We start from the raw sequence: 72,089 nt of genomic DNA, 5'->3' as shown, positions 1-72,089 counted from the left end.
CTATTTGAACTAATTCAGATAATAGTGAGTTTCAAGCATTCTTTATCACTACCACCACCATTTCCCCTTCCACTATGAAAAATTCTTCTCTACATATGTTTTTATGTGAGAAAATATTCTCCAATCTACCTCTCAATGAAACTCTCTTTCTCCCTTCTCCATTTTTTAAGTTTATCCTAACATAATTGAGTCATACTCAGGCCTTCTGTTTTATGCATATTTATCCTAACTGCCCTAATAATGATAAAGTTCTTATGAATTACACACAATATCTTCCCACATATGAATATAAACAGATAAACTTTGTTAGGTCCCCAAATTTACTTTTTGATGTTTCCTTTTTCTCTTTTTTTAAATGACTCAATTATTCTTGAGTTATGTCTCCTTGATCTGTTTTCCAGGTCAGTTGTTTTTCCAATAAGATAGTTTACATGTTCTCATATTTTTTTTCTTTTTGCCTTTAAAAATTGTTTCTTGAAGTATCATGGAGAAATTAGTTTCCACTTGATCAGTTTTAATTTTTAAGGCCTTGTTTTCTTCAGTGATTTTTACCTCTTCTTCAATTTGGCCTATTCTGCTTTTTAAGGAGTTTTTTACTGCAGTGATTTTTGGATCTCTTTTATCCTTAGATCAATTGTAGTGTTTTTAAAGGGTTTATTTTCCTCACTATTTGTGTCTCTTTAATAAAGCTGTTTAATTATCTTTTCATAATTTTTTTCATCACTTTCCTTTCTTTTCCTAAAATTTCCTTAACTTTTCTCAAAATTAACTTTTCCAGGATTTAATTTTTCTTTTAATAATATTTTATTTTTCCAATTACATATAAAATAATTTTCATCATGCATTTTTATAAGATTTTGAGTTTCATATTTTGTTCTCTTCCTTCTTTTCCTTTTCCCTCTCCAAGACATCAAGCAATCTTATATAGGTTATATTTGTAGAAACATTTTAAACATATGTCCATGTTAGTCATGTTTTGATAGAAAAATCACAATAAAAGAAAAAAACATGTAAAACAAAAAGCAAAGAACAAACAATGATGCTTATACTTTGATCTGCATTCAGTCTTCATGGTTTTCTCTGTGATGCAGATGTCATTTCACATCCCAAGTCTATTGAAATTGTCTTGGATCACTGCATTGCTGAGAAGAGCCAAGTCTGTTATAGTTGATCATCACATAATTTTGCTGTTATTGTGTATATTCTCTTCATTCTGCTCACTTCACTCAGCATCAGTTCATGGTAGTCATTCTATACTTTTCTGAAATCAGTCTGCTCATCATTTCTTATAGAACAATAATATTCCTTTATATTCATATACATAACTTCTTCAGTCATGCCTCAATTAATGGGCATCCACTCAGTTTTCAAATTCTTGCCACCACAAAAAGAGCAACTAAAAACATTTTCTCATGTGGGTTTTTTCCCCCTCTTTTATGATATCATTGGGATAAAGACCCAGTAGTGAGACTGCTGGATCAAAGGGTATGCACAGTTTTATAGCCTTAGTTCCAGTTGCTCTCTAGAATAGTTGGACCAGTTCACAGCTTCATCAAGTAATGCTTTAGTGTCACAGTTTCCCCATGTCCTTTTCAACATCTTTTCCTACCATCATAGCCAATCTGAGCGATGTGAGGTGGCAACTCAGAATTGTTTTAATTTGCATTTCTCCAATCAATAGTGATTTGGCATATTTCTTAATATTTAAGAATTTCGTTATCTGAAAACTGTCTATTCACATGCTTTGATCATTTATCAATTGGAGAATAATTTGTATTCTTATAAAATTGTCTAAGTTCTCTATACATATTAGAAATGAGGCCTTTTTCCAAAATATATAGAGAACTGACTCTAATTTATAAGAAACCAAGCCATTCCCCAATTGACAAATGGTCAAAGGATATGAACAGAAAATTTTTAGATGATGAAATTGAAATTATTACCTCTCATATGAAAGAGTGTTCCAAATCATTATTAATCAGAGAAATGCAAATTAAGACAACTCTGAGATACCACTACACACCTGTCAGATTGGCTAAGATGACAGGAAAAAATAATGATGATTATTGGAGGGGATGTGGGAAAACTGGGACACTGATACATTGTTGGAGGAGTTGTGAATGAATCCAACCATTCTGGAGAGCAGTTTGGAACTCTGCTCAAAAAGTTATCAAACTGTGCATACCCTTTGATCCAGCAGTGTTATTACTGGGCTTATATCCCAAAGAGATCATAAAGAAGGGAAAGGGACCTGTATGTGCATGAATGTTTGTGGCAGCCTTCTTTGTAGTGGCTAGAAACTGGAAAATGAGTGGATGGCCATCAGTTGGAGAATGGCTGAATAAATTGTGGTATATGAATATTATGGAATATTATTGTTCTGTAAGAAATGACCAACAGGAAGATTTCAGAAAGGCCTGGAGAGACTTACATGAACTCATGCTGAGTGAAACAAGCAGGGCCAAGAGATCATTATATACTTCAACAACAATATATATGATGACCAATTCTGATGGACTTGGCCATCCTCAGCAATGTGATCAACCAAATTGTTTCCAATGGAGCAGTAATGAACTGAACCAGCTACACCCAGTGAAAGAACTCTGGGAGATAACTAAGAACCATTACATTGAATTCCCAATCCCCATATTTTTGCCCACCTGCAATTTTGATTTCCTTCACAGACTAATTGTACAATATTTCAGAGTCTGATTCTTTTTGTACAGCAAAATAATGGTTTGATCATGTATACTTATTGTGTATCTAATTTATATTTTAATATATTTAACATCTACTGGTCATCTTGCCATCTGGGGAGGGGGTGGGGGAAAGAGGGGAAAAATTGGAACAAGAGGTTTGGCAATTGTCAATGCTGTAAAGTTACCCATACATATAACCTGTAAATAAAAGGCTATTAAATAAAAAAAAATTAAGCGTTAGTCCTGGAAAGATTTACATGAACTGATGCTGAGTGAAACAAAAAGAACAGCAAAAATGTGCAATGATCAATTATGAAAGACTTGATTCTTCTCAGTGGTTCAGTGATCCAAAGTAATTTCAAAAGACTGGACAGAAAATGCTTTCTGCATCTAGAAAAAGAAATAAGGAGCCTAAATATATATCAACACATACTATGTTCACTTATTTTTTTCTGTTTTTTTTATCTCTCCCATGTATTTTTTCTTTTTGCTCTGATTTTTCTCTTCCAACATGATTCAAAAAGTAATGTGTATTAAAAATAAATAAATTTTCTAGAAATTAAAAGAATAGAAATGAGGCCTTTATTAGAAATACTCGCTGTAAAAATTGTTGCCTCAGCTTTCTGTTTTTTTTCTAATCTTGGTTGCATTGCTTTTGTTTAGGCAAAAACCCTTTTAACTTATATAATCAAAATTATTCATTTTGCATTTCATAATGTTGTCTCTTTCTGTTTTGGTCATAAATTCCTCCGTTCTTTAAAGATCTGACAGGTAAACTATCTCTTGCTCTCCTAATTTGCTTATTGTAGCAACCTTTATTTATAAATCATGAGCCCAATTAAACCTAATCTTAGGATATGGGGTGAGATGTTGTTCTCTGCCTAGTTTCTGCTATACTATTTTCTGGTTTTACAGCAATTTTGTCAAATAATGGGTTCTTATCCCAAAATTTTGATTGGTATGCACTGAATAAGTAGATTAATTTATATAGAATTGTCATTTTTAATTATATTAGCTTGGCCTATCCATGAATAGTAGTTATTTTTCTAATTGTATAAATATGACTTTATTTGTATGAAAAGTATATCTTTATATAGTTCCTGGGTTTGTCTTGGCAGGTGGATCTTCTATGAATTCTTGTTAGGCTCATATGAAATTAATATTTTTTGTTAAGGGTTTGCTTTTAGCTTTTGTCATATTATTGTCTTCTAAATCGAAATCTTGATTTTCTCTATCATCATGGTAGTTTTTATGGTAAAGTTATTACTTTTTTGTTTTGATTATTTGTTCATTGTTTCAGTCTATTTCTTGACTTTGAACTTTATGGTAAAGTTTGACACTACTCATCTGAGGGTAGGAAGGCACTGATCCAAGCATTTGGCTTTACCACACTGCTGTTTTTAGAGATAGTTGTAGGAGAGTGCAAGTTTTTCGTGCTTTGAAGATGGTGTGATCTGGGTAAAAAATATGGTCACTGCTGTCCTGGTGTATGCTCTGTTCTCCTACTCTCTAGCAGCAATAAGAGATAGTGTTCCTTGTGACTCTGAAATTGTGACCAAATGACTTCCTATACTACAATCAGAATGTTAGCGCTTTGTTCTTCCCTGCTTTGGAACTGCAATCATTCTCCTTTGACCAATTACAAGTATTCCTCTTATCTCTGCTACTGTGACCCAGAACCACAAGAGCAACAGAATTTCTAGCTAGCACCGGCTGAATCTAATGCCAGTTAACGCATCCCCTATAACCTCTTTCTGGCCCCTCTTATTTACCAATTTTGGGCTGAGAGGTACTGAAATTAATGCTGCTACAGCTGCCTGCTGGTGTTGCTATCGCCATTAGATTCAGGATATCTTGATTTATGATAAATATAAACTCAATAAACTTTCTAATTATGTCAAGGTCCCTTCCCCAAAATCCAGCAATAGTCTCTTCTTTTGAGATGTATTCCCCCTTCATCTTATTCTCTTATAAAGCCCAGTTTCTTTCTTTCTTTTGGTGCAATTTTATTATTCAGTAGTCTAAGACTTGAGGGTCAATGTGGTATAGTAGATACAAAGCAGGCCTTGACATTAAGAAGACCTGGGTTCCATATGTATAAAAATATTTAAAGTAGCACTTTTTACAGTGGGAAAGAATTGGAAATTGAGGGGATGCCCATCAACTGGGCAATAACTGAATGAGTTGTTTTATATGAATAAAATGGAATGCTATTGTGCTGTAAAATGATAAGCAGGTAGATTTCAGAAAAACCTGGAAAGCCTTACATGAATTGATGCTGAGTGAAGTGAGCAAAACCAGGAGAACATTGTACTAGAACAAAAACATTTTATAATAATAAAAAATATAGACTTGGCTCTTCTCAGGATTACAATAATACAAAATAATTCCAAGACTTGTGATGGAAAATACCATCTACATCCAGAGAAAGAACTATGAAGTCTGAATGCAGATTGAAAATGCTATTTTACCTTTTATAACATTTGGTTTTTTCTGTCTTGTGTTTTTTCCTTTTTGTTCTGATTCTTCTTTCACAATATGACTAATATGTAAATATATTATATTGGAATGCTTGCTGTCTTGGGGAGGGAAGAGAAAAAGGAGGGATAAAGAAAAATTTAAAACTCAAAAATCTTACAAAAATGAATGTTGAAAATTATTTTTACATATAGTAAGAAAAAATAAAGTACTATTAAGTGAAAAAAAAAGAAGAAAATCTGGATTCTTCTCTTTCCTTTGGCAGATATCGTCTACATGACCTGGGTAAGTATTTAACAGCAACAATAACAACAGAAATGGCAGTTTGTATTTATACAGCATCTACTATATGCCAGACCTTATGGTAAGTGCTTTATAAATAATATTCCATTTGATCCCAAGCTTAGGACAAATTTTTCTCTTGTTATCCCTATTTTACAGGCAGGGAAACTGTGGCAAAAATAGGTAAACTCAATTGCCCATCTTCATACTAGTCAATGTATGTGACAATAGCTAGCAAGTGCCTGAGGCTGTCTTTAAATACAGATCTCCCAGACTCTAGGTCCAGTGATCTATTCTCTGTACCTAAGCATCTAGAGGCAACTGGGAAGAACATTGGATTTAGGGCGGGGGGCAACTTGAATGAAGAAGACTTAATTTAAAAAAGGGTTAGATATTTCCTAGCTATATGACTCCTTTTAACACTGTGTTCTTATATGTAAAATAGGGAAAATAATAGCACTTATCTCCTATGGTTATTATTAAGGATTAAGTAGGATGGATGATATTCATAAAATACTTTTCAAACCTTTAAGTGCTATATATGTTGTTGTAGTGAACTGTTGTTATTATTGCACTTAGCAGCCCTGCAGGGTTATTAGATGAAGAGGTGTGGCTGATGCATTCATAGAGAGAGTCTCTTTCCTGGGAGTTCTTTATACTCATGAAATAACAGTTATAGTTCCAATTCTTATTGAGTTGCTATGCTGTTGGTTAAGGTTTAACTTAGCTTACATATTTCCTCACGCTGCACAAAGTGATCAAATGCTCTCCCTCTCTCTCTCCCTCTCTCTCTCTCCATAGTTTTTTTTTTGTGTGTGTGTGCTTGTGTGTGTGTGTGTGTGTGTATATATTTACCACACATATGTATATGTGTATAGTATATATGTGCTGCATGTATGCCATCCATGGCTTCAACAATATCTCTATTATTTCTTACAATAAAGGCAAGCACAGAAATCTGCTAAAATTACATCATGTTAACTCTGCTCAGAATATTTCCTCATGTGAACTATGTTGTTTCTACCCTCAGTTTTTCATCACTGTTTCACAATAGAAAGCCTTTGATGGCAAGATTTTTTCTCTGTCTTCCTCCTTCCCACTTTTCTCCTAGAGTATTTAACATTATTTGTAAATATTCCCCCCCCAAAAGTCAGAAAGATATCTGGTGATATTTATAATACTGAAGGCATCTTTTATTGGGAAGAGGACATTTTGTGTACTTAGCAGAAATTTATTATCTGTCTCTTACTTCCTTTCCCCACAATTAAACTATTAAGAAAAAATAATACCCTCATAAAAATATCCATAGCATAATGAAACAAATTTCCACCTTAGCTGTGTCCAAAAATATTTTTTTGATTCTATATTTTAACTCCATTACATCTCTGGTAGGATGTGGGTAGAATGCTTGGTCTTTAGTCCTTGAGATTAATGGCTTATCATTGCATTGATGAAAGTTTTAGTCTTTTAAAGTTTTTCACTTTATAATAGTATTGACATAGAAATTGTTCTCCAAATCCTGGTCATTTCACTGATCCTTTTCTAACTAATTCATAGATATTTTCTCAATTTCCTCCAAAATTCTTCATATTTGAACAAAGATATTTTTTTCTGTGAGGCCATTGGGGTTGTGATTTGCCCAGAGTCACACAGCTAGGAACTGTTAAGTGTCTGGAAATCCAGATTTGAACTCAGGTCCTCCTGACTTCAGGATTGATTCTCTATCCACTGTGCTACCTAGCTGTCCTCAAAGATTTTTAAAAATATATTTAGCCCATGATTTCTTTAACCATTGCTATTGAGCAACAGCTGAGCACTTGTTTAATTTCCAATTCCTTGTCATTACAAAAAGAGTTTCTATAAATATTTTTGTACATCTCATCTCTGATCTCTGTGGGATAATGATGGCATATTTATACATATAAAATATGACCAATAATAAATAAAGAAAACAAAACATCTCTCCTGGAATTGAGTGTTTTTTTCACTAGAGGGGTATCACATTGAAGCACAAGAATTCTATAATTTTGAGTATTTGGAATTAAGGATCCTGGTGATTTTTTATTTTATTCAGAAAATTGTTTTAAAATGTTTCCTCTGACTCTATAAAACAGCTAACAATAATCTTTGAATAATTCTTTTTTTTTTGAAAGTTAAGGAGCAATGGTGGGAATAGGAGTGTGTCTTACAGGAAGAGAAAAGAGAGGGAAAAAGTTGGATTTACTTAGTTTTGTTTGGTTTTAATAACATTAGAATAGTTCAAGTGTTAGAGATGATGCAGGAGCTGAGTAGATTCACCCTTTGAGATTGAAAAGCAGTTCTAATATTGGGATCTGAATCATAATGTTGATATGGAGATTCTCAACCTCTCAGTATTTCCAGAAGATAAGTTGTTTTTCTCCCTCTGATGGACAGAAACAGATGCGTGGAGCACATGATACCTATGATCATAGTCTGTGGATGAGATTCTAATCATAGTGTGAAAGGTATTGATTTATAAGTAAATACCTGGAAAATTCTGAGGGGTTCATTCCTCATTTTAGTGGGGAATAATGAATAAGAAATACACATAATAAAAATAACCAACTGAGGGAGAAAAGTCATAAATCGCATTAAACAAATATTTTATCCCATTATCTAATTTTAACACCAAAGCTTCAATATTACCGATTATAACTCCTAAGAACACCATCTTCATGTTTTGCTCAACTACCTGTGTTTTTCAATTCAATTCCACCAATACTATTAAACACCTACCACAATCAGGGTATACTCTGAGGGAGCTTCAATATAAAAATAAAAAAGCCACTTAGTATCTGACCTCAAAATAGGTTTAACATGAAAAGAAAGAGACATGTAAGCAAATAAATGGGATACAAGGTATAATTTGACAGAGGAAAGAAGTTCCAAAGAAAATTTCCTAGGAATCTTATAGGATGTACATATAAAATATAGTTAAGAAAGTCACAGATAGCCTTTTGGAAGTGGTAACAATTGAATTGGATTTTAAGTTAGAAAAGGATCTGAAAAAAAGGCAGAGATGAAGCAGTATATTCCAGGCATAAAGAATAGCCTATGACAATATCCTCAGAGGGAGGAGTGGGATATTTTGGTTGGAATACAGATTGTATAGAGTAGTATGTAATAAGTTAAATTATATTGGGGTCAATTTGTGAAGGATCTCAAATTCCTGACTGAGAAACATGTATTTAATTTTCTAGGTAAGAAGGAAAAATATGAGGTTTTTTGAGTAGGAAATAATATAAGCATACCTGAGTGTTAGAAATTTTCTGTTGGGAGGATATACTAGAAAGGAAGAAATTCTAGAGTCAGCCTCTCCTGTTCTCTGATAAAACTATAATACAGGTTCTCATCACCTGAAGCCTATGCCATTTTGATACCCTGCTGGTTGGTCAGCCTGCCTTAGATCTTTACAATCAATCCTCCATTCAATTATCAGTGATTTTCTTAAATTTTGGTCTGATCATCATTCACTTACTCAATAAACTGCAGTGCTTCCCTGTCAACTCTAGGTTCAAATATTGTTTGTTTGTTTGTTTATTTTTAATATTTATTTTTTATTTTTTTATTTAATAGCCTTTTTTTACAGGTTATATGTATGGGTAACTTTACAGCATTAACAATTGCCAAACCTCTTGTTCCAATTTTTCACCTCTTACCACCCACCCCCTCCCCCAGATGGCAGGATGACCGGTAGATGTTAAATATATTAAAATATAAATTAGATACACAATAAGTATACATGACCAAACCATTATTTTCTTATACAAAAATCAGACTCCCAAATATTGTACAATTACTTGGAAGGAAATAAAAAATGCAGGTGGGTAAATATAGGGTTGAATTCAATTAATGGTTTTAGTCATCTCCCGGTTCTTTCTCGGGCAGCTTTCAGTTCTTACTGCTCCATTGGAAATTATTTGGTTGATCTACTGAAGATGGGGTATAGAAGGTATCATATAATATTTTGTTGAAGTATATTGATCTCCTGGTCCTGCTCATTTCACTCAGCATCAGTCGGTAAGTTCTCAGGCCTTTCTGAAATCATCCTGTTGGTCATTTCTTCTGAACAATAAAATATTTTCCCAATTTAATTTAATTATTATTTTCCTTTTCTGCCAGTTTGCCTGGTCCCCCTTTTTTCTCGGGATTCCCAGGTCTTCAAAGGGTTGGTTTGCTTTTTGACTAGTTAAACCTCCAAAGGTTGTTGTTCCCTCCACCAACAATACATCAATATCAGTTTTCCCCATTCCCTCCAACAATCATCATTATTTTTCCTGTCTTAGCCAATCTGACGGTGTGGTATATCTTAAGAGTTGTCTTAATTTGCATTTCTCTGATTAATAATTTCTTGGACATCTTTTCATATGACTAAAATAGTTTCAATTTCTTCTGAAATTGTCTTTTATCCGACCATTTCAATTGGACAATGGCATTTTTTAAAATTAAATTGATTCTCTATATATTTTGGAAATAGGGCCTTTATCAGAACCTTTGACTGTAAAATATTTTCCCATTTATTTTCCCTTCGAATCTTGTCCATTGTTTTGTTTTATAAAAACTTTTCATTTGTATATCAAAATTTTGTGATCATTGATCTCTAGTTATTCGGTCTAAATTTTCCACTTCCACAGGTCTGAGGGTAAAGTATGTTGCTCCTCTAATTTATTAATAATTTCATTCTTTATCCTGGTCGAACCCATTTTAATGATCTTGGTTATGGTGTTAAGTTTGGATCAATGCCTAGTTTCCCATTTGTTTTAATTTTCCCAGCAATTTTTTGTCAAACATGGTTCTTATCCCAAAAGCGGGGGTCTTTGGGTTTTCAAAGACTAGGTTGCTATAGTTGTTGACTTTTTCCTGACCTAACCTATTCCACTGATCAACTATATTCCTTAAATACCAAATGGTTTTGGGGCCCTTTAATTTTTTTTTCATTGAATTTGTTTTTTTTTTGAAATTCTTGACCGCTATGTATTTTGTTTTATTTTCGGTCTTAAAAATGTTTTTTGGTGTCTGGATTGGTTACATAAATAAAGATTAGTTTTTAATATTGTAATCTTTATTATTTTCTCACCCTATCCAGGGCATTTAATATTTTTCCAATTGGTTGATCAGACTTAATTTTGGAAAAGTGGTCTATAATTTTGCTCTAAAGTTTGTTTTCCCGGCAGATGATTCCCTAAATATTTTTATTGTCGATTACTTTAAATGGAATTTCTCTTTTTCATGTTGGTTTTTGTGATATATAAGAATGCTGAGTTATGGGGTTTTTTTATAACCACAACTTTGCTAAGTTGGGTTATTTCTAATAACTTTTTATTAGAATCTCTGGGGGTTCTCTTAGAACCATCATATGGTGGCAAAGAGTGATAATTTGGTTTCCTCATTGCCTATTCCCTTTAATTCTTTCCGGCTCTTATTGCCAAACTAGCATTTCTAATACAATCTAAATATAACCTTGTTTCCTCCAGATCTTATTGGAATGGTTGCGGTTTTCCTTACATATAATCTTGATGGTTTAAATAGATGCTCGTTATTTAAGGAAAAGTCCATTTATTCCCTATACTCTGGTGTTTTTTAATAGAATGGATGTTGGATTTTGTCAAATGCTTTTCTGCATCTATTGAGATGATCATTTGGTTTTTTTTTTTATTATTAAATCCAATATGATAGTTTTCTAATACTGAACCCTGCATTCCTGGTATAAAAACTTGATCATAATGTTTATCCTGGGGATGATTTTTGATCTTTTAATATCTTTTTAAGATTTTAATCTTTCATTGGGAGATTGGTCTATAATTTTCATTCTCTGTTTTCAACCTACGTGGTTTATGTATCATACCATGTCTCTGTCATAGGAATTTGGTGGACTCCTTATTTCCTATTTTATCAAATAATTTATATAGCATTGGGGCCAATTGTTCTTTAAATTTGGTAGAATTCAATGTAAATCCATCTGGTCCGGGTTTTTTTTAGGGAGTTGTTTAATTGCCTGTTCTTTTTTTTTTCTGAAATGGGTATTCAACAATTTACTTCCTCCTCTTTATCTGGGAAGTCTATATTTTTAGGTAGTCATCCATTTTCCTTAGGTTATCAAATTTTGGCATAAAGTTGAAAAATAACCATTATTTCTCTAATTTCTTTCATTGGTGGAAAGTTCTCCCTTTTCATTTTAAGACTACTAATTTCATTTTTCCTCCCTCCTTTTTTAATGATTTAAAAACATCTATTTTTATTGGCTTTTTCAAGCCAACTCTTGTTTTATTAATTAGTTCAATAGTTTTTTACTTTCAATATTTTTAATTTCTCCTTTTAATTTTAGAATTTCAAATTTAATATTTGATTGGAAGTTTTTAATTTGGTCTTTTTTTAGTTTTTTTAGTTGCAAGCCCAATTCATTAATCTTTTCTTTTTTTTTCATGTTTAGAATGCATTTATTGAACTCTAATGGATTTACAGTCAGATGAGACTTTGGAGGTCTCCTAGGCCAACCTCATTTCATGGGTGAGAAAAAGTAAAGTGGGTAACAAAATTTGTTAAAATCACAAAGTATGTAAGTAAGATTTATCCCAGGTCTTCCTATTTTTTTTTTTTTTTTTTAATTAATAGCCTTTTATTTGGATATATACATGGGTAACACAGCATTAACAATTGAAACCTCTTGTTCCAATTTTTCCCTCTTAACCCCCCCCTCCCTAAATGGCAGGATGACCAGTGATGTTAAATATATTAAAATATAACAGATACACAATAAGTATACAGCCAAAACGTTATTTTTGCTGTACAAAAAGAATCAGACTCTGAAATATTTAAATTTATTTGAAGGGAAATCAAAATGCGGGTGTGCATAAATATAGGGATTGGGAATTCAATGTAATGGTTTTAGTCATCTCCCAGATTCTTTTCTGGGCAAGCTAGTTCAGTTCATTCTGCTCCATTAGAAATATTTGGTTGATCTCGTTGCTGGGATGGCCTGGTCCATCAGAACTGGTCATCATATGTTTGTTGGAAGTATATAATGATCTCCTGGTCTGCTCATTTTCTAGCATCAGTTGTGTAAGTCTCTCGGACTTTCTGAAATCATTCTGTTGGTCATTTCTTACAGAACAGTAATATTATAATAAACAATACCCAATTTATTCAGCCATTCTCCCAACGTGGACATCATTCAGTTTCAGTTTTGCCACTAAAAAGGGCTACAAACATTCGTGCACTAAGGTCCCTTTCCTTCTTTATACTTTGGAATATAATCAGTAGTAACACTGCTGGATCAAAGGGTATGCACAGTTTGATAACTTTTTGAACATAATTCAAACTTCTCTCCAAAATGGTTGGATTCTTAAACTCCACCAACAATGCATCAATGTCCCATTTTCCCTCCCCTCCAACAATCATTTTTTTTTCCTGTCATTTGCCAATCTGACAGGGTGTGTGGTATCTTGAGTTGTCTTAATTTATTTCTCTGATTAGTAATGACTTGGGCATCTTTTCATATGACTAGAAATAGTTTCAATTTCTTCATCTGAAATTGTCTTTCAATCCTTTGACCATTTTCAATTGGAGAATGGCGATTTTTTATAAATTAAGTTAATTCTCTTATTTTGAAATAAGGCCTTTATAGAACCTTTGACTGTAAAATATTTTCCCAATTTATTGCTTCCCCCTAATTTGTCCATTAGTTTTGTTTTGTACAAAACTTTTCAGTTTTGGTATAATCAAATTTTGTATTTTGTGATCAGTAATGATTCTAGTTTCTTTGGTTAAATTCGTTTCCTTCCACAGGTCTGAGGGTAAACTATCCTGTGTTTCTAATTTTAATAATTTCTTTTTTCTGGTCATGAACCCATTTTGACCTCATCTTGCTGTATGGCGTTAGATGGATCAATCCTGTTTCCCATATTAGTTTCCAATTTTCCCAGCTTTTATCAAACAATGTTCTTATCCCGCTGGGGTCTTTGGGTTTCAAAGACTGGTTGCTATTTTATTATGTTTTATCCTTGAACCTAATCTATTCCACTGATCAACTAATCTTTCCCAAATTCCAAATAGTTTGGTACCTGCTCTCTATAAATAATTTTAGATCTGGTACAGCTAACCACCATCATTTGTTTTTCATTAATTCCCTTGAAATTCTTGACCTTTGTTTTCCATATGAACTTTTTTTTTTTTCTAGGTCAGTAAAATGTTTTTTGGGGTCTGATTGGTATAGCTAAATAAATAAATTAGTTTGGTTTGTCATCTTTATTATACCCCCTTCCAAGAGCATTTAATATTTTTCTAATTGGTTGGATCAGACTTAATTTGTGTGAAAAGTGTTCTGTAATTTTGCTCATAAAGTTTTTGATTTTTCCTTGGCAGATAGTTCCTAAATTTTTTTATATTTTACTTTAAATGGAATTTCTCTTTGTAACTCTGACTGCTGGATTTTTTGTGATATATAAAATGTGATGACTTATGTGGGTTTATTTTTAAAACTTTGCTAAAGTTTGGATTATTTCTAATCTTTTTGAGAATCTCTGGGGATCTCTAAGTATACCATCATGTCCCGGAAAAGGTGATAATTTGGGCCATTCCTATTCTTATTCCTTTTCTCTTTCTCGCTCTTATTTATAGCTAGCGTTTTTTTTATTTTATTTCTTTTACAGGATATATCATGGGTAACTTTACAGCATTAACAATTGCCAAACCTTGTTCCAATTTTCCCTCTGACCCCCCCCCCCTCCCTAGATGGCGGAGACCAATAGATGTTAAATATTTAAAATTAAAATTAGATACACAATAAGTATACCACCAAAATTTATTTTGCTGTAGAAAAAGAATCAGACTCTGAAATATTGTACAATTAACTTTGAAGGAAATCAAAATCAGTGTTTGTAAATATGGGTTGGGAATTCAATGTAATGGTTTAGTCATCTCCCAGGTTCTTTTTCTGGGCAAGCTAGTTCAGTTCATTACAGCTCATTAAAAATGATTTGGTTGATTCGTTGCTGAGGATGGCCTGATCCATCAGAATGGTCTATATAGTATATAATGATCTCCTGGTCCCTCATTTCCTCCATGTTCATTAAGTCTCCAGGTTTCTGAAATTATCCTGTTGGTCATTTCTTACAGAACAGTAATATTCCATAAATACATATACCACAATTTTTCCCATTCTCCAACTGGTGGACTCCATTCAGTTTCAGTTTTTTAAACTACAAAAAGGGCTGCCACAAACATTCGTGCACATGGTCCCTTTCCTTCTTTATAATCTCTTTGGGATATAATCAGTAGTAAACTGGATCAAAGGGTATTCCGTTTGATAACTTTTGAGCATAATTCAAATCTCTCCAAAATGGTTGGATTCGTTCACAACTCCAAACAATCAATGTCCCACCCATCCCTCAACAATCATCATTATTTTTTCCTTATTTAGCCAATCTGACGGGGTTAGTATCTTAGAGTTGTCTTAATTTGCATTTCTCTCATTAAAAGCGGGCATCTTTTCATATGACAGAAATAGTTTAATTTCTTCATCTGAAATTGTCTTTCAACCTTTGAACATTTTTCAATTAGAATGCGATTTTTTATAAATTGGAATTCTCTATATATTTTAAAATGGGCCTTTATAGAACTGACTGTAAAAATATTTTCCCCAGTTTGTTCTTCCCTTCTAATCTTGTCTGCATTAGTTTTGTTTGTACAAAACTTTTCAGTTTATAATCAATTTTTATTTTGTGATCAGTAATGATCTCTGTTCTGCTGGTCTAAAGACCTTCCCCTTCCCAGGTCTGAGGGAAACTTTCCTGTGTTCCTCTTTTTAATTTTCATTCTTTATCCAGGTCTGAACCCATTTTGACCTTATCTTGGTGTCGTTAAGTAGGATCAATGCCTAGTTTCTGCCATATTAGTTTCCAATTTTCCCACAATTTTTTCAAACAGTAAGTTCTTATCCCAAAAGCTGGGGTCTTTGGGTTTTGTCAAAGACTAGGTTGCTATTTGTTGTGTTTTATCCTTGAACCTAATTTTCCATGTTAACTAATCTGTTCCTGAGCCAATACCAAATGGTTTTGGTAAGTGCTGCTCTATAATAAATTTTAGATCTGGGGTAAGCCACCATCATTTGATTTTTTTTTCATTAATTCCCGAAATTCTTGACCTTTGTTTTCCATATGAACTTTGTTGTTATTTTTTCTAAGTCATTAAAATAGTTTTTCAGGTCTGATTGGTATAGTTAAATAAATAATTTTTGGTAATATTGTCATCTTTATTATTTGCTCGCCCTATCCAAAGAGCATTTATTTTCAATTGGGTTTTTTTTAAAGGATGGATGTTGGATTTTATCAAATGTTTTTCTGCATCTTTGAGATGATACGGTTTTTTTTTGGTTATTAACATGGCCAATTTATTGATAGTTTTCTAATTTAACCACCCTGCATTCCTGGTATAAATCACTTCATCGTTTATTATCTTGGAGATGATTTTCTGTAGTCTTTTTGCTAATATCTTATTTGATTTTTGCATCAATTAATGGAGATTGGTCTTAATTTTCTTTCTCTGTTTGCAGCCTCCGGTTTGGTATCATAATGTCTGTGTCATGAAGGAATTTGGTGGACTCCTTCATTTCCCTATTTTATAAATAATTTATATAGCATTGGGGTCAATTGTTCTTTAAATGTTATAGAATTCACATGTAAATCCATCTGGTCTGGGGTTTTTCTTAGGGAGTTTTTGTCCTCTTCTTTTCTTTTAAATGGGACTATTCAACAATTTATTCCTCCTCTGTTAGTCTGGGGAATCTAATTTTTTGGGGTAATCCATTTCATGGATCAAATTTTGGCAAAAGTTGACAACTCTCCTTATTATTTCTCTAATTTCTCTTCATTTGGAAATTCTCCTTTTCAAATTTGTAAGACTACTTTTCATTTTCCTCCCTCCTTTTTAATCAGATTTCAAAACATCATTTTATTGGCTTTCTGAACCAACTCTTAGTTTTATTAATTGTTCAATAGTTTTTTACTTTCAATATTTTTAATTTCTCCTTTTTAATTTTAAATTTCAAATTTAATATTTATTAATTTTTTTGTCTTTTTTAGTTTTTTTAGTTTGCAAAGATTCTTTCTTTTTCCTCTGTTTTGTTCAAGTAAGCCTCTAAGGATATAAAAATTCCCTCTTATTACCCTTTGGCTGCATCCACAAATTTTTAATTTCATCATTGTTTTCTTGGTGTTTTAATTTATCTATAATTTTCTCCTCAATCATTCTTTAAGATGAGATTGTTTAGTTTCCAATTCTTTTTGGTTTTTCCCCTTTATGTTGAATGTAGTTTTTTATCATGATCTGGAAAGCATTTACTATTTCTCTTTCTTGCATTTAATTTAGGTCTTTATGTCCTAATATTGGTCAATTGTTGAATAGGTTCCATGAACCTTAAAAACTTATTCCTTTCTATCTTTAATTTTCAAAGATCAATATATAATTTTTCAAAATTTATTTACTTCTTTAATTTCTTTCTTATTTGTTTTGTGGTTTGATTTGTCTAATTCTGGGGGTCAAGGTTGAGTTCTCCTACTATTTACAGTTTTGTTGTCTATTTCTTCTTCCCTCTCTTAACTTCTCCTTTAGGAAGTTGGATGCCATACCGGTATATTTTAATATTGATATTCTTCGTTGTTTATGCTCCCCTTTAGCAGGATGTAGTTTCCTTCCTTTCTTTTTAATTAATCAATTTTTACTTTTGCGTTCTGGTAAGGATGCTACCCTCGCTACCTGAAGCATAATAGATTTTCCTCCAGCCTTTTTTTCTCTTATGTTCTCCTGCTTTAAATGTGTTTCTTGTAAAAACAACATATTGTAGGTTTCGACTTTTTTGATCCATCTTACTCCTCCTCTTTTAGGTTCATCCCTTATATTTACGGTTAAATTACTAAATCTGTATTTCCTGCCATCCTAATACCCCCCAGATTATGCTTTACTTATTCTTGCCTCCCCCAAACCTCTTTCCCCCCTTTTAACTTATGCCCCTCTTGTATCACAATGTTCCTCTTTATAATCCCTCCCTCCCCCCGGTCTCCCCCCTTCCTTCCCTTATTACTCTTTTCTTTTCCCCTTTCCCCCCGTTTTTTTGGGGAGGAAATTTTCTCTAAAAACAAATGTCAATTATTTTCTTTGGCCAACTCTGATGAGGGTAAGATTCACCAATGTTTCCCCCCTCTAATTCCCTCAGAATGATAAGTTTCCTTTTCCTCTTTGTGGGATGTGGTTTCCCTCTTTTTATCCCTCCTTCCCACCTTTTCTACCATCATCCCTTTTCCTATCTACTTCCCCAATGTTATTGTACAATCAAATTATACATGTTTCTTTTTGTTTCCCAAACAAATACAATTCTCAAGAGTTATTTTTTAACTTTTTCATCTCTTAGTTTTGGTTGGAGATCAAATCTTTTGTTTTAGTTCTGGTTTTCGTCAAAACAAATGGAATTCATTTTGTTTCATTAAATTCCATCTCCTTCCCCTGGAAGAAAATGCTCAAACAGCTGGGTAGTTTATTCCTTTGTCCCAAGTTCTTTGCCTTTGAATATCTTTCAGTTCCTTCTTTCCTTTAATATAGAGGACCAGATCTTGGGTGATCCCTTAATCTTGGATTTAAATGTTTTTTTGGCGCTTGTAAAATTTTTTCCTTTAATCTGATAGTTCTGAAATTTGGCCCTATTCCGGGGTTTTATTTTGGGTTTCTTTCGAAGGTGGTGTGAATTCTTTCAATCCTATTTTACCTTCTGATTCTATTTGGGAGTTCTCTTTGATGATTTCAAAAGTTATCTTGGCTCTTTTTCTTGTTTTCGAAAGTCAAAATCCTCAGATTATTCTCGATCATTTTTTCAATTGTCGTTTTGCAAGTAGATAATTTGGTTTTTTCCATTTTGTCATTTTTTGTTTTGTATGATTCTTGCTGTCTCAATGAATCTTGGTTTCTATTTGTTCAGTTCTAATTTTAAAAATTTTTTCTTCATTGCTTTTCCTTCTTTCTGTATTGTCAATTGGTTTTTTAAATGTACTGTTTTGGTCTTGGAATTTTTTTTCCATTTCACTAATTTTTTTTTTTTTTTTAGGTTATTTTCCCAATTCCACATCCTCTTTCTTGCAGGTTCTTTGTCTTTTTCAATTAAAATCCTACTTTCTAGTGAATTCTTTATTTTTCAATTCAAAATTCTTACTTTTGAGATTTTTTATTTTTTCCAATTCCTTTACTTCCGAATTTTTAACTTTTCAATTTTTTCAGGAAGGTTGCTCTCTTTAGGCTTCTCTTTCCTTTCCCCATCTTCTAACTCTCTTTTGAGACTTTTAATGGTCTCTTCTTGACTCTGTAATGGGAATCGTCATATTTGCTGTTTGGGTCTCTTCGGTTTGCTGGTGCTCTTTTTTCTGCATGAAGCTGTCAATCGTTCTTTTCATCTTTTATTAATGTTTTAAAAAGCCTTTGGGGTAGGTCTCCTAGGCAAGGGGTTCCAGCTTCCTCTGTAGAGCAGGAGAGATGAAACCGTTTCTGGCTCCGGGTATGGGTGAGCTTTGGTGAGGGTTTTCCCTTCCCCCCAACGGGAAGTGGATTCACCACTGGCTGAGCTAAGAAAGTGCCAGTTGGGCTGTTGGGGTTAACAATTGCCCGGCTGGGACTAAGGGGTGAAAGTGTCACTGCCCCAGGCCGGAGCCTCTTGTGGGACTGTGAGTATTAGCAGCTGACATCAGACCTCTGACCACCCCGAACTCTGCCTGATGCAAATCAGCCCTGGAAAAGCTCTATGGCCCCAAGCCGAGCCCCGCACTGCACAGATTGGAGGCTAACCTGGGCTGTGTCCTCCTGCAGTGCAGGATCACAGCTGCCCAAAGGAAAAGCCCCGTACTGCTGGTTGGGGCTGCGCGCTTATGCTGAGATCTGTGCTTTCACTTTCCGTTTGAGACTCTCCTCGGAACCTAATTTCTCTCCCTGTCTGCCCTGATCTCCCCCCTGGCCCTGGAACCAACCTTTTTTGGCCAGACTGCAGATTTTCTTTGGCCGGTGAGTTATTCTACTTCTTATTTTTACGAATTGTAGCAGTCAAGACTATTTTTGAGGCTCGATATAATATTGATAAAGAGGGTAAGAGAAGAGCTTAGAAAGTCGCGTGTGTCTTCTCCGCCATCTTGGCTCCACCCCCCCATTAATCTTTTCTTTCTTTGTTTTATTCAAGTAAGCCTCTAAGGATATAAAATTCCTTCTTATTACCGCTTTGGCTGCATCCCACAAATTTTGGTATGACGTCTCATCATTGTCATTATCTTGAGTGAAATTATTAATTGTATGTATAATTTGCTGCTTCACCCAATCATTCTTTAAGCCGAGATTGTTCAGTTTCCAATTACTTTTTGGTTTATTTACCCCTAACTTTTTATTTAATGTAGTTTTTAATTGCATCATGATCGGAAAAGAAAGCATTTACTATTTCTGCTCTCTTGCATTTAATTTTGAGTTCTTTATGTCCTCATTTATGCTCAGTTTTTGAATAGGTTCCATGAACTGCTGAGAAGAAAGTATATTCCTTTCTGTCTCCATTCAATTTTCTCCAAAGATCTAGCATACCTAATTTTTCTAATATTCTATTTACTTCTTTAATTTCTTTCTTATTTGTTTTGTGGTTTGATTTGTCTAATTCTGAGAGTGCAAAGTTGAGATCTCCCACTATTACAGTTTTTTTTTTTGTCTATTTCTTCTTGCAACTCTCTTAACTTCTCCTTTAGGAAGTTGGATGCATACCACTTGGTACATATATGTTTAATATTGATATTGCTTCGTTGTTTATACTACCCTTTAGCAAGATGTAGTTTCCTTCCTTATCTCTTTTAATTAGAGCAATTTTTGCTTTTGCTTGATCTGAGATAAGGATGGTTACCCCTGCTTTTTTGACTTCACCTGAAGCATAATAGATTTTGCTCCAGCCTTTTACCTTTACTCTATATGTATCTCCCTGCTTTAAATGTGTTTCTTGTAAACAACATATTGTAGGGTTCTGACTTTTGATCCAGTCTGCTATCTGCCTCCTCTTTATGGGGGAGTTCATCCCATTCACATTTACGGTTAGAATTACTAAATCTGTATTTCCTGCCATCCTAATAACCCCAGATTATGCTTTACTTTTTCTTGCCTCCCCCAACCCTCTTTCCCCTTTTTGAACTTATATACCCCACTTGTATCACGATGCTTACCCTCTTCAGAATCCCTCCCTCCCCCCCTTTGAATCTTTTCCCCTTCCTTCCCTTATTACTCTTTTTCTTTTCCCTTTTCCTCTCCCCCTTTTTTAATGAGGCAAGAGAATTTTCTCTAAACCATATGTCAATTTTTTTCTCTTTGAGCCAACTCTGATGAGAGTAAGATTTACACAATGTTCCTCCCCCTCTCTAAACTCCGTCAGATATGTTAAGTTTTCTTTGCCTCTTTGTGGGATGTGGTTTCCCTCTTTTTATCCCTCCTTCCCACCTTATGCTGCCATCATCCCTTTTCCATATCTACTTCCCTTTTTTATGTTATATCAGTACAGTCAAATTATACATGTATTCTTTTTGTATATCCACAACAGAAATACAATTCTCAAGAGTTCTTTTTACCTTTTCTGCATCTCTTGAGTCCTATGGTTGGAGATCAAATTTTTTGTTTAGTTCTGGTTTTTTCTTCTGAAACAAATGGAATTCATTTTTTCTCATTAAATGTCCATCTTCTTCTCTGGAAGAAAATGCTCAGCTTAGCTGGGTAGTTTATTCTTGGCTGCATCCCCAAGTTCTTTTGCCTTTTGGAATATCAGATTCCAGGCCATTCTTTCCTTTAATGTGGAAGCAGCCAGATCTTGGGTGATCGTTATTGTGGGGCACCTCGGTATATAAATTGTTTTTTTTTTTTTTTTTTTTTTTGGCTACTTGTAAAATTTTTTCCTGAAATTTGGCCACAATATTCTTTGGGGTTTTTATTTTAGGGTCTCTTTCAGAAGGTTTTCAATGAATTTTTTCAATGCCTATTTTACCTTCTGATTCTATTACATCTGGGCAGTTCTCTTTGATGATTTCTTGTAAAATAGTGCTCTTTTTTTCATCATAATTTTAGGAAAGTCCAATAATCCTCAGATTATCTCTCCTAGATTTATTTTTCAAGTCTGTCGTTTTTGCAAGTAGATAATTCATGGTTTTTTCCAGTTTGTCATTTTTTTTGGTTTTGCTTGACTGATTCTTGCTGTCTCAATGAATCATTAGTTTCTATTTGTTCAGTTCTAATTTTTAAAGAATTATTTTCTTCATTAGCTTTTTTTACTTCTTTCTGTATATGTCCAATTGAGTTTTTAAATGTATTGTTTTGCTCTGTGGAATTTTTTTCCTTTTCACTATTTTTTTTTTAGTGAATTATTTTCTTTTTCCAATTCACAGATCCTACTTTCTTGCGAGTTCTTTGTCTTTTCCAATTCACAAATCCTACTTTCTAGTGAATTCTTTATTTTTTCCAATTCACAATTCTTACTTTCCTGAGAGTTTTTTACTTTTTCCAGTTCACAAATTTTGTTTCCCTGCACTTCCTGGGAATTTTTTATCTTTTCCAATGCGTATTTCAGGAAGCTGTTGCTCTCTTGTAAGGCTTCTCTTTCCTTTCCCCATCTATCTTCTAACTCTCTTTTGAGACTTTTAATGGTCTCTTCTATGAGAGCATCATGTAAAAGAGCACAGGTGACATTCCCCCTTGGGGTATGTCTGGTGCATGTTTGCTATTAGTCTCTTCAGGTTTGCTGACCTGCTCTTTTTCTGCATAGAAGCTGTCGATTGTTCTTTTCATCTTTTTATTCATGTTTTAAAGCCTTTAGGGTATGCCTCCTAGGCAAGGGGGTTACCAGCTTCCTCTGCAGAACAGGATAGATGTAAACCGGTTTCCAGCTCTGAAGTATCGGAGTGCTCTGTGTGAGAGTTTTCCCTTCCCCCGACAGGAGGTGGATTCAGCACTGGCCGAGCTATCGAAGTGCCCAGTTGGGCTTTGTGGGTTAGCGATTGCCCAAGGCTAGAGACTAAGGGGTGAAAGTGTCACTCCCCAGGCCAGAGCCTCTTGTGGGGCTATGGGTATCAGCAGCTGATCGCAGACCACTCGATTCTATTGGAAGTCTGCCCGGAACTCTGCCCCAACATCTCTGCCCAATGCAAATCGGCCCTGCAAAATCTCTATGGCGTCAAGCTGATCCCCCCACTGTGCAGATTAGAGGCTAACCTGGGCTGTGCCCTCCTGCCGTGCAGGTTCGCAACTGCCCCAAGGAAAAGCCCTGTACTTCGGGTTGGGGCTGGGAGCTTGTACTGCGATCTGTGCTCTCACTTTCTGTTTGAGGCTCTTCTTGGAAACTAATTTCTCTCCCAGTCTATGCTGATCTCCCCCCCCACCCCCAGAACAAACCTTTTTTGGCGAGACTGCAGATTTTCTTAGGCTGGTGAGTTGTTATACTTTTTATCTTTATGAATTGTAGCAGTCAAGACTATTTTTGAGGCTCAATATAATATTGATAAAGAGGGTAAGAGAAGAGCTTAGAAAGTCGTGTGTGCCTTCTCCGCCATTTTGGCTCCACCCCCCTCAAATATTGTTTGACTTTAAAAACTCTTCAAAACCCTCTCCCTATCCCACATCTGCCCCTGCAAAATTTTCAGCCTTAAACCTTTTGTTACTCCTTTCTACCATTTCTTGGTCCTAGTGATGTTGACCTCCTTGCTGTTTTTGCAACAAGACACAAGCCTCTCTTCAAAATGGACATTTTTATTATCTTCCCTCATCATTAGAAAGCTCTCCTTTCTCATTTCTATCTTCTGACTTCCTAGGTTTTCTTCAAAACCCAGCTAAAATTTCTTCTTCTTCTATAGGAAGACTTTACTGATATCAGCATTAATTCTAATGTCTTTCCTGTATTTCATTATTTCCCATTTACCTTGTGAATAGCTTGCTTGAAAATATTTATTTGCATTTTGTCACCTCCAAAGAAGGTGCAGGGATGTCCTTTAAAATACTTTCTATTCAGTATGGTATAATAGGCACTTGATAAATGGTTGTCCACTGATCGCTTCTTTATAGGAGGCACATGATAGTGCAGGCAAAAAGTAAGGTTTCAGCTTGAAACAAGGTAGGGACAGCATAAGTAGGGATGAATAGGAGGTTATTTTAGGGGTGAAAGAACTTGCCTGATTTTTGTATGTAACTGAGGTGAGGGAGAAGAAAAATTTCAGGATAATACTGATATTTAAATTTTGGGTCACTAGAAGTAGAAAGGTCATCCAGTGACAGATACGAAGAAATTGGGAGGAAAAGTACATTTAGAGGAAGAGAATGAGTTCAGTTTTTGAAATCCAGAGGTTTAAGTACTATTATATATCCCAAGAAATAGACCAGACAGGCAATTGGAAATTCAAGAGTAGAATTTAAGGGAGAGTTCAAGGCTTGATATACAAATTTGGAAGTTAACTTCATAGAGTTGATCACTAAAACTATTCTTTAAATAAACAGAATCACAGAATGTTAGAATCTAAAATATAGAGGTCATCTAGTCCAATTTCCTTCCCAATATAGTCATCTCTTCTACAAACCTCCTGACAGATGGTAATTCAGTCTCTTTTGGAACACTTACAGTTTCAGGGAACTCATTACGATGTTAAGCAGCCCAGTCCATTGTTAGGCAGTTATCACTGATAGAGCATTATTCTTTATGTTGACAGAAAATCTCCTTATAAATTTTATCCATTGGTTTTCAGACTACTTTTTCTTGCAATGGTCTTCCAAAGTGAGATTTCTCCACACCTATCAGTCACTGGAATGATAACAAGATGTTCTGAATCAATCCACTGAGGCAAGAAAAAATAGATTCATACAGTGGTTTCTGGTAAAAAGTTAATTATTGGCTTTATAAAACAACTCCCCCTGTCCTTATCCAAAAAAGGCACACACTCACACAATTTTAACATTGACATTTTCTCTATTAGTTTCTTAAATCTAGATGATCAACAAAACAACAAATCAAGGCTTGATTCATTGTGTTTGCTAATATGGTATAAATGCTTATATTAAAAATTAAACAATCAGCTCTCACAAGCTTGGACAGTTGAACTTTAGTATATTCCTGGTACATCCCTATCTCATGTTAACAATTCCTGAGGTTTATCTTCAACACATTCATACTACTTGCTTTACCCCTTAATGGCTCCAACTCTTTCACTTTGACCAGTGTTCTCACTATGCAAGCTTCCAAATCTCTACCCTTTCATTTCTGGGGTCAGACCTTAAGGACAGTTCTAAATAAAGTAGCCCCAGGCACCCATTTCAGCAGCTGCACAAACAAAATCCTCCCCTCCAGGCATCCTCATGCTCTCACCAGCAGATCTTATTAAAACTGAGTTAATAGCCCTTCTTTCTGTAGACTCTGTGCTCTAAGGCAATCAGTGATCACTAAGAGGTTCCTTTTCCTCCTCTTTTTGATTTTAGTGAGACTGTGATATTCACATGCTGAGCAAGCATTTGGAGGTTGTAATCTGGACTGAATATCTCATTACTTTAGTCTTCCTTTCAAACTCATCATTCTTAAAATTTCTCCTTTAAAAAATACTTCATTCACAACTTGGTACCCCTCTTCTCTTTCTTTTATGTTCCATATCCAATCAGTTACTAAATCTTGTAACTTTAATGTGCCCAGTATCTTGCATACCTATGCTCTTCTTCTGCTTATATAAATACCACCCTGGTTCAGACAATCATCACTTCTCACCTGTTCAGCAAAAGAGCCTCCTTATGAGTCTTTGCCAGGCTCTTCCCTCTCTTATATATTCTCCACATAACAGTGAACGTAATTTTCTTAAAGTTTGGGTTCTATCAGCTCACTTTCCTATTCTATGAATTCTAGAGACTACTTTTAGATGTCATTAAACTATCAAATATGAGTTCATCTTTATGTCATCATATTTTCATTTCTATTTTGCATACATTTAAAATTGTGCATCCTTTTTAGTTCAATGATGCAACATATTACTTATGAGTATACATCTATTGGGTGTTATGATCAAAAAAATTACTACTACAGATCAAAAAACTTATGGAAGTTGAGTGAAAAACCTAATCAAGAAACTTAGCAAACCATAGTTCCAGAAAAATTCAAAATAAATCTATTCTATTTTCTACATGACAGTTTTCCAAATATTTGAAACAGCCTTCCTGTGCATGCCTTCTACAACTGGGCTTCAATTTGCCTTTCCACTATCATTCATATCCCATCTCTTGGGGTACTTTTTATTCCAGCCAAATTCAACTACTCTTTCCTATCTTATCTTGAAATTTCCCCCCTCTCTCATGTATTCTTGCAGGCTTTTTCTATTGCTGGGAAATATTCATGAAGGCCTGTTGAAATCCTTCTCTTCCCTCAAGGGAAAATTACTACTTAGCTTCCTAGAAAGTGATAGAGAAAAAAAAAAGAGATCAAAACAAGAAATAGGCAGAATCAAGAGAATGTTGTATACAGTGACAGCAAAATGTTTTAAGAACATCTTTGAGTGAATAAGCCATTTTGACTATTATAAATACCCAAATTAACTATAAAGGACATAAAAGAAGACACTTTCTGCAGGCAAAGAAAGAACTGATAAACAGAAATATAGAATTTATATATAATATATAAACAGTTATATGCATGTGTAAGTGTGAATGTATGTGCATGTGTGTATGCACATGTTGTTTGCCTCTTTTCTCTTGAACAGATAACTTGCTCCTGGAAGTCAGGTATTTATGACATTTTACATCTTTGTATCCTTAGTGCCCAGATCATTGCGTTGAATAGATATACCCCTTTTATTGGACGTCTTCCCCATCTTTCTTTATTTTCATGTTTTACCTTTGTTATTTTTCTGTTTATTCTATACTTAGCTTGTTTATGCATAATTGTTCATATATAATTTCTCCCTTTGAGTTTCTGAATGGCAGAAAGAATCTTTTGTCTTTCTCATCCTAGGCCTTTAGCACAATCCTGGCACATGATAGTATTTGTTGATTGTCTGACAGCCTTCTTAACCTCTTCTTTATCTTTAGTTCATTATGTGATATAATTTCTGGATCCTTCACCATTCTAGTTACCTTTTTTTAGCCATATTTATTCCATTTAGTTAATGTCCTTTGGAAACTGTTGCCCCGTGAACTTGACCTAACAATGTTGGTAGCTTCTTATCAGAACAGAACATAATGAATCTTTTTGAAGATTTCTTTAGTAGGTTTTGTTTTGTTTTTTTTCCCTGACCAGATTTTTTGTTCAAAAGGAACTACACTACCTTTGGTGGGGGTTTACAAAGTTGTGATTTATATGATGGTATACTTAGAGAACCCCAGAGATTCTACTAAAAAGTTATTAGAAATAATCCACAACTTTAGCAAAGTTGCTGGTTATAAAGGAAACCCACATAAGTCATCAACATTCTTATATATCACTAACAAAATCCAACAGTCAGAGTTACAAAGAGAAATTCCATTTAAAGTAACTACTGATAATATAAAATATTTAGGAATCTATCTGCCAAGGGAAAATCAGAAACTTTATGAGCAAAATTATAGACCACTTTTCACACAAATTAAGTCTGATCTAACCAATTGAAAAAATATTAAATGCTCTTGGATAGGGCGAGCAAATATAATAAAAATGACAATATCACCTAAACTAATCTATTTATTTAATGCTATACCAATCAGACTCCCAAAAAACTATTTTAATGACCGAGAAAAAATAACAACAAAATTCATATGGAAAAAAAAAGGTCAAGAATTTCAAGGGAATTAATGAGAAAAAAAAATCAAATGAAGGTGGCTTAGTACCAGTTCTAAAATTATATTATAGAGGAGCACTTACCAAAACCATTTGGTATTGGCTAAGGAATAGATTAGTTGATCAGTGGAATAGGTTAGGTTCAAGGGACAAAACAGTCAACAACTATAGCAACCTAGTCTTTGACAAACCCAAAGACCCCAGCTTTTGGGATAAGAACTTACTGTTTGACAAAAATTGCTGGGAAAATTGGAAACTAATATGGCAGAAACTAGGCATTGATCCACACTTAACACCGTACACCAAGATAAGGTCAAAATGGGTTCATGACCTAGGCATAAAGAATGAAATTATTAATAAATTAGAGGAACACAGGATAGTTTACCTCTCAGACCTGTGGAAGGGGAAGGAATTTATGACCAAAGAAGAACTAGAGATCATTACTGATCACAAAATAGAAAATTTCGACTATATCAAACTGAAAAGTTTTTGTACAAACAAAACTAATGCAGACAAGATTAGAAGGGAAGCAATAAACTGGGAAAATATTTTTACAGTTAAAGGTTCTGATAAAGGCCTCATTTCCAAAATATATAGAGAATTAACTCTAATTTATAAAAAATCAAGCCATTCTCCAATTGAAAAATGGTCAAAGGATATGAACAGACAATTCTCAGATTAAGAAATTGAAACTATTTCTAGTCATATGAAAAGATGCTCCAAGTCATTATTAATCAGAGTAATGCAAATTAAGACAACTCTAGGATACCACTACACACCTGTCAGATTGGCTAAGATGACAGGAAAAAATAATGATGATTGTTGGAGGGGATGCAGGAAAACTGGGACATTGGTGTATTGTTGGTGGAGTTGTGAATGAATCCAACCATTCTGGAAAGCGGTTTGGAACTATGTTCAAAAAGTTATCAAACTCTGCATACCCTTTGATCCAGCAGTGTTTCTACTGGGCTTATATCCCAAAGAGATGATAAAGAAGGGAAAGGGACCTGTATGTGCACGAATGTTTGTGGCAGCCCTCTTTGTAGTGGCTAGAAACTGGAAAATGAGTGGATGGCCATCAGTTGGAGAATGGCTGAATAAATTGTGTTATATGAATATTATGGAATATTATTGTTCTGTAAGAAATGACCAACAGGATGATTTCAGAAAGGCCTGGAGAGACTTACATGAACTGATGCTGAATGAAATGAGCAGGACCAGGAGATCATTATATACTTCAACAACAATACTATATGATGACCAGTTCTGATGGACCTGGCCATCCTCAGCAATGAGATCAACCAAATCATTTCCAATGGAGCAGTAATGAACTGAACCAGCTATGCCCAGAGAAAGAACTCTGGGAGATGACTAAAAACCATTACATTGAATTCCCAATCCCTATATTTTTGCCCACCTGCATTTTTGATTTCCTTCACAAGCTAATTGTACAATATTTCAGAGTCTGATTCTTTTTGTACAGCAAAATAACAGTTTGGTCATGTATACTTATTGTTTATCTAATTTATATTTTAATATATTTAACATCTATTGGTCATCCTGCCATCTGGGGGAGTGAGTGGGGGGTAAGAAATGAAAAATGGGAACAAGAGGTTTGGCAATTGTTAATGCTGCAAAGTTACCCATACATATAACTTGTAAATAAAAGGCTATTAAAAAAAACAAACAAACAAAGTTGTGATTTTAGCTCATGTTTTTATGGTACATAGCTATGAAAAATAAGTTTGTCAAAGTATTTGGCCAAAAATTTATGTCATGGTTGAATAGTTTGAGGTCTTATTTATGTGACAAAAATTTTACCAGAAAAAAATTTACCAGGTATTTAATGCTATCTCTAATAATGCTATCATCACACTTGGGAAAACTTCGCTTTTATAAGCTATATCAATTAGAAATGTCATGAAAGAGGGTATCTGTTTCCTATTTTTTTCCTTTTCATATAGTTGTTCTATTTGATTTTGCCTATTTATATCTATTAATATTAAAACAAAATAATTGTGGGTTGATAAGTTATTAAAATATTCAACTGATGGCGCTTCTTTGAAAACAGTATCCATTTAGTCTAACTAAAATCATTTTTTAGCAACTTATGTTCATTAGAGGTGTCTCCTAAAATCTTGGCAGTCAAAAAGTTGCTTTTTAAAAAGTGTGTTGCTTCATATAATGAATAGGATGGGAAGATTTCATGTAAAGTTCTCACAAAAAAGAAAATATTAATAATTTAATAATTGCTTTTTGTAACCTAGTTATTACATTCTGAATAGAATTTAACTTAGTCTTATTACTGGGTAAAAAATATTGGTGATTTTTGAGGGGTATGATTTTAAATTATTTTTTCAAATGATTGGACTACTTGGGGTATGATATTCTGGAAAGAAGGGTGACCTTGGACTTAAGAGAATTAAGTGTGAATAAAGTCTCCTCCACCTCCTACCTGTGTAATCTGGACAAGTCACCCAACTTTTCTCAACTTTATGCCTCATTGATCACCTTACTCAGTTTCCACATCTGTAAAATTAAGACATAGGGCAAATGATCCCCAAGTTCCTTCCAAGTCTTGAGATATAATTTTAATATGTGAACTAATATAATTTCCTTCTTTTATTGTCTTTATCATTTTCTTAGGTAAAAAAATGAAATTTCAGAGTTTGGTTAAATTTCCATTTCTCTTAGTATGTGATTTATAATAATGTTTTAAATAATAGTTGATAATCTTTTTTTATACTTTTTGATACTGGGTCATAAATTTTGCAAAAATATTTTAATGTCCAGGAAAAAAAAACAAATATTGTGATCAAGGCAATGTGCAATAATATATGTAATAAGAGTTTCTGTAGAACCAAACATAGATGGTATAGCTACTATATAAAGATAAGAAGTCATCTGACCACTGGATAGTTCACTTGTATTAAGTGTTTTAGATGAGATTCGGAATGTGAAGGGCCAATTAAACCCAGGCAATGGACATTTAATTGCCTTCATGTTAGCAATCAAAGTCTTCTCCACAAGCAACAGAAATTTTTCTGAGTCAGGCTTAACTCCAGTATAAGATTTGTTTTATTGAATTTATTTTTCAGGCAAGAAACTTTTTCATCCAGTGGCAAGGTATGCTTTTGGGTTTTTTTCTTTTCAGTGCAAAAAGTAATAGCAATTTAAATTTTGAATTCAAAGAGATGAACTTAGGAAACAATTGGTTTTAGAGGTCTCTAACAGTAGTATGTTTCAGGAGGACCAAATTTCATCCAATTTGTAGCTTGATTTCATCCAGCAAGACATACTTAAGCATAAAGACCTAAAAGTGGTAGGTGTTGTATTGAAATAGCATCACACTTAGGGTGCAGTGAGGCATAAAGTGAAGCTGAATGCATTCCCGTCACTAACATGACATTATTCCAGCATGACACACAACTCAAAGCCTTAGCAATTACAGCTGTGACCCCAAATTAGATTTTTTAAGCATGTATATATGTATATGCATTTTTAATTTTTTCCATCATTTTGTCTTCTAATATTTTACAAATGCTTGTTGTTTCTTAAAATAACTCAGTTCAAATAGAAAAAAAAATATTTCCCTTCTCTTCCCTCCTACTTTTTTTGTTCTTTTTTTGGGGGGGAAGAAATAAAGGAGGTTGATGAAATAAGATCCTTCTTTTCCCGGGTTAAGGGAACTGCATCTTGAGGGCCAGGGAAGGGATAGGGGGAAATCCTATATCTTCTGGAAGTTGAGCGTTCACTCCTTACCTTGAAATAATTAAATTGCTTCATAGCTGAGACTTTTTTCCATATAAATTAAAAGCTTAGCACACTGCTCAAATGTGGTTTAAAGCTGCAACGCCCTTGCCAGCTAAGCGTGTACAAAGTCCCTCTTCCTTTCTTGTGTCAGGATTCAATCACAAGGGCTCCTTGCTGCCTCAGGGCTGTAATTCAGAGTGTCATGAGCACACATTGGCATGTTAACATTCGCTGGAGGCTTTGGGAAACATTTTTTTTTTACCCTTAGAAGGAGCTTTGGAGTATTCCAAGCCTCAGATGGTGGGGAAGGTGGGGGTGGGGGGTGGGGAGAGAGATTGTGAGACTCCTCATAACCTCCATTTTCTATATTCCCAGTGTGGCTTAAAAGGAATGGACTCAAATGCACATTGTCTCCATGTGCCCAATATCCACACACTTTATTTGCACCCTAACTCCTATTGCTTTTTGCTCTCCCTAGAAATTTATATAATCACTTATCTTCTCTGTTTCTTAAAGGCAGATCAATTGAATTTAATAGAACAAGGGAGATGAGGAAGGGTATGAGGATGGGGCAGAGCAGCATTATTTCTTTCATAACAATTTGCTTTCAAATCATTTCAGGAAGACTAGAAAGTTAGAATTAGAAAAACAAAATCAATTGTGTTTTATTTTAGTTTGGAAAGGCACAAAAATCCACCCTAGCAAGGACTTTCCATAATCATGATGATATTGTTAGAACTGGTTCTTGAAGAAAGGTAGGGGACTGAGCTTTTCCATAAGTCTATTAGCATTATTAATTTTCTGAGTAGTAACAATTATCTTAGGTGTTCAAATTGCCACAATTATTATCCATATGCAGATAAGAAGAAGCAGGGAAGCTGTAGGTGCCAGCAGCTGGAGGAAAAGAATGTGGATCCTCCTACCCAGAATACTTTGCAGACTTTGCACATTCCCATCACTAGGCTTACTATGACCCTAGAGATAGCTTCTTATTCTGTTCTATAGCACCAATTCTCTTCTTGCTTTAAGTATTGTTTCCAAATACCAAAAATACATCATGAACCTCTTCTAATAATTTTTTACTTTCCCCAATGCTTCCAAAATAACCTGAAAATGCAGAATTTCCAAAAGTCCTTTAAAAAGGGATTTTTTTGGTTGAAAGTTAAGTTATTTGTCTCGTCCTCCCCCCTTTATTATTTTGCAAGTCCTATGATAGAGGGGAATAAAAATGACTGAGAAAGGAGTCTTTTTTTTTTAATCATAGACCCCCTTTGGCAGTCAAGTAAAACCTATGGATCATTTCTCAGAATTATATTTTTAAACATTAAAAGAAATTATTAAATTTCAATTAGTGATTAGGGAAAATAAAGATGCCTTTTTTCCTCATAAAAGTTTCTGAGAATTTAAAATCTATCCAAAATTCACTGTGGGAAGGAATGACAGTGGGACATTGATTCCAGGTTAAGAAAGATTGATTGAAGGACTCAGATAAGTCTAACTTAAATAGTGAGAAAGAGAGAATGAAAGAAACCTGAGAAGAAACAGGTGATGCAAGAACTTGATATGAATGTGAGGCTGAGAAGCTTGTGTTTTATGAAAAAGTTGGCATAAACTTGATGAGGAAACTAAGGAAGGAGTGACAAGATCACAGGACTCAAAGATGCATTTGGTTGTAGCATATTGAGCAGATAGAAGGAAAGGAGGTGAGAAAGGGACATGCCAAAAAGGAAGGAAGACAGAGTTACTGAAGTAACTTGATTTAGTTGTGGAGATAAAGAGAAAAGAACAGATTTTTTGAGATGCTGTGAGGAACAGATTGGTGGGAATAATTGGTACCTGAAGAAGAAGACGACTTGGAAAAGTGTCAGGGTTTGGGAGGACAGTATTTGAAGGAGGTTGGGAGAGAAGAAACAAAGAAAGAAGGTTAACTGAGGGCTTTCGAGATTTGGAAATAGTTATCTGGGCAATGGCTAGAGATAAAGGAGAAGTTTAAAGAGTCATTCAGGTGATTTTCCATCTTCATTAGCAGAATAAGTTTACATAATAAAAAAATCAAAATCAGGACCTAAATGAATAGTCAGAATCCTGCAGTTTTGAGACTGATATCTCTCTTTTTGAACCACCTTAGATTAGATCAGCATTGGTCTGGCTTCTTAGTCCACTTGATTATATTATCAAAAGGAGCTAAGGATACTTCACCTCACAAATCTGTGAATGGCTGGAGTTGTGTCATTCGTGTCTTTTGTGGGTCCATCCTACTCTGCTTCTCCATATACATTTTGTATGTTATTATGAATTCAAGTAGACAAGCATTTATTAAGTACTTACTATTAAGCACCGGGAATACAAATACAAGCAGAAAGGCAGAAAGTCACTTACCTTAAAAAGCTCTCATTCTCGTGAGAGAAGACAACATAAATAAATAAAAAGACACAACTGAATGAGGGCGGGGTGTGGAAGGTTAAGACATCCAGCCTTGGAAAATAATAGAAAATTCTGTGGAGTTATGTCAGCAATAGAGGTTGAAGGAGAATGAAGAAGACTTGGTTGGCCTGGGCCCCTCCCTTCAATGGAAGTTCTGGGAGAACCCAGTCAATCAGAAGGCAAGATGTCAGGATGGAAATACTTCCAATGGGAGAAGTAGTCAAGGGAAAAGATCTTCAAAAGTGAAGAGGTTTGTATAGGTTAATAGTCAATGTTCCTTAGAGATAAATCAGTAATCCAAAAAGGGGCTATGGAAGAACAATAAGAGCAGTATAGTAATATTCTTTTTAGTTGGTTGCCTTGCTTCCATGTATTGTCCAAAGGAGCAAAAACTACTCAGAAATGTAACCCCAAATGAACCACGAATAAAATTATCTGTATTGTAGATGAAATCAGAAGGCAAAACAGTCCACATTAGCCTCTGAATTCTACATTTTTGTTTCTTCCTCAAGGAGGATAGAAGTAACTGTGGGAAGATAAGAGGGAGTAGAATCATAACAATGGACAATCCCTGCCATAATGCTTGGGAATATTCTGTCAGGTCAAATAAATGATCCCAGTTCTATTGAAATAATTTCCTAAGTGGTCTCCCTTCCTCACCTCACCCCCCAATTCCATTCTATTCTGCACCCAGTTACCAAAGTGACTTTGTGAGGTGATAAGGCACAGTACAGTTCTGATACCTCCAATCCTGTTAATTCCTATAGCTTCCTATTATCTGCAGAATTCAATATGCAATATTCAATACTTATCTTTCCAGATTTGTTAAATAAAACTCCCTTTTAAAAAAAAACCCACAAACTAATCTTCTTACTCTTATTCAACACTTGATATTCCAACTTTATTTTCGTACAGTCTAGTACTCAAGCCTAGAATATACTGTTTTTCACCTTCACTTATTTGCTACCTCACTATCATATGTCAATCAGTTGCCAAGAACCCTAAATCTCATAACTAATATTACAAATTCTTCCTTACAACAAGATTGGGAGATAATCAGGATAAATTTTATCTTTCCCATTTCACAGATGATTAATTGCAGTCATAAGGACTTTATATGATCCTTAGTATCAGAATTAGAACAGGAGTCATAAGTGGAATTTGAAACCAGGACTCCTGATTTCATCTCTATCTCGCTTTCCCAAATATTGTACTTCCAATATAAAAAGAAATCATAGTTTACACCCCTCACCAAGTATTCACATAGAAATATGAAGAAATGGCCATTCAAATTGAAAGAAAGGAAAAGGACAAATAATGTAAAATGGCAAGAATATTAACATATTATAGGCAATGTCTTTTTTATATTTTATCCTGTCAACATGTATAACAAATCTTCTGCTCTGTATTATGATGTATCCTATATTTGACTGAAGTTTTTCCAGTGGAGTAACCAGAACATAGTATGACTGATCCAGATGTAGCTTTCACTTTCCCCCACCTCAGTATTCTTAGACTTAGACTTACATTAAAATGTCTGTTGAGATTTGAAATTGCAAATAGCTGGAAAATGATCCTTGCTCCCAATAGAGCACAAGGATTTAAAATCTCTCCATTCTTTTGGTCCTCAATTATCCTTTTTATCTGATCAAGAAATATACCAAACTAGATGGCCCCAGCACATGAAAAAATGCTTTTATTTCCCTAGACAGACCTGTTTAAATATTTTAATGAGGTAAAGCAGGAATGTTTGAGTAGGGCAAGGTAAGGAAGGGAGCTTTTTTAACTGAAATCTATGAACCTCTGAAGATCTGTGTGCCAACTTCACATTCAGCCCACTGTTGGCTAACAAATATTGGAGCTAACACTGCCAAATCATTAATTGTAAAATATTGGACAAGGCTTCAACTGTAAAAGGGGCTTTAAAGAACATCTTTGGGAAAAAATGGAGTTGAGAGATTGTGCATTGCTGAGGCCAGAATACTCCACTCTTGCATTTCCCTCACATCAAAAGCCAAACCAATGAATTGTTCTGATGTACCCCACATTTTATATTGTATGAAAAGATACTTATGTGATGAAAATTACAATTTCAAAGCTCCAAGTAACATTACTTAGGCTTTATAAATCCACAAGCCTGATTCTCTGATGAAAAGGTGTGTGTGTGTGTGTGTGTGTGTGTATCTGCCTCTCAGAAAAACAGGGACAGGGAGATACAGAGAAGCTGGAGTCAGAGATAGAGGCAGAGATGTAAAATAGAGAAGGCAAAGATATTTTCCCTACACACACACACACACACACACACACACACACACACACACACACACCTTAGTATTTAATTGAAAATTTTGAAATTCAGTGCCACGAAGCTATATTATGGGATGATTAAAGGTCAGATAGATTATGTATCTATATCTATAAGCTCTTTTTGGCTTGTAATCACAGATTCCACTATATATTCTAACATCTAGTTCAAAATGTAAAGTCTATTTGGGATGAAGTCTGGACAAAGGAGAGAGTGTAAGAAGACAGAAGATGATCTTCTCTAGAATGAAAAATGTTCCTTTTCTACCATATGATTGAAGGATGTGAGGGAGCTGATTGATTTATAAGTGAATTTTAAAGTCAGAGATAATGAAATCTGTTTGACCTCTTCTTCCCTGTTTACTACCCAGTCCTCTAAATGTGTATAACTTATGAAGATGTTACTGCCTTTAAATCAGGATATAATAGATATCTATCTATCTATCTATATCTACCTATCTATGTCTTTTACTTTTGAAATAAGTGATGCTTCTAGCTTTTGTCTCTGGTTATCTTTGTAGAATGGTATTATTACATTGATATAGAAAGAAGACAGTATGGTATCAGTAAAGAATGTTGGATTTAAAATGTAGAGGACTTGTGTTTAAATCACTCTTCTGATACCAACTATCAACGTATCATTAGAGACATCTCCATTTCTGCATCTCAATCCCCTTGCCTAAAATAAAAGACAGGGTTGGATGAAAAGTCCCTTAAGTATGTTTCCAGCTCTAGAATCTGAGTTTTATCTTATATGTGAATGGTTGAAATGTGATGTTCTTTTTCGTGGATTTGTTCCCATACCACTCCTCTCACTTCTTCCACTGAATGAACATCTTGTTACCTGGGCCATATTTACATTGTCCTTATAATCCAAAATCAGAGCATTAGAGCTAATTCACTCATCTATGATGTGATTCATTTCTCTTTTTGTTACTAAGATAGAGAGTGATTTGTTGTAGCAATTCCTATTTAGTAAAATGAAATTTTAAAAAATTCAAATTAGTAGGAATTGTAAGAATCTTTTCCTCACTGACTTAATTGAGTAATGGGAAAATATGGGCCAAAATTAAATCTAACAATGCACACAATATTAACCCCATAATTCTTCTGTAAAATAAAGAAAATTTTCTATCTTGTTCAAAATTAGAAATTGTATATGTCTATTTGTGTTCTTAACTTATTTGTAATAAAAGCTAATTATTATCTCATACTAAAGGTTGAGTAGCCTCCTGCTGGTTTATACTGTGAGTCATAAGAGCTTCATTTGGTTCTTCCTGAAGAAGCATTAGCTAAAACTTTGTAAAGCTAGCAAATGTATATAAAATTCATTATGTGAGGTGGGAAAAGTATAGTAAGCATGCCAATAGCAAATTTCTAAAAGTAAAAGGAGAATTGTTTTGACAAAACTGTTGTTTTGACCAAATTTATTAAAAAACAAAGCAATATACTAAGCCCTAAAATAGAAAATATTGGTGATGAGATCGTATTTATTATGTTTATTGTCTTTCAACACTTTCACTTGTGTAGGATGCTCAACCAAGAATAATTTCAGTTTAAAAGAGGTCGTGATATGTTGATGACGCAAATAGGATGCTTTAGATTATTGTAAACCAGATCACTGCTACTTTTCTAGTGAGTAGATATGGAATGTGAGATTTGCTGGCATGGGTATTCCTTACATTTCCATTTTCCTTGCAAACAGTAGCAAAAAACTCATTTTTGGGAACATTCCCCTTCCTGTCATATGAATAATTCTGAGAAGATAAGAACTAGAACTAAGAACAAGTCTGTTAACAGAAGAAAGAGCAGCAATTTCCATTTAGCTTTGGTATCTGACTCCTTTATTTTGGTGGTCCTGTGATGGACCACTTGTACTACCTTCTCTTAGGTCATTGCTTTAAGAAAGAGCTTCAATCAGCAACATTTAAGAAAGGTCAATTTGGAGGTCCCCTCATTTATTCAGAATTTTTTGATGGTTTCTTGATAAACATGTGAAACCAATGTAAATATGTTTTGCACTGGGTCTATGTGACAGACAAGATGCTATCGGAAGTAGAAGCAATACATTGTAGCAGAAAGTCATAGTAACAACCTCTCCAGGTTTAAGATTTTTCATCCGCAAAATGAAGGGTAGTAGATAGAGCATTGAGCTTGGAATCAGGACGATTTAGCTTTGTGAGTTCAAATCTGGCCTCAGTCACTTGCTACCTGTGTAACTCAGGTCATCACTTAATCCTGTTTGCCTCACTTTCCTCATCTGTAAAATGAGCTGAAAAGGGAAATGGAAAACAATTCCAGTATCTTTGCCAAAGAACAAAACAAAAAAACAAAAACCATGGTCATGAAGAGTTTGATATGAGGGACTTGGACTAGAGAGTGTCTGGGGTCTTTTTCAGTTCTAGGTGACACAGCAGAGAGTGCTCACCTGGAGTCAAGAAAACCTGAGATCCAATCCAGTCTCAGACATTTGCTCTCTGTATGACCCTGGGGAAATCATTTAATCTCCATCACCATCAGTTTCCTCTTATAAATTGGGAATAATAATAATAGTATCTACCTCCAGGATTACTCCCATTATCTCATGAGATAATATACGTAAAGCACTCCACAGACCTCAAACCCTGTATGTGTGTTAGCCAGGCATTAAGTCAATGATTGTAAGAAAAGTCACCAGGAAGGAAACCTAAGTCCAACTTCTTGAGCTGACATTTTCTAGCTGTTTGCCCTTTAGGAAGGAAACTAACCTCTCTAAATTACAGTTTTCCTTACTAATAAAATGGCAATGTTAACAATTATTGCACTTCCTACTTTATACAGTAATTATGAGTAAGGTGGTCAATTTTCATATCAATATGAATTGTCATTAATAATAAAAATAATCATCACTGAAGAAATGCTGAGTTGAGGATGATAGAGTCTTACATTTTGACCTGAAAGGAATCTCAGACCTCATCTAAGCCAAGATGATTTAGTAAAGTTAAGATACCTAACAAAAATCATTCAAATAGTAAGCCTTTATGGCAGATTTGAACCCAGGTTCTCTGATTTCAGAATCAATACTTTCTCTTTCCACTGCACTACTGTAATTCTCACTTATCCAAATCATTCCTTGAGATAGCAAAAATAAACTAAGAAGAAGGGCAATAATTTAGACATAGACTATATCAACTGGGAAACAAACCAACTGGATGTTTAACATTTGTCTTCTCTGACAGCATAAAGAAACTTTATTAATAAAAATTTTAAAATTTAAAAAAAATTAAATTTTTTTAAAAAAATTCATACTTTGTGGCATAAAATGCCACAAAAATGCCTTTGCAATGTCATATATATTATATATGTATATATATGTGTGTATATACAAATATATTTATATATACATACATATAGGTATGTGTGTGCCTCTCTCTGTGTTTATACATACACACACAATTTCATTTGATTCTCAGGACCTCTGTGAGAGATATACTCTTGTGATCCCCATTTTAATATGGGAGAAACTAAGACTGACAAAAGTTACATAAGGTCCCTAGATTCACAGTTAGTAAGCTAAGATTCAGATTCTCAGTTTCTTTATCTACTTTTCATCTAAAATTATTACCATTCTTAAGTTATTGACAAGAAAGCTTGTTTCTCTACAACCTCAGTTATTCCTTAAAATATAAAATTAAATATGACTGGGATTTCAACTATCAAATGACTTTTAAAAACTTCCTAAATTTCAAACAGATAGAACAAAGACAAAAAAGGAAATTGATTTCAAATCTAGCTTGTGCTATGTTTATACTAGTGAGGCTTACTCTTTTTCAAACAGATTTGGTTTCTGTAGCCTTCATCCCAAATATTAATTAAAGTGAATTTGCTTCTGAGATATTTGTGTGTCTGAATATTTCTTGAGGTACTTAGAAATACTCTAGGGTGTCACCAAAATTGAAAGACAATTTCTATTTTGTACAAGTGAATGATACTTCATTGTTATAATCTGAATATGATTGTCCTCTTCTTTCTTTTGCCAAAGGGGAAAAAATGAATGGAAGAAGTGCCGTTAGAGGACCAATCCATCTGGAAAATTCCAAAGCCAATATTAAGCCATATAATTTATGAGATTGTAAGAGAAGAGACAAGTAGCAGTCTTTAGGGGAATGTATAATATATTCACCCTAATACAATGCTGTTAATCTTCAACATTTGCCAAAGCCTTCTCAAACTTTTTCAACTTTCACCCATTATTGAAACACATTTAAGTCAGGAATAAAACCTGGCATCTGTTTAATAGCACACAGCGATGTAGCAGGCCTTTTTCAGCCAGGAAGTGAAAGTGATATAAATACCAAAATATCCTATATACAATATGAAATTACATCTAGTCAAAACAGCAGTTTCCAGCTGAGATTCAAATAATATCCAATTCAGATTACATCCCAATGAAACAGAAGCCAAATTGTAGATTGGGAGAAGGTAATTACTCAAATTATGGTTTAGGCAATTTCAAGAAGTATTAGCCTTAGTCATTTGGAAAGACTTACCATCTCTTTGCTTTCCAGAATGTGTTACAGATTTGGTATTGAATATCTTCTCCAAAAGTCACATCTCTAAGGGTGATGATACTCTGTGCTCCTATTTCAAGGTAAACTCTTTGAGGTCAGGGCTTTCCCCTCCCCCCACTTTGTATTCTCAGAACCTAGCACATACTGATCACTCAGTAAAACTTTAATGGTTGGTTTCTAAAATTCATAGTCCTTCACCTCCTTTCCTGTATAGACATGTGTCTATCTAACTAAATATGTGCTCAGAATGCCTTCAATTAGTTATGACATAAAAAAATATCATAAATGGTGCCATGGCTACATGGCACTCACCCAAATCAATGTGCTCGAGACTTCATTATAAGTACATATCATTTTACTCTTCTTTGTCCTATGCCTTGCAATCAAATTGAATTTCCTGATGCTTAGAACTATTTTATAAACACTTTTAGGAAATTAGGAAATGAGGGATTATTCTTTAAGGACCTAACCTAGAGATCAGGTTTTCATGGATAATTTTTAAAGTAATCGGAAAATTGTCTGGTTCATTCATACTTCCATATTTCTTTTGTTTTTTCCTTTGTTTAGAGGAAGAAAAAATCAGATAACAAATGATTCTATGGTAATGTAAATGAAGCACACAAAATACCATGATGTCAGGAAGCTTTCTGATGGCCTGAGGAGGAGCCTGTGATTCTATATCTGACACATAAGTTTAATACATAAAGCCTAGCTGATGAAATTCTGAAATTGCCTCATTGAAGTGATGAAGTAAAAGATATCATTCTCATCTAAGGCCATGAAATAGTGAATATACTTGTCAAAGTAAGAGTTGTATTGAACAGAGCTAATCCTGGGAATTTATAACTCAATATAATAACTTATATGTTAAGTACTATATTCATATATTGTAATGTCTAGACTAGCTCTCTGGAGGATCTCTAGACAAGCTTTGGTCTTGGAGGAATGATGAAGGCAGGAGAGCCACCAAGAGGATCTCTGTTTCTGTCTCCATCTTCTCTGTCTCCTCTGTGTCTGAGTCCTTGTCTGTGTCTCCTCTGAGTCTTAGTTTGAGTCTGAGATCGAGCTCAAGTTCTCTTCTCCAGTCCTCTCAGACCTTAAATACCTCAGAATGATTACATCATTATATCACACTAAGTATATGCCAACTAGAGTGATTACATCATTATATCACACTAAGTGTATGTGAACTAGAGAACCATTATCTCATCAATCACACTGAGTAAACATACTGCTATAAGTATCCTTGCTTGAAGTAGAATGCAGGTGATCACTCCCTTCATGAATTCTCAGGGAGGGAGATGAGAAATTTCACAGGGATAATGGAGAGCCAAACCAGATATTTTTAGCAGGTTTCCTCTGGGCTGAAGGGTCTTATAACTTACTCAGAGTTCCCCCACTATCTGCAGTCCTCTACAATATATACACATAACAAGTGATTTTTCTGGTATTCTTGATCCTGATTATATTACTCTAGTGTAATATTTTGAACTGTTGAACAACTATTTTTCCCTAAAAATAAAACCAGGAAAAACTCATTCCTATGATCTCAAATATATGTCAATGGAAGAAAAGGGGTGATCAAGTGAATTCTTGGTCAGAATTGAGCTGCAGCAATAGTGTCAGGAAAGGGAAGCAGAGTAACCAGAGACTGAATGTGACTGAGATGTCAAGAACAGTTAACTGTTCAGTGCATTTGGTTGAAGTTTATATATCACTGAACATTAAGAATCCAAATCACATATTGAAAAAAAATAGGTATGTGTGTATACCATATATGCATATATGCGTTTTATATATATATATATATATATATATATGTGTGTGTGTGTGTGTGTGTGTGTGTGTGTATCATATGGATTTGCATATGTATATGATGTATATGTGTATGTGTTTGTGTGTATTTGTATTCCCTTTGAGCTTAGGAGACCATAGGTTACATTGCTTCTAAGTCGTGAAGGAAGAAAATTCTATCTCTTTCCTAGATATAACTATTTCCAGTTAGCATAGTACAACTATAGATTAGCCTTTTATATACATTTAAGTTCATAATGGAACCAGAAGAGGTAGGTATAGAAATGCCCTATGGATTTTCGTCCTAGATGATTATCTGAATGGAGACAGATTACTTGGTGCTCACATAGTTTTTCCAGCAAAAGATCAAAATTCACATTGGACAGAAAAATTGTTAAAAAAAAATTCAATCAATCAAATGATATAAAAAGCAAGTTTCATAAGAAGAAATTAAAGCTATCATAGTTTTGCAAGATGGTATAAATCACTATTGAATAGAAAAATGCAAAATTATACAACTCTAGAATACCCTTTTACCTATTGGGTTGATTAACATGAAAGGAAAAAAAAATAGCAAATTATGGAGACACTAATGCATTCCTGATGAGGTTAAGAATTAGTCCAACTATTGTGGAGAACAATTTAAAACTATTCCTAAAGGGCTATAAAAATGAATACCCTTTGATGCAGCAATACCACTACTAGATCTGTGCCTCAAAGAGATCAAAGAAAAAAGGAAAAGAACTTATATGTACAAAAATATTTGTAACAGTTCTTTTAGTCATCGCAAATAATTTAAAACTGAGGGATGCCCATCAATCGAGGCAACTAAACAAGTTGTGGTATATGATTGTGATGGAATACTATTGATTCTGTAGGAAATGATGATCATAGAAAATGATGATCAGGACTTTAAGAAATGACAAGTAAGCTGATTTCAGAAAAAGCTGGGGAGATTTACTTGAATTGATGAAAAGTAAAGTGCAAAGAATCAGGAGAAGATATTATATCATAATAATAATATTGTAATAATTATCACAGTTACTCTGTTTAAGACAATGATCTAAAATATGCTGAAAGACTTATGATAAAGAAGTCTATCTACCTCCAGGAGAGAATTGATGAATTCTGAATTCAAATTGATGTGTATATAGAACTTTATTTTTTGCTTTTGTTTTTATAACATGGCTAATATGACAATATGTTTTACAAAATTTCACATATGTAATTGATATCATGTTACTTACCTTCCTTCTCAGTAAGTGGTAGAAGGGCCAAAGAAGGAAGGAAATTTGGAACTCAATTTTTTAAGTGTTAAAAATTAATAAATATAATTTAAAAGTAAAAAAAAATCCAAGAAGAAACTAAAGGGACTTCTTAGACACCAGAATATCATAGAAAAGTGGTGTGACTACAAGACCAATGTTAGTATAAGCAAACAAACTAATAGCTTCACAGCACAAGCAAAGATGGTGACAGACAAATATAGTTTACAGAACTCAGTGAGTCTTGCCGGAGTGAGACCTGATGCCTCCTCTATTAAAAAAACCCAAGCTTCAGATTGGAAACCTTGGAAACACCAAAATAGCTTACAGTGTTGACATAATATACAGTCAATGTAACAAGACTCTTCAGAGAACTAGGGGAGCTAGAGAAAAATCAAAGGTCTGATCATCACATCCCAAAGAGCAACGGAGGGTGGATCTTGGTCCTAGTGTAAAGGTATAATTCGGGTACTAAACCTGGAAAGATGAGTATCAAAGAAGATACAGACCAGGAAAATACTCAGAAGGAGGAAAAAAAATCATTGAAGAATTGATGCAAAAGATAAAAAAAAAAGTATTACATAAAAAGCTTTATAAGAAAGAATTGAAAGGAGCATAAGTAAGAGAAAATAAAAAGCAATAAAAACTACTCAAATAATAGATTCCTAAAACAAGAGGAATCAATGAGTCCATGAGAAAACAAAAAAAAAAATCTTAGAACAAAATGTAATTTAGAAAAATGGATGAGGGACAGCTAGGTTGCTCAGTGGATAGAATACCAGCTCTGAAGTCAGAAGGACCTGAGTTCAAATCTGGCTTCAAACATATAGCACTTCCTAATTGTGTGTTCCTGGGCAAGTCACTTAACCCCAATTGCCTCAGGAAAAAAAAAGATGAAAATATAAGAAATCTGAAATCCAAACAACACCCATATCATTTAGAAAATGGATCAAGGAGAGATTATTGAAGAATCATTGAATTCCTGAAAAAGCAAAATTAAAAGAAAAAAACTTGATATCATATCATAAATGAAAACTATTCAAAGGTATTAGAAATAAAGGACAAAGTAAAAGTAAAAAGAATATATTCATTATTTCTTGAAAGAAACTCCAAGTGGAAAAATCCTAGAAATGATGTAGAAAAAATTCTTGACTCTCAAGTCAAAAAAAAAATAATGTAAGCACATTATATAATAAAAATGAACAATTTTAAATATTTTATAAACTAATGAAGAATGAAATAAACAGAGCCAGAACAATTATACAATATCAACAACACTTTTATAAAGATGAACAATTTTGAAAGTTACAAAAACTATGATCAATATAATCATTGAATTTGTTTTTCTTAACTATGTATATTTGTTACATGGGAATTTGCTTTGCTTTTTTCTCTTTCTCTTTTTTTTTTTCCAATGGCATGGGAGGTCAAATAGAAAGAAAATAAATTCCTTTTGATTAAAAAAAATAAATGGAGATAGGGGTGTGGGAGAAGTGGAACATTGCATAAATCATAGGAGGTCATAGTACCATGAGTTTTGCTTGATTGTTTCATTTTATTACAAGAATTGTCTCATGATGTGTAAATAATATATAAATGTTTGCAATAAAAAAAACTAAACAAGCAATGAAACTTAGAAAATAATGCAAGCATTCAGAAATAAGCAATTTATATATACAGGAATTTTACTCAAAATTACAAAGCCTACCTGGCAATGTCTGATGAAAATGAGAGGAAATATTGGAATATCTCAAAAGCAAAAGATCTAGGCTTATACCCAAGAATAACTTGCCTTGAAAATCTGAATATAATTCTTCCAGGAGAAAAGTAAATCATTAGTGGAACAGAGGACTTTCAAACATTTCTGATGAGATCAAAACAGTAGAAACCTTGAAATGCAAACATAAAAGTCTAAAGAATCTTAGTAAGGCAATTTTATTTGAGTATTTGAAAAGTATCGTAGTATACTGTAATGCTAACATTCAAACAGAGGATAAAAATAAATTTCTCTTTAGAAACTTAATGTCTTTAAAGAATTTTGAGAGAATTAAATAAGAAAAAAAAAAAAAACTGAGGTCCTTAGCATGTCTTTCTTCTGAAGGTCTAAAGAGGAAAAAGAGATGGATGGTAAAAGACATCCACTGGTGTAGAAAGAAGTGAAGAAGGACTTGGAATTTGTTACTTTTTATATTTGAGAGCTAAAAATAGAAGAGTATAAGAAAGTGGAAGAAATAATGGGAGAGAGCATCTATGATGTCTGAAATGGAGAATGGAAGATTGAACAGAGAATTTGGAATAAAAACACATCAAACTTATAAGGGAAATGAAGAGGAATAGAGAGGAGGTTTAAGAGGGAGAATAATATTGGGGAGGGAACAGCAACAGCCCAATCAAACTTCCTGATCCCAAAGTAGATATTAAAGAGGGGGAAAAAAAGGAGTAAAACCTAAGCAGTCACCTTAGGTAATTTGAAAATGGCTAAATCATTTGTGGTCTGTGAATGTAATGACATAATTGCATTGTAAAAGCAGATGATTACATAAGGATGTTGGTTGATACAAACTGATGCAGAATGAATTGAGAATAATTTAGAAAAGCATAACATTTTGAAGTAAAACAACATTGCAGTGCAATGATTAGGCACATCTTCCAAGAATATAAGAGGAAACATTTTACCAATCTTCTAACAGAGACTTGATATATTTGGTGTAAGATATGTATTTCTTTCTGTACTTTTTTTATACATGAACAATGTGAAGATTTTAATTGTTTGGTTGTTTATTGGTGTGTACACACACACACACACACACACACATATACATACATACCCACATAGATATGTATGTATGTATATCTCCTCAGAGTAGTCACTGAAACATTCAAAATGCAAATAAGAAAGAATAAAAGGAAATTCAGAGGAAGCAAAGACAAAGAGTATTTCTTGGAACATATATTTTACATAATTTAAAACAATCTAATGGTAGAAATTAAATTTGTAGTTTTAAATAAAATCCTTTTTGTTTTTTGTAGTTATTCTCTGTCTCCCTTTTCCTTTCCCTTTTTCTCTTCTTCCTTCTTTCCCTCCCTCCCACTCTTCTTCCTCTTTTCTTCTCTCATTTTCATATCTCTGAATTCATAATTTCAGGATTAAATAATAATGTTTCCTATACTATTCAATTCCTAGATTCTATATTCTTTTGTTATGGGATTCATCTCAAGTTCAAAATTTCTCCTCTTCTCCTCTAAATTGTCTCCTTTTCCAAACTTCATAATTTTAAAGATATAACTCTTCTTTCTACCATGTAGACAGGCAATTTGGAAATGTTTTTCGATTCTTTTATTTCCTTTACTCCTCCCCTGCAAAGTGGAATCAGTTGTCAAGTCATCAATAATATGTCCTCAACATCTCTTACATCTGCTCCTTTCTTTCTATTTATATGGTCACTACTGTATTTCTGGCTTTCATCATCTCATTTCTTGGTCTACTGCAACAGACTCATGACTCCAGTCTTTTTTCACTATGTTCTATTCTTTACACAGCTGCTAAAAATAATCTTCCTAATGCACATGTTCAGACAATTTAGTAGTTCCTTATTGCTTCTAGGATAAAATACAAACTATTTTTTAATCCTCAGAGCATAGATTACACATAGTATGCATTCAATGAATGTTTGTTGAAATGAATTGATTCAGAGCAGAGTACCAAAGGATATGACTGGGCAATCCAGATATTGTAAAGGGAATCCAAAGTGAGTCATAGAACAATTAGACTGACTAGGAAATAGATTGAAGAATTACGTTTCCCTGTAGTGAGTTGATTTCTTTTTAAAACAATTATTAAAAACAATGTGAATATTGATCATAATATTGAAGTCAGTAAAATATTCAACTATTGCAATACTAGGCCACTCTTTGTGACACAAAGTGTTGGCAAATATTTTTACCTAATATTTATTTAAGGGATATTTCATAGTAATTGAATATCACTCTGCCTGTGTTTATACAAGCAAAATAAAGTGAAAACCTGAGTAATTATCTGGTGAATTGGATCAATGTAGATAATGAATCTTGATAAATCACAACAAAATATAATGCTTTTGTTTTCATTAACAGGGTTCCCTCCTCTCTGGATGTTGTAGATAATTACAACAGTCCTTTATTTCTTTTAGCCTGTGTAGACAGCTTTAAAAAAAATCAATACAACATATTGCTTTTTGTATAGAAAAAACCTCAAACTACATAGTACCTTATAAATGAATGTTTCTAGTACTTATCTATGTTCCAGTTTTGATTATCTCTTGACAGAGATGCAAAAGAACTTCTAAACTAAAACACAAGGAAACTCCAAAGAACAACCATGCTTTTAATTTGAATACTATGTAGACTAAATTTATCCCGTAAACTACCTTCATACAACTAATGAATAGTCCCTAAGCTGATCCATCATAAGTATTTTGTGGCTGGTTTGTTTGTTACCCTAGAGTGGAGCTGAAGGTACTTCTTTCTTTACAAACTAGGCATTAATTAAGGTAAGCAGGGGACTAGAGTGGCTAATTGATATTACCAAGTGCAGAAAAATGTAACACACAGCAGTGAAACTATTCTTAAAGAACTATAGCACCATTTTCTTCAAAGCAAAATCAAAGAACAATAATTTTTTGAAAAAAATACTTTGATATTTTGTAAAATTATAAGTACTTGAATATAAAATTGATTTTGTGCATAAAAGACATTAAAACTCTTTTTTTTTTTACCCTTATGGTTATCTTGAGTGCACAGTAGAAAATCATCACAGTTTTGTCTTTCTCCCATCTTTTCCTACATAGATAGGAAATTCCAGTTAATATTCATGCAATATTTAACATGAAACTTTAACCTTGTAATAGCCAAACTAAGGTGAAAAAATAGCTCCCTGAGCCCTGAAGATCAGGAAATCAGCAAGTCTGCTCTTGAAAAATGTTACAAAAATGTATTGCTTAAAATATTTCATATTTTTACCTACAATGCTTTGAGAGAAACTTGTTTTAAGAAGTATGTGATTTCTGAGCAGAGCTACAACTAAGTATGTTTGTATCCAGTGCTAAAGTGGCTGTGTTCAGGTTTAGAGAGGGTTTTTTTTTAATCATAATCTGTAACCTAATACCTGACACATAATAAGTGTTTAATGAATTTTTCTTGGTTTATTGTAAGGAAAAGAATAGGCCCTACTATGATGTCCCACCCTCTCCTGAAAGCTTCATAATTTATGTGAAGGATATAGAAGCCTTGGATGGAAGATGGACAAATCATGGGAGTTGAGAAAAGGAGAGAAATCACTATAAAAAAGATCACATATATATTATTGTGCATAAATGAGAAGAAATTGGACCAATAAAATCTTCTTCTGAATGTATTAAAAAATATGCACTTGAACTTGGAACATATGTTTAACAGATTGCTATAATCAAAGACTTGAAGACTAACACTACCACAAATGGACAGGTACAACTTGCCATAGACCAAAGAAAAAAACATGTCTCTTAAGTCAATAAATCAATTTAGTACATTAAACAGCTCCACATGGCCAATCAAAATGTACTTTAGACTTGAATCTTAGAATGTTTTTCCCTAATGTTATTTACTTAGTATTCTTACATAAGCTATATTGCCACATTGAGTGCCCCTCACTCTCCTTTTTCATTCTGTACTATAATGATTTCATGGATGAGTTAGGGAAGATCATCAAACCAACAAAATGAATGATATTTATTTCAGAACAGATCATGATTCAGTATAGAACATCTTATTGAATGTAAAATGTAAAGAAAGCACTTTATTTTGCCAATATTTTTCACCTCTATGTATGAATCCAGAGTCTTTATATTGTCAAACTATCCCTTCTCCACTGACCTTAGTTAATTATCTTTTTCAAAATTGCACATGAATTTTAACAGAATATAGTAATGGAAATATTGAAAGCAATACATGTATTACAGTTATTATTACATAATATTACATTTACCTATATTTTATATTCCTTCATTCAATGTATTTATATTTAATAATTTGTGGAACATGTGATTATTTGCAAAGAAAGGGAATGCTAAACATAAGATTTTTCAAAGGATAATGTCTGATATTATAATTGGCATATGCTAAATAGTATCATTTTACAAATTGGTAAATTACTATTCTGATGCTTCATGCTGGTGTGGAGGTGACCCTGGGCTCTTGAAGATGATAGTAGTCAGGACCTATCAAGATGAAATGGCTTCTATTATAGGTTTGGCAACCCAATTAAGCTTGGAGAAGCTTGTCATGAGAAGCTTAGTTATAATAACCTACAAAACTTTCTATTAAGGTACAGATGAGTTATGATTTTTATGAGTTGATGAGTTCATACTATGGAAACCATTCTATATCATTCATATCTATATAATTCTAAATTATTCATCCTTAAAAATTTGAAAATCAATAAATGAAGTGACAAATTAATTGTTTTTGGTATCAAAGCATGACTTCAAATAATACATTTTAATATTTAGTTTAAAATGTATTTTAATATTAAAAATGATAAAGCAGAAAATTTTAGATTTAGAGAAAAGAGTTCCAATTTTCTGCTGCTTAATTTGTAATCTGAAAGTACTCATCATAGATAAGATTATTGTTAAGAACTGATTGCTTAAATTGCCCTTATTCAGAAAAGGTAGGACTGTGTATACTAAGTGTATGTGTGTGTGTGTGTGTGTCTGTGTGTGTGTGTGAGAGAGAGAGAGAGAGAGAGAGAGAGAGAAGAGAAAGAGAGAGAGACTTTGCATAGGTATATATGTAAAAAGTGTATTAGCAAGGATATGAAGATATACTCTCCTTTTTCTTGATGCCTCCCAAGCAAAGCCAAAGCAATATTTTCTATGGATAATTTTAGAGCTTTCACTGTTGGAGTCTAAAGAACTAGAAATAGAAGAATACAGTTCAAGGATTTTTATTTTCTTTCCTTTGTGAGAAATGAAGAGGAATGGGAAACAAACTGAGAAATGACCAGAACTTATAGTATCAGAATCAAAAATGTCCAAAATAAAAATAATTTGATCTCCTCTAAAATACAAATCAAACTCTTCTGATTCCAAAATAACTCTACACAAAATATCCTTCTGCATGTGATTTGGTGATGTGACAATATCTTTTACAAAGCTCACTTTTGATAATGCATGAAGGTAACTAGCATTTCTTTGATGATCAATGTTAGTAAAAGTTAATAAGTTGTTGAAAGTCAAATTAAATCTATTTTTTTTGCAATTTTTATTTTTATTTTTTATTATAGCTTTTTATTTACAAGATATATTCATGGGTAATTTTTCAGCACTGACAATTGCAAAATCCTTTGTTCCAATTTTTCCCTTTCTTTCCCCCACCCTCTCCCTAAGATGGCAGGTTGACCAATACATGTTAAACATGTTAAAGCATACATTAAATACAATATCTGTATACATGTCCATACAGTTATTTTGCTGTACAAAAAGAATTGGACTTTGAAATAGTATACAATTAGCCTGTGAAGGAAATAAAAAATGCAGGCAGACAAAAATTCAGGGATTGGGAATTCTATGTAGTGATTCATAGTCATCTCTCAGAGTCTCAGAATTGTTTTTTTTTTTTTTTTTTTTTTTGCTTCAGATGGCTTTATTTTTTTTTTATTTAATAGACTTTTATTTACAGGATATATGCATGGGTAACTTTACAGCATTAACAATTGCCAAACCTCTTGTTCCAATTTTTCACCTCTTACTCCCCACCTCCCTAGATGGCAGGATGACCAGTAGATGTTAAATATATTAAAATATAAATTAGATACACAATAAGTATACATGACCAAAACATTATTTTGCTGTACGAAAAGAATCAGACTCTGAAATATTGTACAATTAGCTTGTGAAGGAAATCAAAAATGCAGGTGTGCATAAATATAGGGATTGTGAATTCAATGTAATGGTTTTTAGTAGTCATCTCCCAGAGTTCTTTTTCTGGGCATAGCTGATTCAGTTCATTACTGCTCCATTGGAAATGATTTGGTTGATTTCGTTGCTGAGGATGGCCTGGTCCATCAGAACTGGTCATCATATAGTATTGTTGTTGAAGTATATAATGATCTCCTGGTCCTGCTCATTTCACTCAGCATCAGTTCGTGTAAGTCTCTCCAGGCCTTTCTGAAATCATCCTGTTGGTCATTTCTTACAGAACAGTAATATTCCATGATATTCATATACCACAATTTATTCAACCATTCTCCAACTGAAGTCAAATTAAATCTAGCCCCATATGGTACATGATACTAAAAAAATATAGGAGACAATAATTGACACATTAACATGTCATATTTCCTTCTCTAATAAGTTTTTTTGAATAAAATTTTAAAAGTTTCAGAAATTTGGCTTGACTTAAGAAAATATGTCTTTTTTTCCTGTTTTATAATGCTTTGGATGTCCCATGTAGCAAAAATAAGCAAACATTCCATTTATTTAGCTTATAGATAGAAACTGAGGGAAAGTTCAGCCATAGTATAATCCATAAAGAAAAAAATATAAATTATGAAAATTGTGCATCCAATGTTGTAGTTGTTCCCTCAGTCTACAGGAAGCTTGCTAATGGTTATATTCATTAATTTTATTTCCTCTGGTTCATTAATTTTATGTTATTGACTTCTAAAATGACACTAAGCTTTCAGCCAGTGGATATAAGTCTCTCACTGCAATTCTTTTCATTAACAAAAATCCAAATTATATTCAAAGCAAAAACAAGTAAACAAAATCTTTTATGAATTAATCTGAGCCTTTAATTGACCAAACACTTCTATTAGAAGAAAGACCATAAAACAATTAACTGAAAACTGAGACATATTGCTTTAATTTCTTTTGGAGAAACACATACACACACACACACACACACAGCCCTTTTCCTCTTCTTAATGAAACCAAGATCCCAGCAAGAAGTTCTGTTTAACAACAGGCAAATTAAGATCAAAGGGGATGGGCAAACTATGAGGATTGGACTGCTCTTAATGTACCTTACTAGGAATGTACTGGGTTCATGTAGATTAGACATATCGTTAGTCAAGAGGATCTTTGTCTACACATTGAGAACTCTTGGCCGCTCAATATCTTTTTCTTCCTGTCCTTTCCAAACCTGCATCTGTCTAAGAGGAAAATGGATCTCTTCCTCATAAGACAATGACAGAAATAGGCTGTGGAAGTGAGCCTATGTCCAATCAGTGGCAATATGCATAGTAATGTGTGGCACAGCTTGTGTAATGAAGTTCCCAGCGTGCAGCCTGGAAAGGTATCCTCCAGTGTGGAGGGTGATTTATTTCCTCTGTCAAGAGGCAGGACAGCCAGGACTTGTCCTTCCCCACTGTACCTGCAGAAATACTCTGTCATCTTGGGAAGCGGTAATAGATTCTGGGAGTGCAGCTCAATGGTATTGTTTGGAACCCTTTAGTTTAGCTGGGTTATTTCCCATCCCTTTTAATTCTTCTTCTGGAACATTATAAAGGTGGTTACAAAGTGATCCCTAGTTTAAAAAAAAAAAAGACTACCATATTTTGCATTTGACTTCAAAGCTGAACTCAGAATGATGAATAAAACACCTATGTTGTAGCTAAAGTAGACACAAAATTGATGGTACTGGGTCACTTATTTTTAACTCCTTTTTTTCATAGACTTGAAAGTACTAAGATCTTCTCTTGCTTCTTAAACTATGATGCACTCTGAATACTCTAAATCTCCAACTTTTTTTTAGTTCTGAAATATTGCTGCTATATATTGAAGAGACAGTGTTTCTTAGCCAGAATCCTTTCTTATTTTGGTTGGAGTTCTTGGATTTCATGTTAATTTTTTGTTCTCATTTATAAATGTGCAGTTTAGTTCTTCTAACAATAGCTTCTCTCACCCAAACCAGATTTTTAAAATTTCAAACAAATCGGGTGGAAGTATGATAAATTTGAGTATCTCTCAATTCTCCAATTTTTCTTTATATTTCTAAATAATAACAAATTACTATCACACACCAAAATTACACTCTATATGTGACCAACATAACAAAAGATAAGAAAAAGAACTGTAATTGAACTGTCAACAATCTGTCTTATGTTGGCTTCTTTCTATAAGATATTTTATTCCAGACTGCTATTATAAATGCATACATACCTAAGAAACACTTATAGACTTTGCTCTTTAGAGAGTTATCATTATAGAAAACACATATTGGAGTTTAAAGTTCATGTATTTTAAAAGTCTATATTTTGATTAAGCTTCAGGTTTAAGAATTCTTACCACTTTAATAAAAGCAGATTTCTATATTAGGGATGCTGAAAGCATCTGGACTTGGTTGCCAGTTTATCTTTCTTTAGGTCATACATATAAAATCATATTTAATATATTTCCATATTAATCATGTTTTGAAAGAATTAAAAATGTCCATATTAGTCATGTTTTGAAAGAATTAAAATAGAAAACCTACAAGAAAGAAAAACAAATAAAAAAGTTAATACAGTGCACTTTGATCTGCATTGAGACTTCATATGTCTTAGGATGTGGACAGTATTTTCAATTATGAGGGTTTTTTGGAATTGTTTTAGATCATTGTATGACTAAGAAAAGTAAAGTCTATCAAAGTTGGTCATCATATTATGTTTCTATAACTGTGAAATGTTCTCCTGATTCAGATCACTTCACTCAACATCAGGTCATCTAAGTCTTTTCAGGGTTTTTTTTTTATCCACATATTCATCATTTTTTTAATAACAGTAGTATCCCATCACAATCTCATACTACTGCTTCTCTAGACATTCCCCAATTGATGAACATTCCCTTGATTTCCAATTCTTTGCCACTATAAAAAAAAGATGCTATAACATTTTTGTATGTGTGGGTCCTTTTCCATTTTTTAATGATCTCTGGGATATAGATCTTGCATCAGAGGCTATTAACATTTTGAAATCCTTTGAAAATAGTTGCAAATTGTTCTCCAGAGTGGTTGGATCAGTTCACAACTCCAACAACAATGCATTAGTGTTCCAATTTTCTCCTGTCCTTTCCAACATTTATTCTTTTCCCTTTCTGTTATCTTGGTCAATCTGACAGGTATGAGGTGGCATGTCAAAGTTGTTTTAATGTTCATTTTTTAATCAATTTCTAATCAATATCTTTTGACTATTTATCAATTAGGGAATAACACATATTCTTATAAATTTTATTCTACCCTCTCTATATTTTAGAAATGAGGCCTTTATCTGAAATATTGGCTATAAAATTATTTCCCAGTTTTCTATCTCCTAATCTTGATTGCATTGCCTTTATGCAAAAAGCATTTTTGATTTAATACAATAAAAAATGATCCATTTTATATTTCATAGCATTCTCTAATTAAAAATATTGAAAGTAAAAAAACTTTTGAACTAATTAATAAAACTAAGAGTTGGTTCTATGAAAAAGCCAGTAAAATAGATAAGCCTTTGGTAAATCTGATTAGAAAAAGGAGGGAGGAAAATGAAATTAGTTGCCTTAAAAATGAAAAGGGAGAACTTTCCACCAATGAAGAGGAAATTAGAGAAATAATAAGGAGTTATTTTGCTCAACTTTATGCCAATAAATTTGATAACCTAAGTGAAATGGATGACTACCTCCAAAAATATAGACTTCCCAGACTAACAGAGGAGGAAGTAAATTGCTTGAATAGTCCCATTTCAGAAAAAGAAATAGAACAGGCAATTAAACAACTCCCTAAGAAAAAAATCCCCAGTACCAGATGGTTTACATCTGAATTCACCAAACATTTAAAGAACAATTGCCCCAATCTATATAAAGTATTTGATAAAATAGGGAATGAAGGGTCCTAACCCCAAATTCCCTATGACCAAACATGGTATGATACCTAAACCAGGTAGGTTGAAAACAGAAAGAAAATTATAGACCAAACTCCATAATGAATATTGATCAAAATCTTAAATAAGATAATGAAAAGACTGAAAATCATCTCCAAGATAATACACTATGATCAAGTAGGAGTTATACCAGGAATAAGGGCTGGTTAATATTGGAAAACTAACAATATAATTGGCCATTTAATACAAATTAACAAAACTATAATCATCTCAATAGATGCAAAAAGCATTTGATAAATCAACATCCATTCCTATTCAAAACCGGGAGTATAGGAATAAATGGACTTTTCTAAAATAATCAAGGATTTGAACCATCAGTAAGCATCTATGTAATGAGACAAAGCAACCATTCCCAATAAGATCTGGATGAAACAAGGTTGCCCACTATCACGTTACTATTTAATATTTATTAAAAATGCTAGCTTTGGCAATAAGAGCTGAAAAGAGATTAAAGGAATAAGAATAGGAAGAGAAACCAAATTAACCTCTTTGCGGATAAATGATGGTATATTTAGAAACCCCAAATTCTACAAAAAGTTTTAGAAAAATCCCTTTAGAAATTCGGTTATAAAATAAACCCAAAATCATAGCATTCTTATATATCACTAACAAAAATCCAACAGTCAATTACAAGAAAATTCCATTTAAAGTAACTACTGATAATATAAAAATTTTAGGAATCTATCTAAGGAAAATCAAACTTTATGAGGAAAATTACAGACCACTTTTACAAAATTAAGTCTATCTAACCAATTGGAAAAATATTAAATGCTTTGGTAGGGGCAAATATAATAAAAGACAATATTACCTAAACTAATCTATTTATTTGGTCTTCCAATCAGACTCCCAAAAACTATTTTAATGACCTGAAAAATAACAACAAAATCCATAGGAAAAACAAAGGTCAAAATTTCAAGGGGTTTTGAAAAAAAAAATCAAAAGGAAGGTCTTTTTGTACCAGATCAAAAATTATTTATAGGCAGTTACCAAAACCATTTGCTATTGCTAAAGGAATAGATTAGTTGATCAGTGGAATAGAAGGTTCAAGGGATAAAACAGTCAAAAATAAGCAACCCTAGCTTTGAAAACCCGAAACCCCAACTTTTGGGATAAAACACTGTTTGATAAAAATCTGGGAAAATTGGGAAACTAATATGGAAAAACTAATTGATCCATAACACCGTACACCAAGATAACGTCAAATAGGTTCATGACCTAGGCATAAAGAATGAAATTATTAATAAATTAAGAGGAACACAGGATAGTTTACCTCTCAGACCTTTGGAAGGGGAAGACTTTTGACCAAAAGCAGAACAGAATTTATGATCCAAAAATAGAAAATTTCATTATACCAAAGTGAAAAGTTTTTACAAACAAAACTAATCGACAAGATTAGAAGGGAAGCAATAAACGGGAAAATATTTTTATGTCAAAGGTTCTGATAAAAGGCCTCATTTCCAAAATATATGGGAATTAACCTAATTTAAAAAAAATAACCATTCCCAATTGAAAAATGGTCAAAAGGATTGAACAGACAATTCTCAGATGAAGAAATTAAAATATTTCTAGTCATATGAAAAATGCTCCAAGTCATTATTAATGAGGAAATCAAATTAAGACAACTCTAAGATACCACTACAAACCTTAGATTGGCTAAGATGCAGGAACAAATAATGATTTGTTGGAGGGGATGGGGAAAACTGGGACAATGCATTTTGGTGGGTTGTGAACAAATCCAACCTTTCTGGAGTGTTTGGAACTATGTCAAAAAAGCTATCAAACTCATGCCCTTTGATCTAGCAGTGTTACTACTGGGATTATATCCCAAAGAGATTACAAAGAAGGAAAGGGACCTGTATGTGCACGAATGGTGGCAGCCTTTTTGTGCTAGAAATGGAAACAATGGATTTATCAGTTGGAAATGCTGAAAATTGGCATATGTTTATGGAATATTACTGTTTCTGTAAATAAACAGGATGATTTAAGAAAGGCCGGGGCTTACATGAACGTGCTAGTGAAATAGGCAGGACCGGAGATCATTACATCTTAACAACAATACTATAGTGACCAGTTCTGATGGACCTGGCCATCCTCCAAAACAAGATCACAAATCATTTCCATGGAGCAGTAATAACTAAACCAGCTATACCCAGAGAAAAGAACTCTGGGAGATGACTAAAACCATTACATTGAATTAATCCCTTATTTTGCATTTTTATTTCCTTCACAACTAATTGTACAATATTTCAAGTCTGATTCTTTTTTGTTCAGCAAAATAACTTTTGTCTTATACTTTTTTATCTAATTTAATTTTTAATTAACATCTACTGGTCATCCTGCCATCTGGGGAGGGTGAGTAGAGGTGAAAAATTGGAACAAGGGTTTGAATTGTTATTGTAAAATTACCCATCATATATTCTTAAATAAACTATTAAATAAAAAAAAAAAAAAAATAAATACCAACAGGATGATTTCAGAAAAGGCCTGGAGACTTACACGACATGCTGGTGAAATAGCAGGAACCAGAGATCTATATACTTCAACAATACTTATATGACCATTCAGGACCTGGGCCATCCCCAAAGAAATCAACCAAATCATTTCCAATGGAGCATAATAACTGAACCAGCTTCCCAGAGAAAGAACTCTGGGAGATGACAAAACCATTACATTAATTCCCAATCCCTATATTTACCCACCTTTTTTGATTTCCTTCACAAGCTAATTGTACAATATTTCAAGTCGAAAATACAAAAATAACTTTTGGTCATTTATTATTTGTACTAATTTATATTTTTAATATATTTAAATGTACTATTATCCTCCATCTGGGGGGTGGGGGTAAGAGGTAATGGAAAAGAGGTTTGGCAATTTTAATTAAAAGTTAATGCATATAACCTGTAAATAAAAGGCTATTAAATTAAAAAAAAAAGAAAAAAATATTTCATAGCATTCTCTAACTGTTGTTGATGGTATATGTTTTTTCAAATTACAAGTAAATGTTGTTTTCAACATTCATTATTATAAGATTTTGTGTATATTTTTCTCCTCCCTTTATTTTTCCCCTCCTCAAGACAAAAAGCAAACTGATATAGGTTATATACATGTATAATTGATTTTTTAAATGTTTCCATATGAGTCATGTTAAAGAAGAAAAATCAGAACAAAGAAAGAAAGAAAAAACATGAGAAAATAACAACTATGGTGATATAGTATGGGTCAATCAATGGTCAGTCTCCAGAATTTTTTATCTGGATGTAAATGCCATTGTCCAGTGAAAATTTATTGGAATATCTTTGATCAATATATTGCTGAGAAGATCTACAATCTTGCTATTACTATGTACAATGTTCTCTTGGTTCTGTTTATTTCACTCACTTCATTTAAGTCTTTCTAGGCTTTTCTGAAATCAGCCCATTCATTTCTTACAGAACAATATTATTCCATTACATTCTTATACCATAACTTATTTAGCCATTCCCAAATTAATGAGTGTCCACTCAGTTTCCAATTCTTTGCTATTATAAAAAGAGCCGCTACAAACACTTTGGTACATGTTGATCTTTTCCCCTCTTTTTTAATCTCTTTGGTTTACAGATTAGTGATACTGCTTGATGTAAGGTTATGCAGTTCTATAGCTATTTGAGCCTATTTCCAAATTGCTCTCCAGAGTTTGCTAGTTTATTTTAACATCTATAAAAGATACAAGTTTTTAAATTAGTATGATTTGTAATATTGTGGGTTAAGACATGTATTTGTTATCATTTTCCCTTTGGTAGAGAATTTTTACCAACATGTGTCTTAGCTACATAAAAGTTCTTTAAGCAGTTAAGAGCCATTTGTCATGGTCCCCAGGAATTCTGTTATTTCTAAGCTTAATGGTCATAGGCATTGTGTCCATAAAGATATACTTGGAACTATTTCACCTGGAGTTCTTATTTCTATTTTATTGCTCATCTGGGACAATTATAATAGATGGAGTGGAAGAGGGTGGAGGGGAGAGTCTCATTGACTTATGATCAGTATCTGTCTCTTGGCTTACTTTCATTCAGTCTCTGAAGTACATTTGTCCTTCGGCCCAAGTACTGCCTGTTGCCCATGAAATAGTAAAAGAACCAAAGGAAGTCCTTCAATTACTTTCTGAGTTGATCCTCTCTGGAGAACTTAAGAAGTAATGTAGAAACAAATCACACACTTTGAAAACATATTAATGAATTGTGATAGGCACTAGTCAAAGTGACGTCAGAAGTAATACTTCAAAGTATTAATTAAACACACTTTTATGTTTCCTTTTCTTAATTAAAAAATAAGAAACAAAAAAAAGACAAGTTAAAATTTTAGTATTTTATCTGAAACAGTTATATAATATTTTTATACATCTTTATATTATATAATCCTTAATTTTGTTCAAAATATAAACAAGTATCACAAAGTATGACATAGGAATTTGGATTAGAAGATCCACTGCTAAAGAGAACTCAATTTAATGACATTATGCAAACATCTAGATTTAATATACTTAAAATTCATTTTCCTTTTTTTCTGTTGATTATTAAATGCCCAGAGAAAGGTATTGGCTATTTGCAATTGAGCTACTATGTCATGATTGAGGGGCTTTGGTCAGGTCCTAACAATCAGGTATTATGAGAGATAACAAAAAGAATTGCAGTCAGAATTGTATCACTGCATTAAGGTCAATGTACTGAATCTCAGAATCGAACTTTCAAACATGTCAGAAAAACAGAAGAAATATGTTATCCCAAACCATAATCAGGAACACCAATGCTGAGAATTCAGGAATATAAGACAAAGGCATGCAGGGGCAGAGGCAGGTCCCCAGCAGAGGAGTGGCATCTGAAAACCTTGAATATTTGATGTCATCAGATAGGATATCTTCCCCAATATGAACATAGCTCATAAGTTAAGCTTGTCTGCTTCATATTAAGAATCTTCTTTTAATGAGGACCAGAAGTGAATAAAACACCTCTGACTCCAGATATATTCTCCAGTGCAGTCTAACCAGATTAAAATGTAAAAAAACAAAAACAAAACAACAAAAAACAATAAAAAGCACATAGATAATATTAATGTCAGTATGTTGCTCTTAAAGATTCTTATGTATGTTTTAATAACCCCAAATTTCAATATGAGTTTGATATCACTAAAATAGACAAAGAATGTTGGGCATTATTATTATTATTGATTAAAAAATCAACTAACAGTAATGAAGGCTAATTACATTTTAAGTATGTGCAGACAAAAATTAAAGTTAGGTTTTTGATAAATTCTGATTTATCTACCAATCTATCTTTCTAATTATCTATCTAATTATTATTTTTATATGTATCTATTTATATCTATTTATAACATTTCTCTATCTCTGTCAATTCTTGTTCTCTCTTCCTCTCTTTCTCTAACACATTATCATCATTATCATCATCACCATCACCACCATCATCATCATTTCTATTTTTTAGAACAGATTTATAATTTCAGTGATACAGAGAATGGCTAGGTATATAGACCCATTTCAATGGTATTGAGAATTTCCTTTATGGTAGCTTGTGGAAGGGTCTTTTCAAAATGATTAGTATTTGTTCAAATATATTCAACTTCTCTCTATACATAAACCAGTTAAGGAGCTTATTTCCTATAGAAGTACTTGATTGGACTGATTTGCTGAAATTTTCTGACAAAAATCAATTAGTTTAGAATTTAAATTGAGAAAGTAGAGATTCTCCAAGTGTATGTATCATATGCATAGCAGAATAATAAGGAGGTAAATGTGTTGCAGAGGTGCTCTAAAATGATATATTAAAAGCATGCCTTATAATATTATTTGAAAAAAGTGTCAAAGACTTTTTGTGACCCTGCCAAACCTGCATACATGCAACCTTTTCCCTCCATTTCCTTGTCAAATATCTTTTTTAAAAAATCATCAGCATTGTCTTTTTCAATTCCTTCGCCTCTTCAGTTCTTTTTTGATGTTTCTTTTTCACCATTATTGAGAGATTGGTCTCTTGAAAGGCATATTATCCTTTTCTTTTAACCATTTTGTTAAATTTAAATTTTAACCTCAGAAGGATGCCATGTGTACATAATCACTGCTCTTGAAGGAGGCTGAGGCTGGGGGATCACTTAAGTTGAGTACTTTGGGTTTGTAATAGAGCTAAAGACAGTCAGATGTCATTACAAATTTGGCAGAAGTAAGATCAACTATTTGGAGAAGAGGGCCATCAAGCTGCCTAAGGAGAGGCAATCTGGCTCAAGTATAAAAAGACATAACAGGTTAAAACTTCTTTGTCAGTATAAGTATTAGGCATGTGAGTAGACTCTCTGCTTCCAGCCTAAGTAAGAAGGGAAGACTTAATGTCAAAATAAATTAAATAAAATAAATTTTAAATTATGATCTTTTTATCTCCATTTCAAATTAATCCCCCTTCTCTGCTCAGTCATAATTTTAAAAATATTTAAAAACAAAAAAGAGGGAATAGTTCCTAAAACTAATTAATATATTAATTTAGCCTGATAACATATTCTGTGTTCCAAATTAAGACTCTAAGTTTTCTTTTTTCTTTCCTTTGGGACCAAGCATGATCATTACAATTAGACAGCATACAATTTTATTTTGGGAGTTGTTACTCCTTTATACTGCTTCCACTATAGACATGTATTTTCTCCTCTTTCTTCTTGCTTTACTTTGCATCAGTCCAAAGAAGTGTAGTCATGTTCCTTTGCATTTTTAATATTCATTGTTTATTTCAGTGAGATAGTTCTTTATGTTAATGTACAAAGATTCTTTTTGGTCATTTCCCAATTACTTGCCATCATTTTTTCCCCCTTTTCTTTGCTATTACAAATTTTTTCTTCTAGTTAATTGACAAATGGTCAAGGATATGAACAGGAAGTTTTTCAGTGAAGAAATTAAAACTACTTATAATCACGAAAAATGTTCTAAATCATTATTGAATAAAGGAACGCAAATTCAAATAACTTTAAGATATTACATTATATATATAGGCCAAAAGTATAGAAGCAGAAAGTGATAAATATTATAAGAGATATGGGAAAATCACTGTCGGAACGATGGTCTAACCATTTTGAAGAGCAATTGGGAATTATACCTAACAAGTTTTATATACATGTATATCCTTATTATTAGGTCTTTTCCCTAAAGGGATTAGGTGGAATAGAAAAGAACATATATATCCTAAAATATTTATAGCAGCTCTCTTTGTTGTGACAAGAATTGAATATAGAGGGGAAGTTCATTAATTGAGGAATGACTTAAGAAGTTTTGGTATATGATTGTCATGGAATGCTACTGTACTATAACAAATGATGAGCAGATTAATTTTAGAAAAACATGAAAAGACTTGAACAAAATAATAAATAGTTAAATGAGTAGAACCAAAAGAATATTGTACATAGTAAAAGCAATATTATTTTAAGACAAACTTTGATAAGTAAGTCATTTTGAATACTGTAAATACTCAAATCAACTACAAAGGACCCCTGAAGGAAGGTGTTATTTATTTTCAGAAAAAGAACTGATGAATAGAAGGATGAATAGAATGGTTTCACATGTATAAATGTGTATGATTATTTATGTTTGTGTATATACATGTATTTATATAATACTTACACACAATTATGTCTAATGGTAGCCTTCTCTAGGGTGGGATGGGGAGAGAGAGTGAAAAAATAAAAAGTCCACAGCAGAGAACAAAAGAAAATTTAGAAGAAAGTACAGAAAATCAAGGTAGCTTCAAAAACAATATGTAGTATTTATTACATAGCTTTGCCAAAAGAAAGTAAATAATGTTAAATAGAAATGCAAGATTTTACATTCAGTCCTTTTTTATGCTGTACTATCTACATAAAAATGTTCTTTTTTGTCTTTTTATTGTTAATTTAAAAATGGATATTTCTGAAAAATGTGCTTCTTTAAATATTTTGGCATATATGAGACCTTACTATCTATTATTTTAATCTCCTTGCAATGTCTGGTTAAAAGAGTATGGATATTTTCATAGTTTTTTAAACATAATCTCACAATAATTAAACTATTTCACAGCTCCAGCAATATTAGTGGATTTTCTTTCTGTAATGCCTCTAACAACAATTATTCCCATCCTTTGACAGTTTGATATGTATAAAGAAATTGACAGAATTATTTTGATTTATATTTTTTCTTATTTTTTCAACTTATTAATCATGTTATTCTCTCTTTAATTCTCTTCTATGCAACAGTTTTCATCAATAATTTGAATGAAGATATTAATAGACTAATCAATAAATAAGCATGTAAGTGCTTATCATGTACCAAATGTTGTGGATACAAAGACAAAAGTAGTTAAAGTTACTTTTTAAATGTTCCCCATATATAATATTTTCCTTATCCATGCCCAGAACATTTGACATCTTCTTAGAATCCCTAGTTCCCTTCAAAACTGAGCTGAGGTACCACCTTTTTAATGAAGCCTTTCTTGATTCACTGTGTGCATTTATATATATATGTATATATATATATATACATATATACATATATATATATATAAATTCACACACATACATATATGCATTACATACAAACATGATATGTACATCCATGCGTGTGTGTGTGTGTGTGTGTATATATATAGAGAGACAGACAGACAGACAGAAAGACAGAAAGAGAGATGTGGGAGAGAGGGGGGAAAAGAGAGAGAGACAGAGTCAGAGATAGAGATAGACACAGAGACAGAGAAATAGACAGAGGTAAAGGTAGAGAGACCCAGAGAGAGGGGGGAAAGAGAGACAGACAGACAGAGACAGAGACAGAGAGACATAGAGAATGAGACAGAGACAGAGACAGAAAGAGTCAGAAAGAGAGAGACAGAGACAGAGGTAGAGAGACAGAGACAAAGAGACAGAGAGAGTTGCTGTTTGTCCTTTGTTTCAAAGAGGACAATAACATCACAGGTGATATCTGGATTTTCCCATAAAATGGATTTATAAAACAGAGTTTTGAAATGATATTAGCCTTGTTCCCTCTTCTATAGTTATTCAAGTCCAGTAGAAGGAAAAAAAATCAAGAAGTCTGGTATAGTGGATAATCCTGACATCTTCAATGTCTTACCAAGCTCTAAGCACTCTATAATGCCTGCTTCAGTCACCTTTGTAGTCATTGGAATACATTATTCTTATCCCTTTCTGCCAGAGGCAGTCTTCACATGCTTGGGTAGACATCACCCAAACTCACTGATGGGGCTTGCCAGCTTTTCTGAGCTTAGTTTAGTCTGTCTGGCAAGACAGTTTTAGTGGGATGTGATCACATACATGCTACAACTTCTTGGAGTCATAGGGAAGATAGGTGACATGTAGGACACAAATGATGGATGATCACCCCAGAAAAATTCTTGACCACATCTCATATCAGAGGTACTAGTCCTCTCTCTGAATACCCCATATAGTATTTTATTTATTTTCACACCTACCCACATTTACACATGTGTATAATGTATGTGTACACACACATATAAATGTGCACATGTATGAGCACCTATACACAAACATGTTTATGCACACACAATATTTACATATAAACATACATACATATATGTATCTGTGTATGTATAATCTATAGATATACACACGGCCTCCTCTAATTAAATATAAGCTCTTTGAGGGGTATATATGTAGACAATTTAAAGAGTTAAGAACTGCATGAAGTGAAACAATATTCCATCACAAACAACCAACTGGAAGCTTAATGATTATCAGAGAAAGATTTTATATAACATATTTTTCTAAGTTCCTTCACTGTATCTCATGATCTTTCCTATTTTAGTTATTTATAGTGTAGATTTTGTTTCTTCCTCTAAAATATAATCTTGAGGGGAAGGACAAGATCTTTTTTATCCTTTATCTCTCCATCACTGAAACGTATAGTTGCTTATACAATAACAGTGGGTCAATTAGTTGATTGAAGTAAATTGATAGTGATCTTCTGTTTCTGAATTTAGACCAATAATGCTATCACCTATCAGGAAACAAAATTTGGTCCCTGATATATAATTATAGGCTGTATAATAGAAAGAAACAAATAGCAATTAAGTGATTCAGTGACAGAACTGTGGACCTGGACTCTAAGAAGACCTGAGTTCAAAACTGACTTCAGTTATCATTACCTCTGTGATCCTCAGTAAATCACATAACCTATGTGTGCCTCAGTGTCCTCCAAGGATTGTTTTGAGGATAATGTGAAATAATATTTATACAGTACTTCTCAAACCAGACTTGGGAGACTGATTTCTATTCTTGACTCTATAACTAGTTATATGGGTCTTGGAGAAAATACTTATCTTTTTAGACCTGAATTTCCTTTTTTACATAATGAAAGGGTTAGAATAGATGATCTCTGGACCCTTTTGAATTCCAACAAATAATTTTAAGTAAACTCTCAAACCTTTGATTGAGTCTATACATATTAGGCAGTTCTCCTTTCTTTATTTCAAGGGTATCCTCCTATGTTAAGATTATTACAAGAATGTCTCCAGTCAATAACCCTGGGGATAAGAGACTACAGAAATTTAATCTAATATAATGGGGTGGGGTGTGTGTGTGTGTGTGTGTGTGTGTGTGTGTGTGTGTGAAAAGACAATTTGATTAGCCTTGCTGAAATTTTTTTTTTTTTCTCCAATCAATCAAATGGCAGCTACTACCTTCTGTACTCAGTCATACTCTTGGTTGAGAGGACAATCACAGGAAAAGTGGTTATATAAGGGAAGTTAGGTATTTTCTCCTCCCCAATTCGATTCAATCCAACAAGCATTTATGTAGTTTTAGTGTTTGTTAAATTCATGGTGTTATCCTTGTGGCTGAAGATATAAGACAAAAAAAATGTCAGTCTCTGCTCTCAAAGAACTAAGTTCCATTAGGTATATACATCAGGCAAAGAGACAAGCATGCACAAGATAATTTGAATCTTCCTTCTCTCATCACATTTCATTTAAATTAATTTCAACAATTATGTATGCTAACAAGTTGGACTGATAACTGATGGAGATTGGAGAGACAGAGACAGAGAGAGACAGAGACAGAGACAGAGAGAGAGAGAGAGAGGTGGAGATAGAAGAAGGAGAGAGGAAGAGAAAGGGAGGAAGGGAGTAAAAATAAAGAAGAGCCAGGGGGAGAAGATCATTGGCATTGAAGAGAAGTTGATTTTGGAGGCATAATTCTTATCTTACTTGAGAGAAAAGTCACTGAAAGTGGAGATTCATCTTTGATTTAAATGAAAAACTGCTTTGATCAGGAATGTTTTTTTTTTTTCTTTTGAAACAGAGAAAGCCATGAACTATCATAAAAGGCTAAATGGAGGAAAGGAAGGAAAGACCAAAGAAAGAGACAGATCAACATATAAACAAAGAGATAAAAACAGAAAGAGATAGAAATAGAGACAGACAGACAGACGCAGAGAACAGAGTCAGAAACAGAGACAGAGAAAGGAAAACAGGTGGACTGATAGAGACAGAGAACAGAGACAGAAAGGTAGAGATAAAAAAAATAGAGAATGATACTAAGACAGCCAGAGACAGACAGAAAGACAGACTTGTAGGCACAGAAAAAGCAGCAGAAACACAATAATAGAGTCTGAAGCCACCGTCTCTTTGCTACCAATTTGGAGCTAATAAAGGATAGATGATTAAAGGACTTACAACAATATCTACCAGTGGAGTTTCATATTTGGAATCCTAAATCCTGAAATTTGTATAAATCTTTCAGACTAATGGTTATTCATTCAAAAGCCTCTGTTCCCCCCCCCCTTTAAATAAAATTTGCTCTGTACTCTCATGTAATGTCCTTTTGCAAGCGGGCGCCCTTTTTTAGTTCAGGTAGGCAATGTTTATTTAAGAAAAGATTGTATTATGGATTGTGTTTCCCAGGTTTCATAGACTTATATAAGAGAAACAGTAATTCTATAATAATTTACCTAACCAAATACATTGGTTTTTGCATCTGACTATGATCCTACAGATGATTTAGAGGAATTTGTTACTTTCTTCCTTTGATATCATTCTTTTTTATTCCTATATAATTTTTGCATGGCTACTGAATTTACACATCTATGGTTTTCTTTAATTCTCAGCTCCATAGTAAAATCATTATATACATTTGTTTGAATCCAGGATACCACCCAACATGTTCTCTCTCTCTCTGTGTATATATACAGTAACAAATTCCTCTAAATCATCTGTAGGACCATGGCTTCATGCAGAGTAGGTTTAGAAGGAGTGATGAAATATATATATATATATATATATATATATATATATATATATATATATACCTATAATAGTAAAGAATCATACCAAGAAGCTGCCCTTTGGTGTTTTTCCTAAAAAAAAAGTAGTCCAAATTCACTTCAGTATTGTTTCACTCCCTTTACATGTATTTTATCTGTGGGTGCTGACCATTAAAGTGGCAGTTGGTAGTTTTAGAAAATATTTAATGTACTTCATTATTTTCCTACTAAGTTCTGGACATTCATTTCCATTTGTTATCAGGCTTAATGCCACCCAGTTCTTTCCTTCTCTCCAGAATACTTCCCTCTGGTGTTTGGCATGGCTATCAAGTGTAATAATTCACAAATCCAACTGTATTCATGCCTCATGGCAGGGGCACTTAACCTGGTGTTAGTTTTTTTTAAACTATAATTCAATATAATTAGTTTCCTTTATAACCCTATATATTTTATTTTATACATTTAAATATATTTCTCTTAAGAATAATCCATAGGTTTAACATACTTCCTATAAACACACAAAAAATTAAGGAAATCTTCCTTAAGAAACCCATAGAAACTCACAAATCAACTGAAATATGTTCAGTCAGCAGAGATAAAAATCAGTTCAGGGGCACTGAAAAATATGGTAATATGCATATTGCTCAAATGAATATGGCAATGAAGTCAATGACAAATATTGGTTCAATTATTCCCATAATATGATCCATCATTCTATTTGGAAACTTTATGACAGCCCTGCCCCTCATACCTGAAATGTTCTCCCTCCTCATCTCTACCTATTGACTACCTTAGCATAATTTTAGTTCCAACTATAATTTGATCTTTTACAGGAAACTTTTCTTGACCTCTGCTCATTCCAGTGTCTTGTTTCTATTAGTTATTTCCTAGTCATCCTTCATATAACTTACTCTGTGTATTTTTATTTATATATTATGTCCCCTGTTAGATTGTAAGGTTCTTGAGGGTTGAGGGTTTGATAAACTCTCTAAACTAATAATGGGATTGACCCCATCATTAGCACACTTACTAGATCATAGTAGGTGGTTAATAAATAAGTGATTGAAATGATGTAAATCCTTAGGGATGAATATTTGATGTGAGTTTGAATTATGTGTTTCTGGTAAGACCTCAAGGATTACTTGGCCACAGCTGAACCATATAGCTCCTTCTTTAATGAAGTCCAAATAGTGTTAAATAATATTAGGCCTACTTGAAGCTTCTGAAGACTCCCACAATTTCAAGATAGATTTTTATCAATCATAGGAGGCCAGTAAAGAAACTGGAGAGAGCTTAAAAAGTACTCAAATCCAAACTGGAGCATGACTAAGTTCATTCTTTGAACCCTTAAGTCCAATCATAGCACTAAAGGACAAAACAACCAATCCATTGACAACATGAGCTTTGGAATATAAATTTCTATTTCCTTAAAGAATAAAGAAAGTGCAGTTAAAAAAAATCTTATCTCCTAAGTGGGGCAATGCCAGCACAGCATGCATATGATTTAAATACATACGAGCTGCATTTAAAGAATATTTAATATCTCCTTAGTAGCCTTTAGGTAAGGGAGCACACACACACTCACACACACACACACACACACACACACACACACACACCACACAGAGTCATTCCTCTGTGCTTTACAGGGAAAGAATAATAGAAAATTAAGATGATTCCTTTAACTATTGACTTTGTAGCTAATAGCTAAGTGAGGAGCGTGATATATTGACCTCTCTCTCTTTCTTCCCTCCAGTATAAGGAAAGTCTGAAAGAAAGAAAAAAAAAATCCATCGCAAATAGCAAACTGTTCATCCGTTAGCATTTTACCACTCAGGTACTACTAATACAAATTCAAAAAATGCTAATAAAGTCTGAAATTTCCCAGTGGGGGAGTAATGGAATGCTTTTAAAAGAGGCCCTTTCAGTTAATGACTAAGGCATTTTTTGCTAACAGCAATTTTGGCTTCTTATCCCAGGTGGAGAAAAATGCATTAAACAGGAGATTAAAATGTCCTTTCTCTTGCTTGGTAATGCCAGCTGCTGCTGCAGGCTAAGGCATACATGAAGTGGCATTTACTTGATGGTGGTGGGCCTATTCCAGGGATAGTGGGAGGATGAAAGTCCCGCTGGATGGGGGTCCCTTTAAATGTGCTGTCTCTGCACAAATAGAAAGTGTAGGAGCTAGGCTAGAATGGTAAACTGTACAATCTGTTCATTGCATTTTGGTTACTAATTAAGAGGTGACATAGGCAGTATGAATGCACAGAACCTGTTGAAATTCTGTCAGGCTCTGTCTTTCCCTTCACATGTTTGAATGCTGTTTAATAAAGCATCTTAATTGAAAGCAGAAAAATACATAAAAGTAGAGGACAAATATGTTGAATTAAGATTCTGCCATAATGCATGTGTGTGTGTTTGCATGATTTCTAACCACCACCACTGCCCCCCAAGCTTGTCAAAGACAGTTTCCCTACTTCATCAACTCAATATGCAAATTCCATTATTTTCTTCTTGCTGTGGGGGATAGAGCTGGATAGAGTGGAAAGTTGGGAACAGAATTTCCAAACACAAATGTGAACTTAACACTGACTCTGACATAGAGGAAAAATGGTTTTACTTGCCAACAAATACCATTTTTATGAGGAGTGCTCTAAGGGAAGGAGATGGGGGAGTCAGGGCCTAACTACTTCTCACAGTGTATTGTGTGTATGTGTGTATCTTTTTATAGCTCTGTTCAGATTTTCTCCCAATCTTTTCCTCAGTCTACACAATCAGATTAAAGACAAACTTTCTTATTTCCTACAAATGGCACCCAAGACTAAAGTGTACTAAGTCTATGGCTCTGGTTTGTGCTCACAATGAAGCCATATATGTCAGAAGCAGATATTTCACAGAAGCAAAAATTCCAATAACGTATAAAGACCTTGGGAATTTGGAAATTCCTGTAACCCCAAGAAATGTCAAGTGGTTCTGGAAACCTGATGATATCAGCCTTTCTCCAAAGATTTCTGAATGCCCTGGTTTCTGTCTCCAGCTAAAAATAGCAGCCCAGTTCCCATTTATGATGCTCACCAAGTTTTGCTTCTGCCTCTCCACAAAGCTGCTGATTTCTAAAATGTATTAAATGATAAATGTACACCAACTCTTTCATAATACTTTTTGAATTCTTCTTTCCCCAAAGAGGTATGTTTTGCATTTGAGACTTAGCCCAGTTCTTGTTTGAACAGCCCTGTTTCCACATTCCTATTTAATACTTCTTACACAGTTGAACAGGAATCTCTCCTTTTATGACCATATCCATTTTTGCTCATGTACAAGTTTAGTAGGACTTGTAGCAGCAGCATGGTGGCAATGCACTGCTTCAAGTTAGACTAATGAAATGAGAAATTTGCCTTCATTTGATAAACATAAAACATTTGCATTTTAGTCCCATGTAGCCTGAATTCACAATTTACTGACACTTTGAGTTAACAATGGTGCCCAGAAAACAACCATCTGCTATGACATAAATAACCAAGGTGTAGCATGAGTAAATTATTTCAATAGATATACTATTTGACACTATTTTTTAAAATCACCTTGACCACAGCAATTGATACTAATTGGCGCTCTTCTCAGAGCTGGTTAAAAGAATGGCTGTGGGATGAGAGAATAGGAAGGCGCTCAATCCTTTATTTCTCTTAAGGTAAGGTCTGAAACCAGAAAAAGTGATGTAGAAAAATTTTCCCTTCTGCTAAGTGTTCCATAAACAGATATGACATTCCAATTTAAAGAGCAAAGAATTCTGAAACTTTTCTAAGCAATTTATCTTTTAAAGCATATCTATCACTTACAGAGAATCAGTTGAAATATCTATTGTGTTCATTAGAATCTTCTGTCACCATTAGAAATAAACTGATGGAAGTGGCTAGATGGCACAGTGGAATCAGAAGAATCTGAATTCTAATCTGGCCTCCAACACTTAGTACTTACTACCTGTGTGACCCTGAACAAGTCACTTAACCCCAGTTGTTTGCAAAATAAAACAAAACAGAAAATAAAAATAAAATGTTGAACAAATCCTAGAGCATGTGACAGTGATCAGGAACCATTATAGTAAGGTCTGCATTATAAATTGAATTGAGATGGTCTGATTAACCTTTTGATATCCATTATTTTGTTGGTAGCAGGATAGAAAGGTTTCTACTTCTACCAACACCCTTCCCTCCTTCCTTTTCAAAAAAAAAAACCCTCTGAATAGATATTTTTAGATTCTTCCTCATAACTGAGGACAATGGGAATATTATTACTGATTTCAGGCACCTAATCCCTAAGAAAATAAAAATCAGAGTAATGTCCTCAATTACAAGTCACTAGACAAATAGCATTTACATTCAGGTTTTCATTTTGCTTGGTAAATGCTAGGAAACTACATAGCAATTATATGGTCTTGCAGACTACTTGGTGACTGTTCTAAAGATGAGCCCAATCTGCCCCCTGGTTTTATAACAGAAATAATCTATTTACCC

The sequence above is a fragment of the Sarcophilus harrisii genome, chromosome 1, assembly GCF_902635505.1.
Source record: "Sarcophilus harrisii chromosome 1, mSarHar1.11, whole genome shotgun sequence".
NCBI classification, from domain to species: domain Eukaryota; kingdom Metazoa; phylum Chordata; class Mammalia; order Dasyuromorphia; family Dasyuridae; genus Sarcophilus; species Sarcophilus harrisii.
The sequence above is the reverse complement of the archived record's forward strand: the minus strand, read 5'-3'. Positions refer to the sequence as shown.